Genomic DNA, 72,089 nt, shown 5'->3' with positions numbered 1-72,089 from the left:
TCAATTAGATCTCAGACAAAAGCCTCGCCTTTTGTCTTGTAACAATCCTGATTATGTTCCTATTTTGTTCAAGCTTCAATTGGGCAACACATTTTGGTATGACTTCGGTATGTCTCATCAAACGCTGAGGCCTAACTTGTTCACCAGAAACATACATGAGCAATTCTTCAGTAGTTGTGGTGGTCAATGTTCTTTGCTTGTGTTTCTCAATGCTTATGAGAGGAGCTTTAAAAGGTTGTGATCCAAACAACTTGGGCTGCACAGCCATTGTGTTGACTCGATGAGGTGTCCCCTTACCAGTAAGAGTCTCTTCCTTCCTATCAATGTTATTCCATGAGGCTGAGTGTCGGTTGGAAGAACAATTTGCTCTTTTAAGGTCGCAGTAGGTTTCTACAGACACAAAGCGGTATCATTTTCTTTCAGTTGCGAGTATGGAATCCCATGACCAAGTCTGTTCAGAGTGCGAATGATTTCAACAGTGCCTGTCAGTGTTATTACAGCATATGGGAGTAACATTTGCTTGGTGGGGTTTCTGCTGGCCTTTTGTGACTGCATAAATAATGTCCTGACTGAATGATTGCAAAAGTAAGGTGACCCTTTTAGACAGCTTTGCGTTTTCTGGATCTCCAGTCAAAAGGCTTAATAGGTACCCTTTAAGGTGCTCAGGAACTGTAAATGAATCCTTATTAATGTCTGATGGATGATATGGCCATGGTGTTGATGTTAAGTTTGTTTTAATCATTGTTATGTGTGATGATGTTTGCTCAATGCTCTTGTTCATATCTGTTGCCTTAACTTTTAAAACTTTCTTTTCAAGCTTGGGTTTTCTCTTAGAACGTCCTGTAGCATGACACTATCAGGTTGGGACCAATAATTTTCTTTGGTTGGGAATAAGTGGAGTCCAATTTTTTTCTAATATGCTTCTTGGTTGATTCGTCTAGTTCCTGTATTCTTCTGTGTGTCATGAGGGTTTCAAGCCTTTCCGTGAGAGTAGTCACATATATTATCTCTTTGTTAAGGATAATCACAGGTCCAATGTATTGAAATAGTTCATCATATGCTTCATCTCTCATATTGTTGTTAGTGATCATCGATTTGAATGATAGGTGCATTATCTTTCTCCTTTGCTTTACCTCTTGTATAGTTCCTATAATACGATGCATGATAATGGGCTTCTTCAGCCATTATGTCCCTACTACAAACTGCTCATACCTTTGAATCCCAATAAATGGTTGCACACTCTCAAATCTTTTGTCACCTCTTAGCTCCGTGGCATTGATTAATTTCTCGCACGTTGATGTTCCTTTGTAGCATTTTATCTTTCTACAAAATATACATTCTTCAGCATTCACTTTGTCTTTAATAATGTTTTTCTGTTTAAGCGTTTACTCATGCACTCACTCATTCCAGGATCATCACTGACGCTTGCTACAGCTTTTCACGTAATAATCTGTAAATTTCTCTTCATAGTAAACAAGCTCCTGCACTTCCTGTAGTAAACTACTTGGGAAACCGTGTTGCTTTCCACATTTCTTGCAATGTCTAACAGTGGAATGTGATGAGTAGTCCTGCAGGTATGTCAACATAACTCCATGTTGGACATTTGAACATAAATGAATTATACACTGGGGATCAGAGAGACAGGATATGCTTGTTTGGATGTATGACGTTACAACGCATACTTTTACAACGCCTACCTTTACAACGCGGTTTTTACCACGCATACCATTACAACGCATAGCGCTTTGGGGTGCTGGATAGTGAATAGTTTAATTTACTATTCCAACTCCAGTCCCCGTGGATAGTAGGGAAGGTTATTGGATAGTAAATTAACCTATTCCCTATCCTAGAGCGCCCCTCAGAGCAATGCGTTGTAATAGTTTGCGTTGTAAAAGTTGCGTTGTAATGGTAGGTCGTTGTAAAAGTTTCGTTGTAAAGGTTGTATACCGCTTGTTTCAGTCTTCTTCATGATGCCGCACTGTCATTCACCACCAGCTCTGGAAATATAAATAAATTAAAACATTTATACATTTTACTTGGTGTAATTAATATATTCATAATTTCTATCATCATTATTATCAATTTATATAATCACATTTACCGTAAATGGAATTTTTAATAATAAAATTCACAATAATACAAATTGGGAAAAGTATTCCATGTATATCGAGGTATCTTGGGAGTGGTGTGGTAACACACAAAAGTCAAAGAGTTACAACTTGCTATTACAAATTTTCTATCTATAGGCATCCATACTATGCCAATAAATAATATTAGAACCCATCTCCCAAGTGGTACCGATAACATGGTTGACTCAAGGCCTATTTGAAGTCAGTTCTGCCCCTGCACTACGTGATTCTACCATGATGTAATAGATTGCTGATCTTCTTCACCTGCCTTTGCACAATCCTTTAGGGCCATAGTCTATTCTTCACGCACCACAGCTGGCCACCCCGACCTAGCATACCTATTAAATGCTCAATCCTACCATCCTTTCTTCTCCCTTCTGACCACTGGAGCTGTCAAGTACTATGGATAGAGTACTACATTTGCTGGACAGCAGTGCATTTCTATGAAGAAATATACTCTAAGGGGCATATTAGCAAGAACCTCGTTAAAATTATCGCTATTTTAGCGGCAGGAAACTGCCGCTAAAACTGCGATAATGGGCTTGCTAATATGCGTTATAGAATTCCAATAGAAGCCCAGGTTAGATGTGCAGGATTTCTAACCTGGGCTTGTATTGGAATTCTATAAAGCATATTAGCAAGCCCATTATCGCCGTTTTAGCGGCAGTTTCCTGCCGCTAACAGGGCGATAATTTTAACGAGGTTCTTGCTAATATGCCCCCATGACCTTTTTAAGTTTGAAAGGTTTACTGAACAAAGTTCATCTGTAAAATCTTAAATAATATTATATGAAGACCTAATAATTTAATCTATCTAAATATACATTTTTACGAATAATGAATAAATGTCAGGGACCAATACATTGACATAATAATTGCTTAAAATTATGGAATAGTGTACTATTATTACAAAGTTAAATATAAGAAAATAAACAAGGATGAAAAGTCAAAAGAAAGCAGGGGAAACAAAAAAAGAAATGAGGTAAGGGGATAAATGTAGTGGATGTTTAATAAAATGTACACTATTTGAGATGCAAAATCATTCTTAACAGAAGAGGTGGATACTCGGCTCATATAAATATGGAAAATACAAAGAGTGAATCCATAACAGATAATATAATAAACATAGATTCAAATATTTCAAGGAAGTGCAACGAGATTTTGTGAATATATTTCTTTAAACAACAAATGATATCTTGAATTACTAAGATACAGTGAAACAGGAGACCATAATGCTCATCATTTTAGAGCTAATGATGTCGGAGTCATAAAAGCTCTGCCTAGCTTGTGATTATGATATACTCCCTCCCATCACACTTTGAGTCATTTTTCCAATTTGTAATTATCAGCTGAAAGTTATTGCTAAGTAAAGATCTAATAATTTTATTGTTGTATGAAAAAGGTATCCAAACATAGCCAAAAATAGCAAGAAATGTATTTGTGATTTGAGAAGGACCAAATTCATGCCGCAACAATGTTTTAAATATACATTCCCATTCCTTTCAGTTAAAAGTCACTTCGGTCATGAGCCCTCCTTAGACTCTGGCCCTCCGGCCTTGTTGCTTGCTCTCCGGGAGGACTCTGTATCACGCCCTATGTTACCTCACTAGGTTTGATGGGGAAGGGGTTGTTTTGACGGGTAGATTCATGCCCCTCTGGTATACTCTTCACCCTAATTTGTGCTGATTCTTTACTGTTATCACTGTAGCAATATGTATGCATGATTTGCTTGACTTCGATAAACAGAATTTCAAATAAAAAAGTCACCTCATCATCTAGTGTTCCTAATTGGTGCTGACATTTAAATGACATGCTTAGGACATTAAAAATGTTCTAGTATGATCAGAAAATAACCCAGATTGTTCCTTTCAAATATCTTAGGTAATAAGGGATCTATAAATAACATTAAGATCTTTGCAAACATGTTATAATACTTATTTACTATATCTGATTAATTTTATTTATCTTAATTATTATATATTTGTTAGGACTTCGATAATGTTGGTATTAATTTTGTATGAAATGTATATTTTAGGGTGTTATCCCTTTTATTGACACGTTTATGTATGTATTGTGTCTTTTATGATTGTAAATTATCGAATAAAGACTAACTGATGATGATGATGACTTATTTACTAAAGATATCCGTCTGTAATTCATGCCGAATTTTGAATCACATCCATCCTGGGGATAAGACAAATCATGCCTTCCTAGAAGGATCCATGTGTCCATTTGGCAGAGGAGAAGAACATTAGCTATAAAAAATGTTTAGGAAATAACATTTAGGAAAAAAACTGTAAATTTCAATTGAAAACGACCAAGAGTGTTAACTTTTTAAATCATTTGAGAACATCAGCTATTTCAATAGTAATATATTTTTCTAGAGCAGAAAAATCAGCAAAATGAACTGGCTTTTCAATTTAATCTAAATATTTAAAGATCTCTTCCTTAATTGAATTAGTAACAGAAGAGTATATCTGTGAATACAAATCTGACGATCCTTAAAGAATATCCTCATCAATATGAATATGAGAACAGCTACTATTTACCAATGTTTCGAATCTGCTGTAATCCATTCTTTTCTTATTTCAAATTCTTTTGCTAATAGTTTGCCCAATATAGTCTGGCCTCCATAACAACATACACTGCATTTAAGCAAAACTATGGACCAGTGTTGTGTAATGGTGAAACACAATTTTTCTTGAAGTTGAGGCCTGGCTTGGGATCAGCAGAAGTGAAATGGATGAGAGGAGATAAATCTCCTTTGCAAAATAAGCGGCCTTATTATAAAGGACGGAGTTAAAATTATCACCGCTTTAGCGGCAGGAAACTGCTTCTAAAGCGGCGAAAATGGGCTTGTTAATATGTCCTTGAGAATTCCAATAGTAGCCCATGTTCACACCAGAACATGGGCTTCCATGGGAATTCATAAGGGCATATTATCAAGCCCATTATCGCCGCTTTAGTGGCAGTTTCCTGCCACTAAAGCAGAGATAATTTTAACGCAGTTTCTTGATAATATGCCCCAAGATACCTGTATGTTTACATTTTTAGGTCTGTGAACCCAGGTTGGTGGACTATTTGCAGATTGATGTCCAAATTTGATTGGCAGGTCACATGAATTTGGTCCCCGATTTCTCCAATTATGGTCACATGTCAGTCAGTAGTTCTCCGCTGCATCTCTAAGGCATGTACAGTCTTTTACACTGATAAAAGGATAATACAATTTACCTACACAACTAACACTACCCAAGCTTCAGACACATACACATGAAAACATAACATGCTACACCTAAAATAATGAGTTCAAATAGAACAACAGTCTTATTTTTGAGACTTTGCACATTTATATCATTTTCTACAGCACTACACACCTCTGTACAAGAGTCAAACAAGTTCTCCCTGATTTCCTCAAAAAGCTCTGTAGCTAAAAGCCACCATTTACCTCACATAGGGTATTAGAAATGCAAGTCACGCTTGCCGTCTTTCACATAATTTACAGCTAACTTATTTTCTTAACGTACTTTAAATCCTTTTCAAAGATGCTTTTATGCCCTTCTGAATTGTGGTAAGAAAAGCAAACAATGAATTTAAATCGTAACCTTTCAGCAGCTCATCTACATATCTTCTTGTATGTGTCACAGCTCATTGGTTATATGCAGCGCATTTAGGAATGTTTTTCTGGAGTACCTCACCTATTAACTAAGTTTTCAAATTCAGTCATTTGACAGCTATTGTGAAATAAATCAGAAAAGCATTATATATAAACTAACACACACTTTTATCATCTGTCTGTGGTAGTTTTTGTCACCAATTTAAAACACATTAAATAAAGTTGCTTTTCCCTTTCACTCCCGATTTATGGATCAAAAAGTGTATTCCTTTTCTACCAAGTTCCATATTGTCTCACAGAATGCACTGCATTTTGGAATTTCAAAATTTCTGTGCTTTTTGGTTTTATACATGCTAAATGGTGTGCAATTTCTAAGAGTATAGAGCATGAATCTGCATTTTGTAGTACTTAAAGTAGTACTACTTAGTTACCATAAGATGCAATTCACAAACTTGCGGTAGGAGACATGTGCCTCTCCTATCTATTCGGTGTCATAATTTCCATCATGGTGTTGGAGACTGTCACACACATAAGTATACTATTTAGTTACAAGTTTGGTAGGGACCAGGGACAATGGCAAATAATTACTCAAAAATGGATGGGGCTAGTGGCAATTTCAATTTGGGCAGGGCATGCTAATACAAAACACACACCCACAAAAGAGTAAGACCATCCCGATTCACAGAATGAATTTCTAAAGTTGTGATAGCCCTGCAAGTGTCAAGACCGGCTTAAATGTGCTCAAATCTAACCTTAGAGTACGTCAGGCCCCACACATGGCCAACTATTTGTACTGCAATACACTGCTATAGGCAGGCTGTTCTTAAAACATTCTAGGGAGGAGTTGCCCTTCTCAACATATAGTCCTTCACCATGAACAGCAGACCCAGATGCTTCTTTGATTGAAAACTGGAGTTCCATTGAACTGTGGTGTAATAATAACATTGAGAGCCAGTTATGCAATCCATTTTTTAGTTTGCGTTATATAAATCTTCTTATTATTTGATATAACTGAGACACTTTGTACAGTTGCGAATTTCAAAATGACACCAGACATTAGGCATTGGCTGGGGAGGCTCATACGGTCTACCACACTTGTATAAGAAATTACTTTTTTTACTGTCACAAATGTGATTGTCACATAACTTTACTCTCTGTCTGTTCTCCACAGGGACCTCATAGCTAAGTGAAAAACGAGGAAGGGCTGTACAGTGAAGTTGCCCCAGTGGAAACCACAAGCAGCTGTCTTCTTCAAGGAATCTTCAGGTGTTCTTTGTACATGAGGCACCTCTACCCAGCCCGACTTTGATTTCTGATGAAGTAATGCATGCCTATCACTACACAATAAAAAATTAATTCAGGAGTTCTGTGTGCACATATGTTTATTTATTGGGATTCCGTAGAAGGCTCAGAAAAACCAATGGGGCCAGTCCCCAGGCGTGATGAAAGGCAATCAATAATAATAATAGCATTTATACTATGGTTGCCATTAGTGCCAGATGGCGACATTTTACACAGATAGGGTGTGATTCCCCTCCATGGATTACAGGTTGCCAATTCCCTTCACTAACTTCCCAAGCAGAGGAAGGAGCTCTTCCAGAGAGGGTCATTCATGGTTAGCTCAGAGAATTCCAGTTTTGCAAAGTGTGCTGAGTCCTCTTAATGAAGCTTTGGCATGTCAGTTAGAAAAGCAATGTTCTTTCCAACAGATTTTTCTACATAAATTAGCTAAAATGCATTGGGTTTCAGTAGCTATTGACAGAAACATACTCATTAAATATTAAAGCAGCAATTCATATATGGCAAATTAATCCAGAAACCTGTGTATTTGCCCGTCAGGAAAAGGTGTGCCTAATAAAAATGCTGGATTCTACTTCCTAGTTCGAATCCCCCTCCGTGCCACTCTATTCGGGATATTAGTCCAATGGACCATGGCTCTTACCGCACTGTCTCATTGGTGTTGTACAAATAGACAAGAACTACATATTGTGCCAGGGGCTGTCACAGTATCAAGGCTGGTGAAAGATTAGTCTCCAGTTTGGTCTTAAAAGTTGCAGATTTCCACATTATCCCCAAGCTTATAAATTAATATTGTTATTTTGTTATTTGTCAAGCACACCAATAGTCCAAAATATTCTCTTGGTGCTATAGAATTAACACAAGCAGAACCATGATTCTAGAGGCACTCGAAGTTAGGAAGTAAACTGAAGAGCTAGTGAGTGGCACTAGACAATCTTTTTGTGCATCAACCCTGGGGAAGAGAGTAGTAGAGTCGTATCTTAGAAAATATGGCTCAATTATGTGACCTCCTCCTAGCACAATGCAGTGCTGCAAATTTGGTTGCTGCGCTGTGTTGCCTGGCGGTTTAGCAAATGTGCCCCAAAATGTTTTGGTTATTTGGGTAGTGAAGAAAACAAATCACCTGAAGGACATCCCTATTTCACTCCTGTTAGCAATTTCAGCAAATCATCACAAGATGGTGGTAGAAACTATCCTGAAAAATAGATGCAAACCACAGTAACTCATGAATGGGCAACGCTCCTAAATGTTTAAAAGTCGCCAAGTGGCTGTCTTTCCCCCATGAGGAACTGTACTCTGCTTGCTATTCCACTATGAGGAAATAGCAACGTCAGAAATGGCATGCAGTATCTCCCAGTACAATTCCAAGAAAGCTGAGACTGGCACAACTTTCAAGCATACTACTGGGACTGTTTGGGAAGCTGTAAATCATAAATCTGCAACAGCGTGCAGGAGTACTTTTACTGGTGTCGATTTATAATTTCCTTCACAGCTACACAACAATCTTTATCCAACTGCACAGCAATCTCTCCATCTAAGCTTCAAACAGCTTAAGCTGTTGAAAGACATGGATCACTGACATTATATCGACCACAAAAATATCGAGATACAAAAATATCGAGGAGAAAATATCGAGGGACAAAATATCGACTGCCTATCTTCAAACAGGTAAGTACTAAAATATCGACTCCAAAATATCGAGTTACAAAAATATAGACTGTCAAAATATCGATTTTTTTAAATGTCTTTAAATTAAATTAAAACTAATATTATAATAAATATATTTAATATAAACTTAGTAAAAATTATTAAATAAATGTAATATTAATAAATAATTAATATAAATAAAAAAAATTATATCACAAAAATAATACATCTATATCCACTCCTGAACTGATAGATTACAGGAATGGTCTTCAAGAAGTATTGAATTTAGATTCTTTCAATTCCCTTCGGTGGTTCGGGCATGTTAAAAAATGGTTCGATAATCTGGGTTTGTGTTCGTTCTGGGAAAACCCAGAGAATTTACCAGCCTCTGCTAAAACCATGGTAAAAAGAGCATATTGGTGCTTTATGAACAACAGACATGTTCATGAAAGTAGAATTGGCACCTTAACTAAACATTTTTTATCCTTCAAAAGTGAACCGTGTTTTGAATCCTTCTTGGAAGAAATAGAGCCTCCTGTTGCCAAGACTCTCTTCCTGAAGTTTAGGTATGGGAACCTCATGCTGAATTCCAACATCGAGCGTTGGACAAATAAAAAACTGGATTGTCCTAATAGTACAAGTGAGAGATGTCCTATGTGCTCAGATTTATGCAAGGAGAATGAGGTCCATATGTTGTTTATATGCAAAGCATATCTGAAAGCTCGAAAAAGATGGCTCAAACCTATGTGTGTTCTCTTAGGAACCAGATCTTGTTTTACAGCATACAGGATCTTAAAAACAAATACTGCACAGTTCATTGTATTCAGTATCAGTAGGTTTCTTCACTCGGTTTTTATTGTCCGAAAGAAATTGGGACAGGTGCTTTGAAGCTGGATTGATTTTAAATACTGAACTTTGCTGCTAAAAATTGTATTTCCCTGCTAAATGAATGATGCTTATGATTCAATTGGTGAAAATGAATTTTGCACCTTATTATTGAAATTATTGTTCTAAATGATTTGATGCACGTATATTGTTATGATATATGAGTTAACGAATGTATATATGTGTGTCTTTTATGGCCGTTGGCCGAAATAAAGAAATAAATAAAATAAATATATTTAATATAAACTTAGTAAAAATTATTAAATAAATGTAATATTAATAATAATTAATATAAATAAAAAAATTATATCACAAAAATAATACATCTATATATATATATAACATAATATTAAATAAACATATATAATATTTTTACCGTAGCATAGCAAAATGGTTAAAATGTATTGTTACAACTCTAGTGAGTTCAACTGTAGCAAAGCGTTGGATAGTGTAGGGGTAAAATTTACTATTCCCACTCCAGTGGGTGCAACAGTAGGGAAAGCGCTGGATAGCGTAGGGGTTAAAATTACTATTCCCACTCCAGTGGGTGCAACAGTAGGGAAAGCGTTGGATAGCATAGGGGTAAAAATTACTATTCCAACTCCAATGAGTGCAACAGTAGGGAAAGCATTGGATAGCGTAGGGGTAAGAATTACTATTCCCACTCCAGTGTGAGCAACAGTAGGGAAAGCGTTTGATAGCGTAGGGGTAAAAATTGCTATTCCCACTCCAGTGGGTGCAACAGTAGGGAAAGCGTTGGATAGCGTAGGGGTTAACATTACTATTCCCACTCCAGTGGGTGCAACAGTAGGGAAAGCGCTGAATAGCATAGGGGTTAAAATTACTATTCCCACTCCAGTGGGTGCAACAGTAGGGAAAGCGCTGGATAGCGTAGGGGTTTTTATTACTATTCCCACTCCAGTGGGTGCAACAGTAGGGAAAGCGTTGGATAGCGTAGGGGTTAAAATTACTATTCCCACTCCAGTGGGTGCAACAGTAGGGAAAGCGCTGGATAGCGTAGGGGTTAAAATTACTATTCCCACTCCAGTGGGTGCAACAGTAGGGAAAGCGCTGGATAGCGTAGGGGTTAAAATTACTATTCCCACTCCAGTGGGTGCAACAGTAGGGAAAGCGCTGGATAGCGTATGGGTTAAAATTACTATTCCCACTCCAGTGGGTGCAACAGTAGGGAAAGCGCTGGATAGCGTAGGGGTAAAGATTACTATTCCCACTCCAGTGGGTGCAACAGTAGGGAAAACGCTGGATAGCGTACGGTTTAAAATTACTATCCCCACTCCAGTGGGTGCAACAGTAGAGAAAGCGCTGGATAGCGTAGGGGTAAAAATTACTATTCCCACTCCAGTGGGTGCAACAGTAGGGAAAGCGCTGGATAGCGTAGGGGTTAAAATTACTCTCCCCACTCCAGTGGGAGCAACAGTAGAGAAAGCGTTGGATAGCGTTGGGGTAAAAATTACTATTCCCACTCCAGTGGGTGCAACAGTAGGGAAAGCGCTGGATAGCGTAGGGGTAAAAATTATTATTCCCACTCCAGTGGGTGCAACAGTAGGGAAAGCGCTGGATAGCGTAGGGGTTAAGATTACTATTCCCACTTCAGTGGGTGCAACAGTAGGGAAAGCGCTGGATAGCGTAGGGATTAAATTTACTATTCCCACTCCAGTGGTTGCAACAGTAGGAAAACGATGGATAGCATAGGGGTAAAAATTACTATTCCCACTCCAGTAAGTGCAACAGTAGCAAATAAATATAATTAAAAGAAATATTATTACCAATTAAATTTAATTTCTAATACCAATTACTTTTATTTACCAATTAAATTGTATTTAATGGACAATTATTAATTATTTAACAATTTTAATTAATTAACATAATTAATTAATTAATATTAAATTACTTACCACCCTATCCCCCTATAAACTCACAACCCACTACAGAAATTAATTTACTAAATATTAATTATTAATCAATTAAATATTTATAATTAATTAATTAATTAATTTATTTATTTATTTATTTTTTGCAGAGTTTTATATAGCGCGAACTAGACCCGAACCGAATCAGGTATCAGAGCGCTTTACATAGCACCAGTTACGTTACATGAGGACACACTTTCATTTTAGGCACGGGGAGATTAAGTGATTTGCCCAGAATCACAGGAGGTTTTTTGGCGTCGTTACCGAGACTCGAACCCAGATCCCCAGGTCCGATGTGGAGCGCCTTAGCCGTTAGGCCAACCCCTCTCCCCTTTTACCAATTACCAATTATATTTTAATTAATTACCAATTAATAATTAATTAACAATCATTATTAATTTACATAATTAATTAATTAAAATTAAATTACTTCCCACCCTATTCCCCTATAAACCCACAACCCGCTACAAAAAATAATTTAGTAGAAAATAATGATTTATCAATTATTCAATTATAATTATTTACCAATTAAATTTTATTTAATTACCAATTAATAATTATTTAACAATTATAATTATTTTACATATTTAATTAATTATATTTAAACTACTTCCCACCCTATTCCCCTATAAACCCACAACCCGCTACAGAAAATATTGTATGAAAAATTAATTATTTATCAATTAATCAATTATTATTAATTACCAATTATATTTTAATTAATTAACAATTAATAATTAATTAACAATTACTATTATATAACAGATTTAATTAATTATATTTAAATTACTTCCCACCCTATTCCCCTATAAACCCACAACCCGCTACAGATTTATATTACACAATTATTACAAATTATTAAAAACTTACCTTATTTTCGATATTATTGTTGTCTATATTCTATCTAGTCGATATTATGTCTAGTCTATATTTTTGATTCGATATTTTGGCTATTAATATCGATAGTAATCGATATTTTTGTAGTCTATATTATGTCTGGTCGATATTTTATCTAGTCTATATTTTTACCTCGATATTATGTCCAGTCGATATTTTTGCATCGATATTATGTCTGTTTACCAAAGACATATTCATCATCCTCTATGAAGATTTATAATACACCTGCTAGGGAATACAGGCGCTTCACATACCGGAGGTCGATCCAAACAGCCTGTCAGAACCGATTCCTCAGGAGCAGTACCCTCAAGAAATCCACCTCCAGGCAGCCTTGACTCTGTGTTCAGAATTCACCAGAGTATCAAGATGGCCAGATGGGGGGAAGGGAATTAGGAAGGGTACTGCAGGGAGGGAGATCTGCAAAGAAAGAAGATCAAATGAAAATGTGCTGTAGTTGCAATTTCTTATTCAATACTTGTAGGCTTCTTTTTTCCAAAGGTAGATTGCAGTTCTCAAATAAAACATGTAGTGTAGTTTATTGGGTTAATTATAACAACTTTAGAATATTATTCATGGGATTTCTTTGAGAAGAAAGTCTTTAAAGTGAAAAAACTCAGGAATTTAACATTGTCTTTGAACCTTTAGACGTTTAAGTTCTCTAAACACTGTACAATTTTGATATTCAGGCACAAGAAAAATGAAAGAATGTTCAAGAATAATGTATTCTTTAAAAGAAAGTTCGTCTTAATTGACAAAAGAAGTTTGTCTCAATGTTACAGTCTGTAAGTAATAACATGTGTAGATTAAATCCTTTAAAATATTGTTCCTCTAAGCTTTTATATTCTTAAAAGTTGAAAATAAAGCACACGATCAGTAAAAAACAAATATTCATCTCTTTCTTCTGCTGAAATGTCAAGAAAAAACTATGCGAGTTTTATATCCTTTTATTTCTGAGAAGAGCCAAAGTTATCTGGAAATTCTGTCATTAATCAAGGAAACGTCATTCTTACCTGGAGATGACAGCCTCATGAATAGCTGAACAGATTTATTTTACCGGGAAAGGAAAGTCTTCAGAAATGAGAGGCGTGGTACACGCAAGCAGGAAAACAGCCCCAGGAAGAATCCAGAATAACCTGCAGGGTGTGTCTGGGTGTGGTCGCTTAAATAGCAGGTGCATACAGTACAGCGGCCGCCGAGGAACATAACAGTGTGAAAGGCAAAGCTCTTGGGACCAATGGAGCATAATTAACATGTTAACATCAGAGCACAAAGCTTTTGGCACATGGAAAACAACGCTGCAAGGTTCTATGTTCAGGAAATAATAGTACAAGGAAAATAATATATAAAAGAAGGGTTTTCAGTAATGTTTTAGTTCAATATAGTTTGTAACTCGATTGTTGTATCAATAGGGAGCACAATAGTGACATGCAATAGAAGCTAAGCACAACAGTGTCATTAAATAGGAGCGCTTTTAGAATAGTCATGGAACCATAACATTAGAAGCTGAAATACCTGAGCACCCAATATCAGAAATAAGTTACCAAGTCTTAGAGGGGCGTGACACACCCATGTCTTGAAGACCATGCCGAATTCCAGAAGTGAGGTGATGGTCCAGAGGTGCATGGAGAGGCTGTTAAGTCTTTGCTGTGATGTGGGAGAAGGACCAGCCTCCACTTCTGTTTCGGTAGATGCATTTAGTAAGGGCAAGTAAAAAGGAAGCGAAGCGTAGTCTTCTCACCGGTTGGTCGAAGTTCAGATGGTGGTTAATGTCGGTGGGTCCTTCAGTGTGTAGAGCCTTGTGTTCGTGGATCAGCAGTTTGAATTGGCATCTCTTCTGTATGGGGAGCCAGTGGAGTTGCCTGTGGTGGGGTGTGATGTGGGTTCGCCAGGAATTTCGAGCATGAGTCTGGCTGCGGCGTTCTGTATGGTCTGAAGTCTCTGTAGGAGGTGTGCTCGATTCCTGCGTAGAGGCATTGCCGTAGTCCAGTCAGCTGGTGATGAGGGCCTGTGTCGATTTGTCTTGTGTGTAGGGGTAGCCATTTGAATATCTTACTTAGCATGTGCAGAGTGAGGAAGCAGGCAGAGGAGATGGTGTTAATCTGCGATTTCATTGTGAGCTTGTTGTCAATGATGATACCAAGGTTTTTGGTGTGGTCGGAAGGAGTGGGTGCAGGTCCTATGACTGATGGCCACGAGGAGTTGTTCCATGTGTTGCTGCTGCTGTCAAAGATCAGTACTTTTGTCTAGACTATGTTCAGCTGCCGGCATTCATCCAGTCTGCGACGCTTGCCATGCACCTATGAAAGTTGTGGGGTCATCAGCGGTGAGTTAGAGAAACACTTGGGTGTCATCTGCATAGAAAATTATGTTGAGACGGTGGGGTCTTACAATGTTGGCTTGCTTTGTCCTGTATATGTTGAGGAGCATGGGGCCTGAGGGATGAGCCCTTGGGGGACACTGTGTAGGAGAGTAGGGTCTGCTTGCTATGGTTACCCCCACTTTTTGCTGTGTTTCACTGGTTTTTCGACTTTAGTATGGCGGTGGCCCTGCTAATCAGGCCCACAACCCAGCTGTTCTCTCTCTAAATTGATACCATGTACTTTAGGTACATACCAGATTGGTTACTGGGTCAACCTATGAGTCCCTCTATATGGTACCTTAGGTACCCAGGGCATAGGTACCCCAGAGGCCTACCAGGGGCTGAAGCATGTATTGTGCCACCCCTGGTTAGCCTTCCCAACTGACACCACAGGTCTGCATTTGCAGCCTGGGTAAGGTGGTGTAAGCACCCCTTACTTAGATATAGTATACCTATATCTACCTTTATATATAGACACAGAGTAACCTATAAGTCACTCCTATGGCAGGCCTTGACAATCCTGAAGGCAGAGTGCTTGGTGTTGTGTGAGAGGGTGCCCTAGCATGAGCTGAGCCCCTCTGCAGCTTTCAGAATTATCTCATTATAGCTGTTCTATGATATAGCCATACGATATACCCTTAAGTGCATTATAATCCTCGCGGTTAATGCTAACTTTGGTTTGGCTTTATCAAAACATGTTGTGTAAGGTGTCAAACACTTTGTAATACTACCCCCCCCCCCCACCAATTCTGGTGGTGGGGGTAGCATTCCACCCTTCTAGAGCGAGAAGACATGTACACACTGGTATACCCGATAAAGTTAAACAGAGCCCCAGCATCACAAAATGGATACTGCTGACACAGACACGAGTCTGCCCTCCTTCTGCTGGACAAAATTCCGGCAGGGGAGGCCTGGACAGTAGGTTTCCTGTCCAGGGAGGTGCTAGCACCTCCCCAGACAGGCTTTAGTGTATTGAGACAGGGTGGGTTGCATTCAGTGAATGCTTTTCAGACACTGCCTGGGGCACACAAGGTGCTCCATGCATTTCCTAGTTCATACCAGTTGCTGGGGCACTCAGCCCCAGCTCTGGTTCGAAACTGGACAAAGGAGAAGGGGTGTCACCACTCCCTCCCCATGTCCATCCATAGGTGGGAACTTGGAGTTAGTCCAACCCCTAAACTTGCTATAAGAATAGGATCCCAGTCCCTAGGACTTTAGAATACCCTGGACGAAACTCTGCAACATAAATCTTGGACCTTCGACATTTCATATCGACTGGAAGACGGACGAAATTTACCTTGTGGTCAAGGAGTGACCACCCTGTTCAAACAGGCAACAAAAGCATCTTTGCCGGTCTGTATTTTCGAGGCTCCTGCCGGATACCGAAGAATCTGCAACACAGGACATGGACTTTCAGACATCTCTGAAGCTGACCCGAGGTCCCATCAAAGCTGAGACCCGTAGCTGACACGAGAGATGTGGGACCGGAACTCCTGGATATCCTGCATTTTTGCACCTGCACCTACTTCCCAAGGTATCCTCAAGTTGTGCATTGAGGTATTTGAAGCCCCTGCCTTGAGCACCTTTTGCACTGAAGTACAGAGGCCAACACTCCACGAGTGACCTGTGAGTCCCCTTTCTTCACCGCCGCTTGAGGCTCCTTCGCGGTTCCTAGTCTGTTAGCTAGTGAGCCCCCACAAAGGCCAATTCTTGATTTCTTGAGTTTTACTGGTTGCTCCAGACGTCTTCTGACTCCCCTCAAAAGGAGGAGTCCCCAGACCTTGCTGGTCTGAACCGAAGCCAATCTTGTCATCTTGCATGGATTGCTGTTGCCAAGGCTTGTTGGGTCCAATCCGGATTCCGATGCTGCAGCGCTCGACTTCCTTTGTTGGGCAGCTTGAAGCCAGCTCCTGGTTGTCATCAACGCCTCCTGGTACTCGTGCTCATGGCTGAAGGGTCAAGCTTCACCTCTTTCACCTGAAATCACCCGATATTAGTTGGCATCTTCCCATCGCCATCCTGGTCACTGGCTAGTGACCCAGACACTGTCCCCTCTGCTTTCAGGTTCTTTACAGCTCTGATCCACTCTTGACGCGGACATTTTCCTCTGGTCGTCTGCAGCATTTCTTCGCAGCTCTCCATAGGAATCGACAACGAAACCCGACACCAAAAGACACCTATGCACCCGGCTTCCCTGGGTGAGGTAATACGAGTACTCCAGTGCTCCCATGGGTCTTGACACTCGAAGGGTTCTAGTCTAAAAGGGTTCCATCGTAAGTTCACCTCTAAGTGCCCTTAATCTTTAAAATTTTAACTTTTTCGTTCTCCATAGAAAGTCAATGGTGATCCGCTGCTGTGTTTAGACACTGCACACATCCCCCGTGGGCCTCCTGTGTCCCTACCTTGGGCGGTTCCCGGCAGCCCCAGTGGTTCAACGGGCCCTAGGCCTCCTTTCTGACCCTCACGTGGTTCTTATACCCCTATTTTAGTATATGGTTTGTGAGGCCCCTAGGGCATAACGTATACTGTGCAAATTATCGTATGCTAATTAAGTTCCTTGTATTGTACTTTTACCTCTGACCTCATAAAGAGTCCAGAGGGGTTGTGTTTAGAATAAATGCATATATATTTGATATATACCTTGTGTGGTGTGCTTTCATTTGATCATTCAAGAGATTATAATTGGTAAAACAAAGAGCTTAACTCGCTTCTAAGTCTTAGCCTGAAGGCTTCTCTCCATAGCTACCACTAGGATAGCTTTCTATAAAGGTTGACTTTAAACCTACCATCAATAAGGGTCATTTGGACTGGTGCAAGGTGTCCACTAGAATAGTAGACATCATATGCCAGGCCAACTTCTCACACACTGCAGGTGATCTACTTGGGTTCGGAGGTGAAAGTTGAGAGGCGGATCCCCTGGGTCCTTCCGGTGAGGAAGGAGGTGTTCCATCTGAGCACATTCCCTTGGATGTGGTGGGGTATTTTGCCGAGAGGTCGAGTATGATCAAAGCTGCTGCTTCTCCTTGATCAAGAAGGGTTAGGAAGTAGCAGGTGGCTGCAATCAGGTAGGTTTCGGTGCTGTGATTGTTGCGGAAGGAGGGTTGGGAGGTGTTGAGTAGCTGTTTCTGCTTCAGGTGTGTCATGAGTTGCTTGTTGATGATCTTTTACAGTAACTCACTGGAAATTGGAGGAGGAAGATCGGGCGATAGATTTTGAGATCGCTGGGGTTGGCGGAGCGTTATTTGAGTAGTGGTCCGACTTCGCCATCTTTCCAGGCATCGGGTAATGTTGCAGTGATGATAGAGGTGTTGTTGAGCCGGGTGAGGAGTTCCTGGCCACTCTTTTGATTTCCGAGGCTTGTGATGTGATGCAGTCTTGGGTCTGGGGGAGCTCCCGAGTAGATGGATTTCATGGTGGATGTGGTGTCCTGGGTTGAGAGGAGGTTCCAGATGACCAGTCTGTGGTCCGAGTCAGTTAAGGTGGTGGCATATCTTTTGAGGAAGTCCAAAGATGTTGGTTGGGATTCGAAGCTTCCGTATATGGCTGCAATTTTATTGAGGAATAAATCAGCGAGGTTGTCACACAGCTCCTGTGAAGGTGTGATGTCGTTTTCGCTGGCAGCAAGATTGGACAATTCCTTAATGATGTTGAAAAATTCCTTGGCGTTGTTGGTGCTGATGTTGATGTGTGCAGCTAGGGCTGTTTTCTTTGTTACCCTCGGCAGGTGGTGGTAGTGGTTGAGGGTGGTCTTGAAGGCTGCCCTGCTGGAGGTTTCCATGCTGGCATGCCATCTCCTCTCCAGCTGTTTGCCTTCTCATTTCCCTGTTCTGAATTCTCGGGTGTACCAGCTGGAGGATTTTCTCAGAATGTTGCTTTTGATGAGGATGATGCTGTCAGCGCAATTGGTGTTCAAGGCGTTGAAGTTCTTCACTCCCTGTTCGAGATTGGTAGCAGAAGTGGGGCTGGAGGTGTTCAAGGATATTGTATACAATACCAACACTGGCAGTTGTCTGTGGGTCAGTCTATTGCTTATAAATGGTTCGCTTTCTTGTCTGTCTTATTTGCTTGCTTCTTCTTTGATGACTTTACTTCCTCTTCAGATGTTTCTCCTTCCCTGGAGCCTAGCTGTTTTGAAGCATTACTGATAGGAAAAGTGTTAAGCAGGTGAGTTTGGAAAGCCAATAAATTCCCCAAAAATCCAAAAGTAGAATAAAACAATCCACGCGCAGGGTTCGTGGGTGTGGTGCTTCCTCCAACTCTTCACCAAATTGTTAAGTAGGAGGCGCATGTAATTTGTAGAGAAAAGGAAGTTTAATCTCACAAAAGGAACCACCACCGAATGCAACTCTTCCAGCACCAGTAGGCTCCAGGAAACTGACTGTCTCAGCTCACAGACCCGATCAGATGCTCTACTCTAGAACATCGTGATTGTTTCATGAGCCAAGGGATTTAAAGGAAAACACAACAAGGCAAAAGCGTGCATGCAAGCACGAGGACAAAACAGAAGATGCATATGCAACACACCTTCCCCCTTTAATAGAGAGAAGAAAAAAAACATGTTATTTAACAAGTTTGTTTCTGATAAGGGAAACAAAATCAAATATCCAACCAATCAATCAATCAATCAGGTCATTTGTAGAGCGCACTACTCACCCGTAGGGTCTCAAGGCGCTGGGTTGGGGGGGGGGGTGCCGTTACTGCTCGAACAGCCAGGTCTTGAGATTCTTCCTGAAGGAGAGGTGGTCTTGGGTCAGGCGTAGGTCGGTCGGGAGTGAGTTCCAGGTCTTGGCGGCCAGGTAGGAGAAGGACCTTCCTCCTGTTGTCGCTCTTCGGATGCGGGGGACGGCGGCGAGGGCGTGGCTGGTTGATCTGAGGAGGCGCTTGGGAGTGTAGAAGTTGATCCGTTTGTTGAGGTAGCTCGGGCCTTGGTCGTGTAGGGCTTTGTGTGCGTGGGTGAGGAGACGGAAGGTGATTCTCTTGTTGACCGGGAGCCAATGCAGATCTCTCAGGTGTCCGGAGATGTGGTTGCGTCGGGGGATGTCAAGGATGAGCCTGGCCGAGGCGTTCTGAATCCGCTGGAGTCTCTTCTGGAGCTTGGCGGTGGTACCGGCGTAGAGGGCGTTGCCGTAGTCCAGTCGGCTGGTGACGAGGGCCTGGGTGACCGTCTTCCTCGTGTCGGTGGGGATCCACCGGAAGATCTTGCGTAGCATGCGCAGGATGTTGAAGCAAGACGAGGAGACGGCGTTTACTTGTCTGGTCATGGAGAGGGAGGAGTCCAGGATGAAGCCCAGGTTACGTGCGTGGTCCGTTGGTTTGGGTGCGGTGCCCAGGGCGGAGGGCCACCAGGAGTCGTCCCAGGCGGAGGGCGAGGCGCCCAGGATGAGGACCTCCGTCTTGTCCGAGTTCAGTTTCAGGCGGCTGGTCGTCATCCATTCGGCTACCTTTCTCATCCCTTCGTGCAGGTTGGCTCTGGCGGTGGCGGGGTCGTTGGTCAGGGAGAGGATCAGCTGGGTGTCGTCGGCGTAGGAGATTATGTTGAGGTTGTGTTGGCGTGCGATGGCCGCGAGGGGGCTCATGTAGACGTTGAAGAGGGTGGGGCTCAGTGAGGATCCTTGAGGGACGCCGCAGATGACTTCGGTGGCCTCTGACTTGTACGGTGGTAGGCGGACTCTCTGTGTTCTTCCGTCGAGGAAGGAGATGATCCATTCCAGTGCCTTGTCCTGGATTCCGATGTTGCCAAGGCGCTGTACTAGTGTGCGGTGGCAGACAGTGTCGAAGGCCGCGGAGAGGTCTAGGAGGATGAGGGCCGCTGTTTCTCCGTTGTCCATCAGAGTTCGTATGTCATCGGTGGCAGCGATGAGGGCGGTCTCGGTGCTGTGGTTCGCCCGGAAGCCCGACTGTGAGGGGTCGAGGGATCCGTTCGTCTCGAGGAAGGCTGCCAGCTGTTTGTTGACGGTCTTCTCGATGACTTTGGCCGGGAACGGGAGGAGCGAGATGGGACGGTAGTTCTTGAGGTCGGTGGGGTCTGCTGTGGGTTTCTTGAGAAGAGCGCTGAGTTCGGCGTGCTTCCAGCTCTCAGGGAAGGTGGCGGTGTCGAAGGAAGTGTTGATGATGTCCCGCAGGTGGGGTGCGATGACAGCGTCGGCCTTGTTGAAGACGTGGTGAGGGCAGGGGTCAGTCGGAGATCCGGAGTGGATGGAGTTCATTGTGCGGATGGTGTCTTCGGTGTTGATCGGAGTCCAGGTGCGGAGGGTGGTGGTGGGTGGCGTTGTTGCGGTTGTGGCTTGCGTTGGTTGGTTGCTGAAGCTGTTGTGTATGTCCGCGATCTTGTTGTGGAAGTAGGAGGCGAGGGAGTTGCAGAGGTCTTGTGACGGGGTGATGTCATTGCTTCCGGCGTTGGGGTTGGAGAGCTCTTTCACGATGTTGAAGAGTTCCTTGCAGTTGTGTGCGTTGTTGTCCAGCCGATCCTTGTATGTATTTTTCTTGGTGGCGCGGATCAGTTGGTGGTGTTTACGGGTGGCGAGCTTGAGGGTGGTCATGTTGTCCGTGGTTGGCTCCCTTCTTCAGGCTTTCTCGAGGGCTCGGCAGTTCTTCTTGGAGCTCTTGAGTTCGTCGGTAAACCATGGTGTTTTTCTGCTGCAGGGTCTGCTGGGTGGGGTCCTCAGGGGGGCGAGTTCGTCCGCGCAGTTGCTGATCCACTTCGTGAGGTTGTCGGCGGCCTGGCCGGGGTTCGCTGAGCTGGCGGGAGGGTGCTGGCTCAGGGAGGCGGTGAGCTGGTCGGCTGTGATCTTGTTCCAGCTTCTTCGGGCAACCTGTTGCTGGTGGTGGTGGGTCGCCGATCTTTTGAAGGTGAAGTGGACGCAGCTGTGGTCCGTCCAGTGGAGTCCTGTTGCGTGGCTGAAGGTGACGTCGTTGCTGGATGAGAAGACGGCGTCGAGTGTGTGTCCGGCAAGGTGGGTGGGGGTGGTCACCAGTTGCTTGAGTCCGAGGTTGGCGAGGTTGTCGATCAGGCTGGTGGTGTTGCGGTCGTTGTTGTTCTCCAGGTGGAAGTTGAGGTCCCCCAGGAGGATGTAGTCGGCGGAGGGGAGGGCATGCGGGCTGACGAAGTTGGCGATGTCCTCGCTGAATCGTGTGCGTGGCCCCGGGGGTCGGTAGATCAGGGTGCCTCTGAGGGTGGTCTTCGGGTTGGTGTGGATCTGGAAGTGCAGGTGTTCAGCGGTGGTTAGGGTGTCGTCGGTGTTGGTCGCGATGCGGATGGTGTCTCTGTGGATGATGGCGATGCCTCCTCCCGTCTGGTTGGCGGTGCGGTCCCTCCGGATGATCTTGTAGCCCTCCGGGATGGCGATGGCGATGTCGGGAGCCGAGGAGGCGTTCATCCAGGTCTCGGTGAGGAAGGCAACGTCCGGGGCGGTGGTGTCGAGGAGGTTCCAGAGTTCTACGGCGTGTCTGTGGACGGAGCGGGTGTTGAGCAGGATGCACTTGAGGTGGCTGCTGCTGGTGTTCGGCTTGGTGAGTGGTGGTGCAGGGTGTGTCCGGATGCAGGTGAACTTGCAGGTGTGGCAGCTGAAGGGTCCGTGGGTGTGCTTCGGGGCGGCTTGATGACATCCTGGGATGCGGCCGGTGTTGAGGGCGATGAGGTCGGCCGCGTTGTAGACTCGTCGGGTCGGCTTCCGTCGGTTGGGGCCAGGGGTCCTGGCACTGGGCGCGGTCCAGGCGCGGACGGGCGTAGACGGGCTTACCTTTGGCGCACCTTCGGCGCACAATCGGCGCGCCCGCTGCGCGTCAACGCTGCGCGTTCGCACGGTCGCCATATAAGGCGAAGTGCGCGGGTGGGCGGAGCAGCTGGGAGGCGGGAGCGGGGAGGGAATGGAAGGAAAAAAGGGGCGGGGTCGGCGGTAGTGGCGGGAAGTGGGGGCGGCGAGGGAGGCGGGAAACAGAGCGGGCAGTGATTACAGATGGGAAACAAATCGCGCTAACACGGGAAGAAGACTAAGAAATGTAGACAAGCACAAATGATTGAAAAAATAAGCTTAACACGGGGAAAAAGGCTAAGAAATGCAGACAAGCACAAATGATTGAAAAAAAACAAGCTTAACACGGGGAAAAAGGCTAAGAAATGCAGACAAGCACAAATGATTGAAAAAAACAAGCTTAACACGGGGAAACAAGACTAAGAAATGCAGACAAGCACAAATGATTGAAAAAACAAGCTTAACACGGGAGAGAGATTAGAAAACAAATACAGGCACAAATGTTTGGCAAAAGAAAACAAAACGGACGGCAGCAGGGTCAGACGGCAGCGAGGCAGCTAGGCACAGCGAGGGGGCACACGCAGCAGCTGGTGGCCGTGCGGCGCGGGGGTGTCCCACAAGTGGGTCACACTCACCTGTGTCGCACGGTCGCCATATAAGGCCAAGTGCGCGGGTGGGCGGAGCAGCTGGGAGGCGGGAGCGGGGAGGGAACGGAAGGAAAAAAGGGGCGGGGTCGGCGGTAGTGGCGGGAAGCGGGGGCGGCGAGGGAGGCGGGAAACAGAGCGGGCAGTGATTACAGATGGGAAACAAATCGCGCTAACACGGGAAGAAGACTAAGAAATGTAGACAAGCACAAATGATTGAAAAAACAAGCTTAACACGGGGAAAAAGGCTAAGAAATGCAGACAAGCACAAATGATTGAAAAAAAACAAGCTTAACACGGGGAAAAAGGCTAAGAAATGCAGACAAGCACAGATGATTGAAAAAAACAAGCTTAACACGGGGAAAAAAGACTAAGAAATGCAGACAAGCACAAATGATTGAAAAAACAAGCTTAACACGGGAGAGAGATTAGAAAACAAACACAGGCACAAATGTTTGGCAAAAGAAAACAAAACGGACGGCAGCAGGGTCAGACGGCAGCGAGGCAGCTAGGCACAGCGAGGGGGCACACGCAGCAGCTGGTGGCCGTGCGGCGCGGGGGTGTCCCACAAGTGGGTCACACTCACCTGTGTCGCACGGTCGCCATATAAGGCCAAGTGCGCGGGTGGGCGGAGCAGCTGGGAGGCGGGAGCGGGGAGGGAACGGAAGGAAAAAAGGGGCGGGGTCGGCGGTAGTGGCGGGAAGCGGGGGCGGCGAGGGAGGCGGGAAACAGAGCGGGCAGTGATTACAGATGGGAAACAAATCGCGCTAACACGGGAAGAAGACTAAGAAATGTAGACAAGCACAAATGATTGAAAAAACAAGCTTAACATGGGGAAAAAGGCTAAGAAATGCAGACAAGCACAAATGATTGAAAAAAAACAAGCTTAACACGGGGAAAAAGGCTAAGAAATGCAGACAAGCACAAATGATTGAAAAAAACAAGCTTAACACGGGGAAAAAAAGACTAAGAAATGCAGACAAGCACAAATGATTGAAAAAACAAGCTTAACACGGGAGAGAGATTAGAAAACAAATACAGGCACAAATGTTTGGCAAAAGAAAACAAAACGGACGGCAGCAGGGTCAGACGGCAGCGAGGCAGCTAGGCACAGCGAGGGGGCACACGCAGCAGCTGGTGGCCGTGCGGCGCGGGGGTGTCCCACAAGTTTTTTTCCGTGAGCGTTTCCCAAGTTCTTCAGTACATACAACAGTGTTGGGAACATTGTCTACACAGGGAATAGAAACAGGACTCTCAACCAGGTTACAAGATCGTCCGGAGGGACCGCAACGCCAACCAGATGGGAGGAGGCATCGCCATCATCCACAGGAACACCATCCGTCTCACGACCAGCACCGACAACACCCTGACCAGCGCCGAACACCTGCATTTCCAGATCCACACCAACCCGACGACCACCCTTAGAGGCACCCTGATCTACCGACCTCCGGGACCACGCACACAATTCAGCGAGGACATCGCCGACTTCGTCAGCCCGCATGCCCTCCCCTCCGCTGACTACATCCTCCTGGGGGACCTCAACTTCCATCTGGAGAACAACAACGACCGCAACACCAGCACCCTGCTCGACAACCTCGCCAATCTTGGACTCAAGCAGCTGGTGTCCACCCCCACCCACCTCGCCGGACACACACTCGACGCCGTCTTCTCATCCAGCAAAGACGTCGCCTTCAGCCACGCCACAGAACTCCACTGGACGGACCACAGCTGCGTCCACTTCACCTTCAAGAGAACGACGACCCACCACCACCAGCAACAGGCCGCCCGCAGAAGCTGGAACAAGATCACAGCAGACCAGCTCGCCACCTCCCTGAGCCAGCACCCTCCTGCCAGCTCAGCGAACCCCAGCCAGGCCGCCGACAACCTCACGAAGTGGATCAGCAGCTGCGCGGACGAGCTAGCCCCGCTGAGGACCCCGCCCAGCAGACCCGGCAGCAAGAAAGCCCCGTGGTTCTCCGACGAACTCAAGAGCTCCAAGAAGAACTGCCGAGCCCTCGAGAAAGTCTGGAGAAGGGAACCTACACCGGACAACAGGACCACCCTCAAACTGGCCACCCGGAAGCACCACCAGCTGATCCGCGCCGCCAAGAAAACTGCATTCAAGGACCGGCTGGACAACAACGCACACAACAGCAAGGAACTCTTCAACATCGTGAAAGAGCTATCCAACCCCAGCACAGGAAACAACGACATCACCCCATCGCAAGACCTCTGCGACTCCCTCGCTTCTTACTTCCACAACAAGATCGCGGACATACACAACAGCTTCAACAAACAACCAACGCTCACCATGACCGAACAACCACCCTCCACCACCACCCTCCACGCCTGGACCCCGATCAGCACCGAAGACACCATCCGCACGATGAACTCCATCCACTCCGGATCACCGACCGACCCCTGCCCTCACCACGTCTTCAACAAGGCCGACGCTGTCATCGCACCCCACCTGCGAGACATCATCAACACATCCTTCGACACCGCCACCTTCCCTGAGAGCTGGAAGCACGCCGAACTCAGCGCTCTACTCAAGAAACCAACAGCGGACCCCACCGAACTCAAGAACTACCGCCCCATCTCGCTCCTCCCGTTTCCAGCCAAAGTCATCGAGAAGACCGTCAACAAGCAGATGGCCGCCTTCCTCGAGACGAATGGATCCCTCGACCCCTCACAGTCCGGCTTCCGAGCCAATCACAGCACCGAGACCGCCCTCATCGCCGCCACCGATGACATCCGAGCCCTGATGGACAACGGAGAAACAGCGGCCCTCATCCTCCTAGACCTCTCCGCGGCATTCGACACTGTCTGCCACCGCACCCTAGTACAGCGCCTCGGCAACGTCGGAATCCAGGACAAGGTGCTGGAATGGATCATCTCCTTCCTCGACGGAAGAACACAGAGAGTCCGCCTACCACCGTACAAGTCAGAGGCCTCCGAAGTCATCTGCGGCGTCCCTCAAGGATCCTCTCTGAGCCCCACCCTCTTCAACGTCTACATGAGCCCCCTCGCGGCCATCGCACGCCAACACAACCTCAGCATAATCTCCTACGCCGACGACACCCAGCTGATCCTCTCCCTGACCAACGACCCCGCCACCGCCAGAGCCAACCTACACGAAGGGATGAAAGAGGTAGCCGAGTGGATGACGACCAGCCGCCTGAAACTGAACTCGGACAAGACGGAGGTCCTCATCCTGGGCTCCTCACCCTCCGCCTGGGACGACTCCTGGTGGCCTCCCGCCCTGGGCACCGCACCCAAACCGACAGACCATGCACGCAACCTGGGCTTCATCCTGGACTCCTCCCTCTCCATGACCAGGCAAGTCAACAACGTCTCCTCGGCGTGCTTCAACATCCTACGCATGCTACGGAAGATCTTCTGGTGGATCCCCACCGAGACCAGGAAGACCGTCACCCAGGCCCTCGTCACTAGCCGACTGGACTACGGCAACGCCCTCTACGCCGGTACCACCGCCAAGCTCCAGAAGAGACTCCAGCGGATCCAGAACGCCTCAGCCAGACTCATCCTCGACATCCCACGACACAGCCACATCTCCGGACATCTGAGAGACCTTCACTGGCTCCCCGTCAACAAGAGAATCACCTTCCGCCTCCTCACCCACGCACACAAAGCCCTACACGACCAAGGCCCGAGCTACCTCAACAGCCGGATCAACTTCTACGCTCCCAAACGCCACCTCTGTTCAGCCAACCACGCCCTCGCCGCTGTCCCCCGCATCCGAAGAGCAACTACAGGAGGAAGGTCCTTCTCCTACCTGGCCGCCAAGACCTGGAACTCCCTCCCGACCGACCTGCGCCTGACCCAAGACCACCTCTCCTTCAGGAAGAAGCTGAAGACCTGGCTGTTCGAGCAGTAGCGGCACCCCCCCCTCCCCTAAGCGCCTTGAGACACTACGGGTATGTAGCGCGCTCTATAAGTGTCATTGATTGATTGATTGATTGGTTATCATCATCTAAGCAATCTAAATAGCTGGGTTCCTTAGCACTTTGTTTGTCATGTGTGCAATTGTTAGTGGTAAGATACACTTCTTTGTTAGCTTTGAGAACAGCAATTCTGCTTAAATTCCAGACCTTGTCATTGATTAGCCTCACAGAGGGGCATATTATCAAGGGGGTTTATCTCCGCTTTTTTGGCTTTAAAAGCCAAGAAAGCGGAGATAAAATGATCTCCCTATTACCTAGCTGTCGCTAACACCAGTTAGAGACAGCTAGTAGGAGATAGCGACCATCTTGGGCCCCGCTTTGCATGTCAGTGAAATTTATCACTAATGACATGCAAAGTGGGCGTGCCAAGATGTTAGCGACTGGAAACAGTCGCTAACATCGCTATCTCCTATTACCAACTTTTGGAGATATTCGCGCTAAGCGCGAATATCTCCAAAAGCTAACACCTGCCCCTGAGCAGTTCTTAGCCATGTTATCCAATGGTAGGTGGATAACATGGCTAAGAGCATTAGCTCGGTAATGCATGAATATCGCTGACTTTTCAGCGATATTCATGCATTTCGGCAGATTTTTATCGCTTAGGAGATAAACCTTGATAATAGCAAGGTTCCTAAGCGATAAAAATCGCCGCAGCACGGCGATAAAAATATTGCCGCTAAGCCAAGTTGTTGGTAATATGCCCCAGAGTTTTTAAGGACTTCTTTATTTCAAATAGGCCCATGAACTGGCTCTCGCCTTTTTTAACTTTCCAAGGTTTCTTCACTTTAACAAGCATACCAAACTTGACAATGGGATCTTGTTTAGAACCTTTCTTTTTGTCAAAACATTCCTTATTGGTAACATGAGTCTGAGCGATTATTTGCTTGATAACTACCAAATCTATGTTGTAATAGGTAGAAGGAGCTAGCCATGCAGGATTACATTTGGTTCTAGGTAATCTGCTCCTCATGACCTCAAAAGGAGAGCAACATGTCATTTCATTGGTAGTGGTCCTGTACATCCAAACAGTTAAAATAAATTGCAATTCCGAATTGTTGTTGTCCCTTCCAGCTACTTGTATGGCGCCTTTGAGGGATCTTATAAACCTCTCAATTATACCATTACCGCTGGGTCTGTATAAAGAAGTTGTGCAATGAGTTATACCAACTCTTTTGAAATATGCTTTGGCTTTATTGGACAAAAACTGGACACCATTGTCTGTGATTAGACGTACAGGAAGACCTTCCTCAGTGTAGGCTTCATCCAAAAAAGTCAAAACATTGTCAGTGTCAACCTTTTCTACAATTTTAATAACCGGCCATTTTGAAAATACATCAATTGCAGCAAGGATAAACTGAGAATGAGGTTCAATGGGTCCCATGATATCCATGACAATGGTATTCCATGGATTATCAGGAATTATGTGGTCTCCAATATTGGGTTTAAGTGTAATGAGAGATTTGTCAGAATTAGCGCACAAGATACAGTTCCTCATAATGCGTTCAAGGAACATGTCAACGCCAGGCCACCAAAAACCGTTCTTCACCATTTGCTTGGTTCTGACAATACTACTATGGCCTTCATGACCATGTTAAACTATGCTGTGTCTTAATTTTCTAGAAGGAAAGCACGTAACTACACCATCAGTGCAAGACAATTCATTTCTTACTTCCCAATAACATCTAAGATCAGGACTGATGGTTTTTTTACTGGGCCATCCACCCAAAATATAGCTTTCCACTTTTTTTACTAAAGTATCTTTGGCAAATTCCTCACTCCACACTGCCTGATCTATAGGCATATATCCTTCGTCATGCACTAAAGCAATTTGAAATTCATTCCACTCATTATGAATGTCTTACTTGAGAGGTAGAGGCATTCTAGACAAGAAGTCGGCAGTGACATTAACTTTGCCCGGAACATAAACAATGTTGTAAACAAAATCCTGGAGTTGCATAGACATGCGTGCAGAAGCTTTCAACATGCCTTCTGTGGTGAGTAAACGTACTAAAGGTTTGCGATCGCTTCTTACTAAGCATTCGTTACGAAAGACAAATATTTTAAAGTGTTCCAGAGCCCAAACGACTTCCAAGGTTTCTCTTTCTATAGTTGAATATTTTTCTTCTGCAGGCGTTAGTGCTCAGGACGCGTGTGCAATGATGCATTCTCTACCAGATTCGGATCTCTGCGCAAGAACAGCTGCTAGGCCCTTCGAGCTAGCATCAGTGGTAAAGATTAATGTGAGTGAGGGGTTAAAACCAGAAAGAGAAGTGGCAATACAAATAGCTATCTTAACATCAAGAAATTTTGTTTCGCAATCATTAGACCACAAAAACGTATTTTTGTTCTTCACTAACTGTCTTATGTCAAATGTGCGACACGAGAAATTGGGAATATACTTCGAATAGAACTCGGTTAATCCTAAAAAGGATTTGACATCATCTTTGGAATTGGGATGGGGTGCAGCTTGTATGGCCTCAACTTAGTCAGTTTTTGGTTTAATGCCCTCTTCACATAGATCATGTCCAAGATAAGTTACAGGTTTCACACAGAATTTGCATTTGGAGTGTTTTATGGTTAAGTGTGGAGGAGTGTGGCTCACTGATTAGAGCGGCAGACCCAGATGCAGAGGTCTGACCCGGGACCAGGGTTCAATTCCTGTCGCGGCAGGGTCTTGAGCTCAAATGTCTGCGGACCCAATAATTCTCGGCACGGTGCCTACTCTAATCATGGGGTCCCACGCTGCAACTCTGGGCAATAGCTTGCTTAGTCTCCACACCGGCCCTAATCGCTAAGGATGCCTGGCTTCACCAGGGGGGTGCCCAGGAGTTGGGCGCCTCACAGGAACAGGCCAGGACGGGTTCCTCAGCGGTTTATTCAGCGCGGAGACACACTGGTAAGTGTAACCATGCGCTTTATAAGCTTCAGAATTACAATTACTGAGAGAACTAAGCACATTTTCCAACGCTGAAATATGTTCCAGTTCATTACATCCAAAGACAAGAATATCGTCCTGGAAACTTATGGCATTCTTGCAATTGTTTAAAATATCTTGCATGACACGTTGGAAAATGGCTGCTGGGGAAGCTAATCCAAAAGGCATTCTATTGTGCCTAAAACACCCAAAAGGAGTGATTAGTGCAGTGTAAACTTTGCATTTCTCATGTGTTTCAATTTGGTGATATACGGCAGATAAATCATTTGTAGAAAAATCTTTTGCCCCAACAACACTGGCTAACATCTCAGATATCCAAGGTAAGGGAGATTTATCTACCACAATATTATTGTTGAGATGCCGCAAGTCTATGCAGAGCCTAATCTTACCGTTGGCACGCCTGGCTACTATGATGGGTGAAACCCACTCAGAGGATTAAATCCTCTCAATAATTCCTTTCTTAACCAGTGTTTCAAGTTCTTTCTTAACTTCCTCATGCACAGCTATTGGAATATTGTGTGCCTTAAAAATCTTGGGACAAGCGCTTTCTTTTAGGCGTATCTCGTGTTTAAAGCTAACCAATTTGCCAATTCCCTCTCTACACACACTTGACATTTTTTTTAACGAGGCACATATGCTAGGAGGAGGCAAGATGGCGGCCGCCTAGTGTTGCTGTTGCAGTGCTGCGGTGAGGACACGAAGGTGTAGGAGCCCGATGACGGCATAACGTTACAGCCGGGAGCCTCCCGACACTATACGGGGGAGAAGGAGAAGGAGGAAACGATTTTCGGGAAAAGGCCGAAGGGATGCTGACGGCGCTTACCTGTCGTGGGTCAGCCAAGCGACTTCTCCGGGTGCTGGTGCAAGCGCTGGAAACTTTCTCCCCCAGCCAGAATCGCTTCACTGGTCTAGGTGGGCAGAGCCAGGTCCGAGGTCGGCGGAGTAGAGCAGAGCTCGGAGCGGAGCTCATTGGCAGCAGTAACCGGCAAGAAGCCCTGAGCTCACCTCGGCAGAGGAGGTGGGTGCGGAAGAAGGCGATGGCTCCAAAAGTTAATCTGGGGTCAAAAGCGGCTGCCCAGAAGAAAAGAGCCCCGCGAGAAGGAGTCGAAGTTGAGGGAGCAGAGGACATGCGGAGTGAAGAAACGCCCCCGGTGGAGCAACTGAAAAAAAGGCAGCAGGGCGCTCCGATGACTCGCCTGGCCACAGCCTCAATAGTGGACTTGTTCTCCAAAGTGGGTAAGGAGAAGGAAAAGGAGGCCATAGATTCGGGGGGGAGCGTATCAATTGTGCCAGCTTAGTGTGAAGCCTCATTAGGCGAAGTGCCCCTAATCCAACCCCACCCTCGGTACAAGCTAATCCGGTGCATGAAGGAGAAACGCAGGATGAAGCTGTGTGCCTAACTAAGGTATTGACTCCTGGACTAGAAGTTCCAAGTACGGAAAAGAATGTTGAGACTAATGCAGGGCTTGCGGTAATGGAAAAGACGGCGGGTGGGGCTCAACCGGTGCCACAGGTTCTTAAAGATGTCAAAATGGTGGAGCCGTCAGATATAGGCCCCCTGGATACTATGGAGTCCCTGGTCTCAGAGACCAGGTTGGAGGAAGGTGGAGCAGCTGGCGAAGCCGTAATGGAAAAAGAGAGTGCTCCGAGTGAAGCCTTTTTCTCGGTCTCAGATGGGGTTGGGTGGTCAGAGGATGAAGAGGAACGCAGCTCTTATCTGGACTCTGAGAGTGACCACGAGATCGACCAGCCAGCGACCGTGTTAAAGTCGTTAGCGGTATCTAGGGGTCAAGTGCTTGATCAATGTGAACTGAGCTGGGATCATTCATCCGCAATGCCCTTACAGGGTAGTCCACGTTTGGAACTCGCACAAATGTCCCTTTTGGAGACAATTCACCAAGAAATAATTGCGCATAGGGAGGAAACACGCCAAGACAATCGCAAATCCCAGGCCGCAATGAGGAAGATGCAGGGCGTGGTGAGGAAGCTATCCAAGGCGTGTGCTAATACTGGAGACAGAGTTTCAAATTTGGAAGAGCGGGTGGTGGCAACTGAAGCCGAGGTGGCTGAAACTGTCACCAAGGTTGATGCCCACTGCTTCCAGGTGGTGGACATACAGTGGAAACTGGAGGAGATGGAAAATAGGCTTCGCCGGAACAACCTGAGGGTCCTGGGAACCCCGGAGGGGGTCGAGGGTTCGGACATTAGGGCATATATTATTAAGCTCTTCCAGCAAGCCTTCCCTGAATTATCCAGCTGGAACTGGTCGAACAAGCTACAGAGAGTGCACCGTACCCCCTTTAAAATACGAAGGAATGCCAAGGAAGGAGACAAACCCAGGGCAGTGCTAATTTTCCTGGGAAATTTTATCCTCAGGCAGGCTAGCGCAGAAAGGGCCAGGCCAGATGCCAGGAAAAGCAGTGATGGGGTTTCATTCTTCGTCCGCCCGGACTTCTGTCACGCGACTGTAGAGAGGCGTTGGCGTCTCAGGGGTATGATCAAGCCTTTTCAGGACAAAAAACTTCAAGCCTTCTTGATAAACCCGGCGCAGTTAAAAATTATTAATGATGGGAGGACAGTTTATTTTTCCTCAGAAATTAAGGCCAAAGAGTATCTTGACACTCTGGGCAAATACGGTGGGCTAAGTTTAAGATGATGTTTGTAGAGTGTCGGGCAATTGCCTCTGGTCGGGAACTTGGGTATGATTTTCATTGGTGTTTGGGTTCCTCTGTCTGGTATTTGTTTCTGTTATTGCATTGTCCTCACAGTTAACACTGCATGTCCATCACATGTACAGACCAGGTCTGTGCGCTTCACAGAGTGGGGTAGGGGGGGGTTTCAGGGGGGTTGGGTCGAAGGCGGGTGATGTGGGGGGACAGAGGGGGGGGAGGGGGGAAAACAAGAAAATGGGAGAAAAAGGTGCTTTTTTGATGGTTTTTTTGGACCAAGGGTTTGTTTAGCAAAAGACAGACGGTATGAGGTTCAGGCTATTAGGGTTGGTCGAGATAAACGCCAGGATGGCGAATGTTAGAATTTGCACAATGAATGGGGGAGGATTGAATGATTGGAGGAAACGTCAAAGATTGGCATATATTGGGAAATTTAACAGAATTGACGTTCTTTGCCTCCAAGAGACACATCTTCCATGAGCAAAGAGGAATCTCTTGCTCCTGAATGGGTTTGAGTTGGTGGCTTGCTCATCGCAATACTCAACAATTAGGGGGGTTGCTATTTTAGTTAGGACGTCTCTGGGAGGGGTTAAAAGGGTTAAGGTAGATAGTTGTGGTAGATGGGTAATAGCTGAGATGGAAATGGGCTATACACTGTGTGTAGTCTATGGATCTAACGAAGAGGACCCAGAGATCTACGATTTTCTAGAAGTTGAATTAGTCGGTTGGCCTACGCCTATAATATTGTGTGGGTAACCTATGTGGGGCGAAAACCTAGAGGTTTGAGGGAAATAAAGGCCCTTATGGGGTCGCTGGGATTGATAGACGCATGGGGGTCTAAAGAGCCCCAAAACCCTGGATTTACTTACTTTTCAAACCCTCTTCAGAAGTATACTAAACTAGACTATTTCTTTATCACATCTCCCGAAATTAGTAAAGTAGGCATAACCAAACTGCCGAGGACAATCTCCGACCATAATCCGTTGGTAATATCATATGAAATTGATTTGGTGGAAAGGAAAAGGACATCTTGGACATTTGAAAGGAGATTACTGGTGGATAATAGATTTGTTGAGTTTCTTACGAAGTGGACTGGGGAATTTTTTGCAGCTAATAGATACAGCTCCTCACGCAACGTTGTCTGGGAGACTTTTAAAGCGGCTCTTAGGGGCGAATCGATAAGCTTTTCAGCTAGGCTGAGAAAAGAGGATAGGAGGGAGGTGGAGCGACTAATAGAGAAATTAGCGGCCGCAGTAGAACAACATATTAAGGTTATTGCCCTTGGGAGGGATGGTAGCGACAGCCAAAAGATAATCCTGACTGTTAAGGCAGAGCTGCAGAAAGTGATAACTCAGAAGGCAATCGGGGAGTTTCAAGCATCTAGGGCTAAGCGGTATGAAACAGGAGAAAATGCTGGTAGAGCCCTAGCACTTCGATTAAGACAGGAAAAATCTAAAAATGTAATTACCAACATAGTTGAGAATGATAAGGAGTATACCGAGGCCAAAGAGATTTTACATGTGTTTAAGAATTTCTACCAAAAATCGTATGATGATGAAGAGCGGGATGGAGGTCAAGGGGAAGATTGTCGGGATAATGGCCTGCGATTAGATGATATAGCAAGGGAAGAACTGGATAAGGACATAACCGGGATTGAAGTCACGGCCGCAATTCAGGAGCTAGCCTCGGGCAAGGCTGCTGGTCCAGATGGAATCCCCCTGGAGGTGTATAAATGCATCGAATCCGAGATCAACCCGCTTCTTGTGGATCTTTTTAATGGGATACTATGTTCAGGGGTGATCCCGGATTCTTGGAGGGAAACTAATATAATAATTTTCCACAAGAAGGGGAAACCAAGCGAGAACCCAGGGTCGTATCGACCAATAACGCTGATAAATGCGAATACCAAGCTGAATTCCGAGATCTGGGCTAGAAGGTTGGGCAGGATCATTGGCGGTCTCGTCTCTCCTTGGCAGCATGGGTTTGTTCCCGGGCGTGGCACGACGGATCATACAAGAAGAGCTATAGCTTTGTTTGATGCCCATGCTGCCACGGGGGGGGGGGGGGATGGCCAAGATCCTGCTCGACTCAGAGAAGGCTTTCAACCGTGTGGTCTGGAGCTTTCTCTGGGGTATCCTGGCAGGGAGAGGTTTCGGGGACAAAACCATCAGAGCCCTTGAAGCTATGTATTCAGACCCTGTAATGAGAGTGGTGGTTATTGGTGAGAGGTCTGAAATAATAGCTATAAAGAGAGGAACACGCCAAGGGTGCCCTTGCTCCCCGATTCTTTTCTCCCTTTATATTGACCCTCTTATTCAGGAAATTTTAGGGTGCCCTAGGATTAGTCCCGCGGTCTTTAATGGCTACGAAAATAAAATTTTGGCTTACGCGGATGACCTCGCGGTTTTTACGACTGATCCTCAGCAGGCGATGTCTGTTTTGGACGAACTTGCAAAGAGATTCGGTCGTCGATCTGGGTACTTACTAAACGAATCCAAAACACAGAAAATCTGCACTAAAAATATCGTTAAATCTGATTCTAGATTTGTGGATGCTGCCATTTATTTAGGTGTGAAAATTAATGCCTCAGTTGATAAAATAATAGAAGAAAATTATATCCCGCTTATTAAATCCATAGAGGCAGATTTGAGAAGAATAGATGTGCTACATCTATCTCTGATAGGGAGGGTAAAAGCACTAAAAATGACTATGTTTCCCAAAGTGCTGTACCTCTTCCGGGCCATATCATTACTTCTCGAGGAGAAAATAATTAAAAATTTGGAATCTGTTTTCATCAGATTTTTCTGGCAGTACGGGAAGGTTAGGCGCTCCACTAACCTGTTGTCACTCCCTAGGGAAAGGGGTGGGCTAGCTTTACCAAATTTAAGATTATACCACTTGACCTGTCTTTTGGCACAAATGTCGGTTCTTTTTAATTTTGAGGCGAGTCCTGTTGTTGGAAATACTGATGTTCAGAGGCCTCCTTCTATTTTTGAGTTGCTGTTAGGGAGAAAAGCTTTTGGCTTACTGTTGTGTGAAGTAGACCGGAGATTTTACAAGAAGGCTCGACTTAAGATATTGGACGGGGCTTGGCGGGTTTGGATGTCTAGCTTAAAGGTTTTTAACGTATCAAAGATCAATTCATATTTACATATATGTAATTCAAGCCTATTCTCACAGCTGGGTGTCGATAGGACCCTGCAGGATTGGAGGGGGATGGGGATCAAGACGCTGGGGGACATTATAGAGGGAGACGGGGTAGTGCGTTTGGTGTCCTGCAATGTAGGTTTGGTATTCCATCGAAACTGGTTCTTGTACGGTCAAATTATACGATCCCTGAAGGCACTTAGACCCAAACCGCCGACTCCGATAAATATCCCCTTGCTGGATTTAATGACTAGGGGTTGCAAAAAGATTAAGATAATATATAATCTTCTTCTAACAGGAATTCAAAATGACTTGGAAAAGATAGAATCTGCCTGGGCTATGAAATTGGGGAATCCCGAAGTTGATGTGGATCTTGCCCTTTACTTGAATAAAAAGGTATTTCGGGCCTCAAATTTGCAGGCCCAGCACTACAAGACAGTGTTTAACCTCTATCATACGCCGGCAAAATTATTTGCTTGGGGGATTAGGGAAGATGATAGATGTCCCAGATGCAGTGTCGGACAAGCAGACTTATTGCATATGTTCTTCAACTGTAGCTTGTTGGTCCCAGTCAGGTCAGAGATGGAGAAATTCTGGGAGGGGCTGCTAGGTCATAAGATCGATCTATCCCCTACTCCGATGTTAATGGGTACCGATTCAAATTTGAAGCTGGGAAGAGAAGAGGAAGCCTTGGTGTTTATCTCTGTGGTGGTACTCCGGATTTTAATATCGGCGTGGTGGAAAGATGCTGTGGCCCCGTCCTTTCAAATGTGACTCTCCAGATTTCTCGGAATGCATAATATAGAGTCCCGCTTATATGAACAGAAGGGCGTGAAAACTAGGGATTTCGGAAGAGGTATCTGGGCCCCTATTACAAAATGGAGGGAGGTAAGGCTGTAAGCTCTTTTTTTTGTAAAAACAATTTTTATTGGCATTTCAAAGTAGAGTATTGCCTTACAATGACCAACTTATGCGTTTATATCTGATAATATAGGATAACAGTTCTGTTCTGAATATATGCCTTTTATGATAACAATCCCACAACCAATCCCTCCCTGTACCCCATCCCCCTAGTCAGTGCGCCGGTGTCTTCCCTCTCATCAGCCAAGACCCAACAATCCGTCCCCTCCTCGAATCAGTCGAAAGGAGGAGGTAAGTAGTGCATGCCATTGGGGGACCTGAACTCCCAAGACCTCAGTCGTTACTCATGTCAGTCGTGTACAGCACCGGGAATGGGGAACCTCACAGCCGAGCCACCCTACGGCGTCGCTGCCTCGCCATCCTCGCTTTGGTCACTCTCAGGCATTTGCAGCGCGGTCACTAGGGCTTCCCACGCCCTGGCTGACTCTAGCGCCCTGTCACTATCTAGTCACCTGGCCTGTTGCAGCCGCAACACGCTCTCTGCTTTCGCCCACCGCTCCAGGGTGGACCTCCAACGCGAGTAGCTGGGGCCCTGGTTGGATTTCCAATGCATGGTGATTTCCCGTTTGGCCAATATCAGCCCCAAGTCATAAAATTTGCTGGTGATGCGAGTGCGGGGGGTGTGAGGGAACCACAATAATAAACAAACGCCCATATCCGCTTCAATTTGCCGATCCGTGACAGCATTCAGGCAGGCCACCACCGTCTCCCAATAATCAGTTAGCTTCACACAAGACCACAACATATGGGCAAAAGCCGCACCTTCTACTCCACATCTAGGGCAGAGTGAAGACGTGCCCTCAAAATACTGCGAGATCTTAACTGGCGTCAAGTAAGCTCGGTGGAGGGAGAAAAATTGGACCATCTGGAACCTGCTTTCCATGCACGCCGCAAAAGCTGCGGCCAAGTCGAGTCAGGGATCGGTCGCCCGATATCCCCTTCCCATTTGGTTTTCAACCCGTCCAGGGGCTGCAGCGTTTCCGTCGACAGCCTCCGATAGAGACAGGTGACGGCCTTGTAAGTACCAGCCGCCATAACCACATATTGACAGCTCTCAGACGTCGGTGGTTCAGAAAGACCCCTCTTCCAATGGTTCCGGATACTAGCCACCAGCGAGGCGTGCAACAGGTAATCCCCCCTCGGGAGGCCGTAAGCGTCGCGCAACTCCTGAAACGAAAGCAGCGATCCCTCCTTATACAAATCACCGATCATTTGCAGGCCTAGTTCTTCCCAAGTCACCAGCGCCGACCAATCCCCTCCATGTGGGAAGGTGGTGCACATCCCTAGTGGGATCTCGGGGGCATATGGGCGAGCGACGCCAGATCGCCTATGGCATCGCAGCCAGCAGTTTCGAATCGTCCGCTCCTCCCCCGTGAGTAGGGAAAGGTCCAATTTCTGGGCCAGAATTATAAAGGATATGATGTATCTCGGAAGGAGTCCGCCTGCAGTCCCCTCCGGGCCCCTGAATTCTAAAGCCACTGCTTGAGTAAGCCACTGCAACTGGGCCGCCAAATAGTACCATTCAAAATCTGGGGCAGCTAGTCCCCCGTCCGATCTGGGGCGCAGCAATGTGGCCAGCGCCACTTGCCTCCTGCCCGTTCCCCAAATGAACCCGGTAAGCAAGGAGCGTAGTCTGGTGAACACCGATGCCGGGATCCAGACCGGGAGCGTGCGAAACAAATACAGTAGATGGGGCAGCGCCACCATTTTTAGTAACGCCACTCGCCCTGCGACCGACAGCGGTAGCGTCCGCCAGAACCCCATGCAGCCACGTAGGCTCCGAATCGCTCTCTCAATGTTACCCTCCAGGAGGTCCAACGGTGACCGGTATATGTACGTGCCTAGATAAGGGAGACAATGATATCCCCATCTCAGCTCATCCTCCGGCTGGGAGTCGTCCGTTCCTGACACCACCGGGAAGAGGCAGGACTTCCCCCAGTTGACCCTTAGTCCCGACAAGCGGCCAAAATCTAGCAGCAGGCGTCTAGCCCCACGCAGGGCGACGTCCGTGTCAGCCAAAAACAGCAAGCAATCGTCGGCATAAAGGGATATGTAGTGGGTGTCACCTCTCAGTTGAAGGCCCTCATATGCTTGGCCCAAGCGGGCGTGAGCAGCCAGGGGCTCTATAGCTAGCGCAAATAGGAGGGGGGACAGGGAGCATCCCTGCCTGGTCCCTCGCCCTACCCTGTATGGGGCAGAGATAGTGGCCCCGGTCTTGACTCGGGCTGTAGCCTCAGCATAAAGCAAGGCGGTCCACTTCACAAACCGCTCGCCCAGGCCGAAGGTCTCCAGCACGCGAAGCAAATACGGCCACTCAACGCTGTCGAACGCTTTCTCAATATCGGTCGACAGGACAGCGGCACCCGGTAGACCATCAACGTAGCCCCCCATAACCCGAAGCAGCCGACGCACACAGGCGGCAGTGGTGCGTTGGGGGATAAACCCTACTTGGTCTGGGTGGACCAAGGTGCGCATATGGGCCAGCAGCCGCGTCGCAAGGACCTTGCTCAAGATCTTGTAGTCCGTCGTGAGCATGGACAGTGGACGGTAGGCTGAGCGTGAGGTAGCGTCGCCATCCCGCTTCAGTAAGGGGATTACCAAGGCTTCTCGGGCAGTTGCAGGGAGGGTCCCAGTTTCCCAGGCCTCTCGGTATACCGTAAGCAATCGCGGTACCAATATATCTGCATAGGCTGCATAAAATTCGATCGGCAGCCTATCTGTGCCAGGAGTCTTGCGGCGAGCCATCTGTTTAATGGCCACCCGAATTTCACCCTCAGAGATGTCCCCGCCCAAGCGAGCCACGTGCTCAGGGTCAAGCCGGGGGAGCCGCGCCGCCCGGAGAAACTCATCCAGTTCCTCTGGCACACACGGCATCGCGCTCCTATATAGGCACGCGTAATACGTGAGAAATTGGCCATTGATCTCCGATTGAGTGTAAACCCCGTTCCCTTCCGGAGTAGTCAGAGCCACAATCGGGGTGCCGCGGGCCCCCGGAGCGGCCAGCCAGGCTAAGAGTGAGCCCACCTTGTCGCGTTCAGCATGAGCCCGAACCAGGAACTCCTTATAATCGAAGCAGCGCAGCTTCTCCGTTGCCGCCGCCACATCCTCCCGCGCCACCGAAACCGCCTCGCAAGCTTCCGGAGTCGCATGGAGACGTCTCTCCTCCTCGCGTAAGCGATCCTCGGTCCTCGTAAGGTCCTGCAGGAGAGTCCTGCGGACTCCCGCGGTAGCTGAAATGCAGACTCCCCTAACCACTGCTTTAAAGGCGTCCCATTCCAGTGCTCTACTGGAAGCTGTGCCCGCGTTAGCATCAAAGTAGCCTTCCACCCCATTGCCTACCACGGCCCTAAACATCGCGTCCTCCAGCGCCAACGGGTTCAATCGCCACGTCGGTATAGCTTGGCGTTGCCGCATCCATTGGACCGCCACCAGGCAAGGGTTATGGTCAGAAATTGTCTTAGCCAAGTATTCACTGTGGCGGACCAAGCTTTGAACATCCGGCGTGCACAGAATGCTGTCAAGGCGAACATGAAGCTCGTGCGGAGGGGAATAGAACGAGAAATCTTTCTCCGTCGGGTGTTGGGTTCGCCATGCATCAACCAGGCCCCAGCCACTCTGCCATTCTCGCCTACTCTTCGCTAGCCTGTGCGCCGCTGCTTGCGCCAGTGGAGGGTGAGACCTATCCAACCCCACATCAAGTACAGAATTAAAGTCCCCCCCGAGTAAGACCGTGTTGGCTAGCACTGACGCCAGTTTCCCCGACAGTCGTGCAAAAAAGGCAGGTTGGTCCACATTGGGGGCGTAGATGCTGCAAAGTGTCACATCCCTCCCATCCAGGCGGACTGCTACGAACCTCCCCTCAGGGTCGAGCACTGTCTGCAATGGTTGGAAGGGGACCCCCGCCCGCACCCAGATCAAAACCCCCCTCGCAAAGGCCGAATAGCTCGTGTAGAATAGCTGACCCCGCCATCTGCGCTGTAAAGCCCGCCCCTCAGTTTGGTCAATATGCGTCTCCTGTAGAAAGGCTATTTGTACCCCCCTACGAACAAGATAGCCATGCACCTTGTGGCGTTTCAGCATAGAGTTCAGCCCCCGCACATTCCAGGTTACACACTTTAGGTCAGGTATGGTCCCCATTCACAGTAACAATTGCAGTCCTGGCGAAAGATAAAAGTCTAGGCACACTGACAACACCCCAGAACCAGCTCTTGAACACCTCCCAACAACCCCAGGTCCCACCCATCCCCAGAATAGGCCCCAAACAGTAGTGACCCATCCAAAAGTCAATAAACCTAGTACAACAGTCTCCGGTAACTACCAGAGTCCCACAATAGGTGTGAGATAGGGGGGGCGGCCTGTCGCTACATCCAACAGGTCGCAAGCTAACCATGCCACCAGGTCGGCCCTCCCCAGTGCACTCCAGTTGCCCCACATCCCCACCCCCACAAAGGCATAGACCATCAGCAGCAGAAGGGAATCACTCCGCTCATCCCAGTCATAAGCCTCCGTCCCAGGCCCAAACAGGGGTCCAGCTGCAAATACAATACCAGCACGATGGGACCGAGGGTCATTCGTCCAATAAGCCATCAGCTGTCCCAGGCGTGACATGAGGCGGCCCAGTACCAACAGCTCCCGACTCCTCCGACACTACTTCCTCCGAGCCCTCCTGGGAGCCCGTCTCCGCTGTGGACGCCGCTGCCACCGCCTTGGAAATAGTAGAGACCGCCCGAAGGGCCTCCTTGCGTTCTAGCTCGGTCTGCGAGACAGAGGGCGTCCCAGCCTTCGGCGGTCGCCTCCTGGGTCTTCTGGACCGCTTGGACTTCTGTGCCCTCCTCCGCTGTTCCCCAGTCGCAGGGCGAGCATCCGTTCCAGCCTTGTAGAGCTCCAGCCAATCCCAAACTTCGTCCGGGGAATTGTAGAAGGAAGATTTACCATCCAACATGATCCGCAGGCGTGCAGGAAATAGAAGAGAGTAGTGGATCCCCTCCTCTCGTAGTGCTCTCTTGACTGCAAGAAAGGTGGAGCGCTGCCTCTGTACCTCGAAAGAGTAATCCGGGTATATGGAGACCTGAGCATTGTCCACCCGGTAGGGCCCTAGTGCCCTCGCCCTCTGTAGGATAAAGTCACGGTCTTTGTAGTGCAGCAAGCGCGCCACCACTGGTCGTGGAGGCCGGCCCTCAGCCGGAGGCCGAGCCGGCACCCGGTGAGCGCGCTCCAAAGTGTAGAACGGGGTCAGGCCCTCCGGTGCCACCACGTCGCGCAGCCAGGGCTCCAGGTATCCCAGCATATCCGCCCCTTCAATTTTCTCAGGCAGGCCAACCACGCGGATGTTGTTGCGGCGGTTGCGCCCTTCCGCATCCTCCGCTCTCTGTTCCAATAGGTGCACCCTGTGCTGCAGCTCCCCCATCGTAACCTCATTCGCCTAGGTCGTTGGTTCCAGTGCGTCCATTCGAATCTCCGCTTGCTTGACCTGGTCTGCTAACTTGCCGTGGTCCGCCCGCAGGAGCCCCAGGCCCGTGGACACCTGGCCGATGTCCTGTCGTAGTGCTTCCCTGGTGTCGGCGATGGCCTGCAAAATCTGTTCCAGTTGGTCTTGCGGGAGGCCCGGTTTCGAGCCATTGTCCCCTGTAGAACCCTGGCTGCACACTGTCCCCTCCTCCGCATCTGTTGAGGGCTTTTGGCGATGCCCCATGGTGGTAGCCAGCCCCAGGCGTAAGGCGCCTCCTCAGATACCGCGTCCTGGAGGGTGCAAGATGTATCGAAGGGCCCCCGTCCCAGGGCCACCTCCCGCGAGTCTCACACCGCAGCGCAGGGGGGCTCCGGGCCCTACACCCCACAGACGGGAGTCCGGCAGCCGGCAGTGCGTGTACCCCTCTAATGTGATGGGTCCCTGTCTCAGGGTGAGGGGGTCAGCTCCATTGTGTGTCCGACCAGCACTATTCCCGGGGGTTGGACCTCAAAGCCCAGAGGCCTCTTCAGCACAGCAGCGCCCAGGCCGGCAGTGCCCAACAGAGTGCCCCAGGCCTCAAGCACCTCGGATGTCCCCCCCGCGCCACGTCCCCGAGGCTCCCACTGCCAGGGATCTGCGTGGGGCAGTTAGGAGGGGGGGGGCCTACCGCCAGATGTCTTCTCCCGGGAGTGTGCCGTGTGTCACCGGGCCCGGGCCCTAGAAGCCCCCGCCGCCGCCTGTGCCGGCCCGGTCGTCTCGTCGATGGGCCCCGCTAGCTGTTCCTGCCCCAGTGCTTCCACGGGGCGGCCCGTCTCCTGTCGCTGAGGCTCCGGTGTCAACGTCGTGGAGCCGACTCGCGTGGTGGTCGGCGGCCGGGCAGCTCGCACCGCGGGTCGGCCACCCGCTCACGCGAGGCCGGGGATCCTGCCGAACGCCCAGGCCGCTCAAAATGGCCGGCGCCGCGTCGTAGACCCCAGGGCCAGCGCGCCTCTCTGCTGTCTCTGGGACCGCTCTTCCGCCCCAACGAGGACCTGATGGTGCGCGGGTGGGGATGTGGGCAAGCCCCTGCCAGCGGAGTCCGCGGAGGGAATTTAGAACAGGATAATCAGGAAGGCCGGCGTGGAGCGCAGAGCTCACGCGTCCATTCCTCGCAGCGGCCAAGCCACGCCCCCCAGGCTGTAAGCTCTTGACGGTGTTTGCTATGTTTTTATTTGCAACTTCAGCTAGCAATGGGTTTTAAAATATCCCTGTGTATTATCAATCCTGTTTTTACATCAATTGTGCTGTCCCTAATTTGTACTATTGTATTCATTATTAATTGTATTTATTCTGCCTGATACCTCAGTTCTGTATATAATGCTTTGGTTAAAATGACATTTTTATTTTAATTTTTCTCTTTTTGCAATGCACCTTTAAATCACAATTAAGACTCCCAATGCCATTTTGCTCATCAATAACCATGACGGGTTCTGAACTGTTGGGATTAAGGATGATATCAAGTTTACCTTGTTCTAACCAGCTAAGAAGTAAGGGTCCCTTCTTAGAAACATATAATGTATCAATGCATTGACGATTCTTGAACCTGAATACTAAAGTTCTAAAACCAAGGATCTCAATCCTTTCTCCAGAATAAACTTCAGAATTAATATCAGGAATTTCTAGATCACCGCCTAACCTCTCAGCAAACTGAGAATTCCATACAGTTTCATTTACAATGGAAGAAGGCGACCCAGCATACATTTGGATGCTCACGCCTCCAATAACCATATTGCAAACTGTTTCTTTTAAATAAAAGAATTATCAACATTGAGAATGGTGGGGTCAGAATCCTTAATGTTGAGAACACAGGAACTACTGTCACTACAATCTGTGTTGTTTCCTTCTTCATCACTACCATCATTTTGTTCAATGCATTTAACTTTGTTATTTTTATTCCTTCTGCACGTTACTGTAAAGTGTCCAACGACACCACAACTGGAACATTTCTGTTTAATTGCCGGACAGAATATATAATTTGCGAGATGTGACTTGCTATTGCATTTGTAGCATCTGCAATTATCTCTGTTGACTTCATTTTTACTTTTTTAAGAATTAAATTGTTTCTTTTTTTTAAAGTCTTCTCCTTTGACGGTATGTTTAGTATTCACTTTGGCAACAGTTTCATTGTTGCTACTGCTAACATCACCCTTGACCTGTTTTGCACTCCCACAAGACATTTCTGACTTCCTTTCAATAGCCAAAATACTTTCTAGATCATTGTCACCATTAATCCATAGTCTCTCCTGAATGGTAGAGTTATTAACATCCATAACGACCTGACCTCTAATTAAGTCCTCCTGTAAAGTACCAAACTTACATTCCACGGAGGAAAGAATGGTGTCCAGAATTCGAGGTGAGAACACCAGGGATCCGGTAAGTGGAACGTTCACTTGTTTTGAAGAATAACAATGGCAGTGAGTGGTGTAGAGAGATGCTTCCTGATCCACAAGATGACAAAAAATAAACTAGACAGTGCAGAATACACGCTCCAAAGGACAAACTTCATTGCAACACAGGTACTCCCAGGAGTATATCCGATGGAATATCTGAAGGCAGAAATAGGAACAAAGTAATCAAAAGAAATCCACCAAATAAGATTTCCAAACCAAAATTAAACTTTGAAAGTAGACGTTGTCTTAACTCTGAGAGTAAAACAAATAAATGCGATGACAACGCGGAGTCTGTAAGAAGAGATTGAAAAGCCAATAAATTCCCCAAAAATCCAAAAGTAGAATAAAACAATCCATGTGCAGAGTTCATGAATGTGGTGCTTCCTCCAACTCGTCGCCAAATTGTTAAGTAGGAGGCGCAAGCAATTTTTAGAGAAAAAGAAGTTTAATCTCATGAAAGGAAGCACCACTGGCTACAACTCTTACAGCACCGGCAGGCCACAGGAAACTGACAATCTCGGCTCATAGACACGATCAGATGCTCTATTCTAGAACATCGTGATCGTGCCATGAGCCAAGGCATTCAAAGGAAAACACAACAAGGCAAAAGCCTGCGTGCAAGCACGAGGACAAAACAGAAGATGCATATGCAACAAAAAGTTGCAGCCTTCCAATGCTTTTATTCACAGGACTACATTTTTGTTTTTCTTTCAGCAATCCATAGGAGTGCATCTGTTTTCTTGCTCTCTCCTCCTTGTGCTGCTTCTCTTATTAAATCAGCTTTCAAAAAAATGTTTTGCTTCTCTGTTTCTCCCCCCACTCCCCTTTCTTGGTGGCTTGTTGTTTGGCACCCTCCTTGCTCCACTATTCCTCGCAGCTCCTCAGCCACATTGAGTTGGTCTATCCCCAGCATCTCCCTTGCTCCCCGCACACATTTGTCTTCATTTTGTTTTGTAAATTTGTTTATTTTTATTTTTCGGCATGGCCAGCTACGATTTGCTATCAGGCTCCCCTTTTCTCGATCATGCACTGTTGCACACCTTTTATTTTGTTAAGTTACTACTCCATGTTGTACATCCTCCTATTTTGTTAAGTTACCGTTCCATGTTGTACATCCTCCGTCTGGTAAGGGTAAATTAAAAGTTAAAAAGCTGTGAAAATATGCAGTGACACAAATATGTGCATGCAGGATGAACTATTTGCACAAACACATCACACTGGGGCTGGTTTTTTGTTTGTTTTTGCTGATGGTTTTCAGCATTATACAGCATCATATGCAAGTATGAGCAAAGACAACATTTCAGCTGAAGCCTTTGAAAAGCAAGACCTGTTGGATTTGCCAATGCTTGTTTAAGTATAGTAAGTTTTAAAGAGTTGTCAAAGTATCATCTTTAAATAGAGGTCAAAGTACAATGGGGCAGATTTATGAGGCCCTTGCGCCTCCTTGCGCCGCAATTGCGTCACTTAATTTGACGCAACGGCGGCGCAAACAATGCGCCCTATTTACAACGTGACGCATCTAGGAGATGCGTCACGTTGGAAAGCCCTGCGCCATAAGGAGGCGTTCCTGCGCAGGGGTGGGCGTTCCTGCACAGGAACGCCTCCTGAAAGTGGCTGAGTGAAATCTATGAGATTTCACTCAGTCACTTTCTACGTCAATTCCTTACGCCTGCTTGAAGCAGGCGTAAGGGTGACGCACCATGCATTGTAGGGGTAGCCCCTGTGCATTGCAGGAGTCATGTCGCACTTGCGACATGACTCCAGCAATGCGCCGCCCGTACGCCGAAAGATGCGTCACGCATCTTCCCTGCCTTGCACCATGGTGCGCCGCATTGTAAATGCGGCGCACCATGGGTGGCGGAGCTGTGGCGCACTGTGGCGCACATTAACTGGCGCATCCCTGGGGATGCGCCAGTTAACATAAATCTGCCCCAATGTTTACAAGTTATCTTTTTTAGGTGTGCAAAACCGATATTTTAAACCTTTTTTGTACACCGCCGAAAAGCAAGCATGAAAAGCAGAACAACACATCAGCTTGTTGTAAACCTGCAATGTTTGCTTTATCTTGTGCAGTCTTGTCAATTTTTAGTTTGGTATGGTTACGTTCAAATAGTGCAATCCAAAGAATGGCTTTGAGAATATCTGCTGAACTGTATCAATATACACATGTTAATATAAACAAAATATTAATTAAAGTACCTAAGCTGTGTTTATAAATGTTTACTAAAATATACAGAGTATATTACTTATAATATCAAAATGTATTTCAACCCAGGGGGGGCGTGGCCAACCGGGCAGCGAGATGGCCGCTCTGTGAGTGAGCTCCGCCGGCTGCACTGAATAATCCTACATTTCTCCTGCTCCATGGGCTCATGAGACCCTGTTCTGCACGGGGAGCGGTGACAGACATCCAGCCGATCCTTCGTCCTGAGTTTGGGGTGCGCTGGTCGCCGCTACACTGAGCTGTGGCTGCTGGGGTTTCGGCCGTGCTGACCGACCTCGGAGACCCACTACTGCGGAGCCTAGCCCTGGGCGCCGCTGCCGACTGTGGCCCGGGGATCGGGAGGCCTCCTGGAACCCTGCGGCTGTGGACGTGCGGGCTCCTGAACGGGTGCTCCGCTGCTCCGGACCACGCCGGTGAGTCACCGATACGCCGGGGTGAAGATCTGCGGCTCGGCTGTCCTTGTCGGCAAAGGAGACCTGGCGCGTCTATTTTGACAATGTGTATTTGTGGAGCGCCCGGAGTGAGCCCGCCATTTTGATAGTGCGGCTGGCGCTCGGGGGGTAGCTGTGCGCGGGACCAGCTCGGGGGCTGGGGCCTGTGTCTGAATCTCACCCCACCGAGCGTTTTTGTGTGGAGGGGCGTCTGCCTGCCGGAGCCCCCGCGGACAGTACATCGGGGATCACGCCAGCACTTTGCTCCTGAAAAGCGGACCGGCATGGGGGCTTAAACCTGCGGCCATATCGCTGCGCCTACGACGACCCAGGACCGAGTTGGGAGCCCATGATCCTTTATTGCGCTCTGGAGCATGCCGCTCTTTCTCCGATCTGGCGCGCAAGACGGTGGAGGATCTGCCATTTTGACCTACAGCTGCGCACTGTGCTAAACAGCGCCCGTGGTTGGGTCCCCCCGGCCGGCCCTGGCAGCCCTGTGGGTTCCCACGCACGAAGACGGTGAGGCTTGCCTGTATCATATGCTTACACCCCCCACACCCTGCTGGTGCGTCGCCCTGCTTGCCATTGCGGATAGATCCACGTGGCCCTCCGGATTGCGCGACCTGCTGAGTGCTGCACTTCAGGGACCACGATGGGAGGTAAAAATGACGCGCGCCAACCCAGGCTCACTTTTGAACAAAAGCGCCAGACTAAGCAGACTGTCACTGAGCAGGACAAAGACGAGTCGTCGTCACAAGGGGCTACTGCAGACATTAACTTCGGGGCGCTGATGATGGAAGTCAGATCGAGCCTGAAGAGCATAGATGCCAAATTGGACGCCATGTCCTCACAGTTGGAATCGGTGAAGACCAAGGTGGATACCCACGAAACAAGGTTGGACTGCCTGGAAAATAGACAAACCGAGTGTTGCGAGTTCCAACAGCAAGCTAAGCAACACATCACGGCTCTTGAGAAGGAATTGGAGAACTTGCGCGCTAAGTCAGACGACTTGGAAGCCCGTTCCCGGAGATCGAATATTCGCATAACGGGAATTCCGGAAACGGCGAACACTGGCAAAATGGAGGTGTTTGTGGCAGATCTCCTGCACGAACTCTTCGACCCAAACCTCTCCCCAGTTTTCACGGTCGAAAGGGCGCACAGATCCCTTGGAAAGAAACCGCCGGTGGGCGCACCACCGCGTCCTATTCTAGCCAAACTGCTGAATTTCCAGGACAGAGACCTCATCCTGCGCCTCGCTAGGGAAAAGGGTAAAATCACACACAAAGGGAACAATATCTCATTTTACCCTGACTTTACCCCCTTAGTACAAGCTGCCCGAAAGGAATTCCTGCTGGCCAAAAGACTGTTGCTACAAGCTGGTGTCCAATACTCTCTATTATATCCGGCAAAGCTGAAGGTAGTCCATGAGAGCACTGCGCACTTCTTCACGGATGCACAGTCTGCGCTAAAATTTGCAAAACACATTTGTGGTCCAGGGGCGAGACGGAAATCGCCGAGACCTGTAGACGAATCTGAAAGACTCAGCGACAATGATTAAGTAAGATGTTGATATGCAAACTGTGGTACCATCTGTTTGACTGTCCCACGTGCGTATGTGCTCTGCTCCCCCCCCCCACACTATCTGTTGCGTTGTTTGCTCTGATTCTAGATGGGGATATGCACTGGGTGGGGGACCTGTGGCGTGTATGTGGCGCCTGATTCGTACCATATTCCTTAAGTTTACTGGAGTGCCGTTGATCGACCCTGTAGTGGGGGTGCCTTCTGGGCTCTGGAATTTCATATTTGAGTGCAGCCACCCTTGCAAACAGGGGTGTATGCCGGGAGCACCACGCCCCCATGGGGTGTCTCGCACTGTTTCTATTTCTAGTTTACTTTCACGCTCTGCGTGTCTTTGAATGGGATTTGTCACAACCTGATTGGGGGGTTGGTGAGGGTGGGGGGAGGTGGGGGGAGTTGGGATGTTTGTTATGTTTGGTACTTGCTGAGAGTTGGTGCGGTAGAGAATGCATTATAATTGATATTCTGTACGGAACATTGATGTGCCTATACTGGGTTGGATTGGCCGGGGATGCTATGACAGACACTGGACCGCGCTATGTGGGCGTGAGAGTGCCGCAAAATGGGGGGTGTTAAATTGTGGACATGGAACATTAGGGGTCTTGGGGACTACAAAAAGGCTAAGCTAATGCATGGGATGCTTGCTAGGCATAATGTGGATATATGTTTTATACAGGAAACACACATCAACTCCACTCCTTCGCCTAGATTAACACACTCTAGATGGTCACGGGTCTACTCTGCTATCTACTCCAACTATGCTAGGGGTGTGGCGATACTAATCCGCAGAGGCTTAGACTGGAGGGAACATGCCGTTGTATTGGATAAAGAGGGGAGATACGTCCTTGCCCATGGCTCCTTACAGGGCAAGCCGCTGGTGCTAGCGGCAGTCTACGGTCCGAATGTGGATGACCCCGAATTTTTTAGAAATGTTTGGGCTCAGATCATGCTGCTGGATTGCACGCGGATTGTCATGGGGGGCGATTTCAATGTTGTACTTAATGATGAATTAGATCGAAAAGGAGTGGGCAAACCCACACATGCTAGAGCTCGCCAGGCGGTTTTTGATATCATGAATGAAGGTTTGCTGACTGATGTGTGGAGATCTAGACATCCTGGAGTTAAGGTGGGGACATGCATAACAACCCATCATGCAGCCTGGTCCCGGCTGGACTATTGGCTGACGTCTCCTGACGTGGCGACATGGGTGGAGGAGGTGGACATACAGGCTAGATCGCTCTCAGACCACGCCCCCTGTCTGCTGGAGCTGAAGATACCCGATGTCCCTAAGAGAGCATTTTCATGGCGCTTACCCCCTCATGCTCTCGCTGACTCAGCATTCACTGAAGAAATTAGGACGGATATTGTAAAATACTTTGAGGAGAATGAGGGCTCGGCTTCCACCGAGGCTATAGTGTGGGATGCATTCAAAGCGGTAATTCGAGGCCAGTGTATAGCTAGACAGGCCGGGGTGCTGCGGGCGATCCGTCATACTTTGGCCCAGCTTGAGCGTGAATTAAAGGAACTAGACCTGGCCTTTTGCCGGGACCCCTCACCAGAATTAGCAGGGCAGATGAAAGCTAAGCTGCTCGCCTTCGATGAGGAAGCACAGCGGGAAGTTAAGTTCCTGGGTAAACAAGCAGAGGCCCGCAGATACGGGGAGGGGGACAGGCCGAGTAGAACCCTGGCTAGACTAGTCTCTCCTCGCTCACACTACATACACGCTATTAGGGACAGCGAGGGCACACTTGTTGTGGGTCAGGAAGCTGTGCTTGACACATTTACCGAGTTTTACAAATCCCTATACGCCACTAGACAGCCCACGATCCCGGACTCCCTAGACACCTTTCTAGACTCCATTGCTATTGTCTGGTTCAATGATTTCCACCGCCGGTACATGGATGTCCCTGTCACAGTCCAGGACATAGTGCAGGTCATTAAAAGCATGCCAGCGAACAAAGCCCCAGGCCCGGATGGTCTGACAACAGCCTTTTATAAAAAGTACGCCAAAGAGTTGGCCCCCAGGCTCCACTCTGTCTTTGCTGAGGCCCTTGAGTTGGGGTCCCTACCGGACTCGATGCGCGAGGCCTTAATCATAACCTTGCTGAAACCTGATAAGGACTGCCAGGTCCTGGACTCGTACCGTCCCCTTTCCCTGATAAATGTTGACGCTAAGATCTATGCAACAGTTATTGCGGACAGACTTCAGCCCCTGTTGCCGATGGTGGCACTCCCAGATCAGTCGGGGTTTATACCTGGCCGAGCAACGTCCCACAATCTCAGAACGATATTTTCCATTTTGCACTACCTACATCCCTCCCTAAAGGCTGCTGTGATCTTCTTGGACGCCACCAAGGCGTTTGATTCGCTTGAATGGCCCTACCTATTCAGGATCTTGAGCAGGATGGGCTTCAGCCCAAATTTCATTACTTTGATTAGTTTGCTGTACGATGCACCAAGAGCGCGCGTCAGCGTCAATGGGCTCATATCCAAGCCATTTACCATATCCCGCGGCACTAGGCAAGGCTGTCCCTTGTCCCCCCTGCTATTTGCTGTGGCCATGGAGCCTCTGGCGGCCAGAGTCCGGCAGCATCATACTGCAAGGGGGATAGGCTTCAGCTCTCGAAGTCTGCTGATCTCCCTGTATGCGGATGACGTCACGCTGTACGTTATTAATCCTGAGGTGAATTTGAACCCCTTACTGCGAGAGTTTGTCCGCTTTGAGGGCCTGGCGGGTGTGTCCATCAACTGGTCCAAATCCGTCGCTTTTTCATTAACTGACTCCACCCGGGAATCACCGTCTGACTACCCCCTGCGCTGGGAAACGGACGCGGTCAAATACCTAGGTGTTTGGATAAGCCGTGATTTACAAGAGCTGTGGACCCTGAATTTCGGTAGGGCAGTGGACTGGCTGGAGGGAAGGGTGTAAATTTGGAATAAACTCCCCCTGTCTCTAGTCGCGAGAATAGCATTGGCAAAGATGGTGGTCCTCCCCAAATTTTTGTACCTATTTGTAAATATCCCGATACCCCTGACGGCGTACTTCCATGCGCGTGTGCGATCATTGCTGCTGGAGCTGGTGTGGGCTGGTGGCCAGGCGAGAACGTCCTGGGCGTTACTCACGCTCCCACTACGTCAGGGCGGACTGGGAGCTCCTGATATGAAACTATACTCACTATGTGCGCAAGCACAATTTTTGCACTTTTGGGCTTTTCCGACCCCCTACCAGCCGCACATAGCGGTGGAGTTGGCCGCGTTGGCCCCGTCGCCACTAGGTGTAGCGCTATATGGCAAGGTGTCTCGCCCGTCGAAAGACGTGGACACGGTGGACATGCTCCGCTGGTCGTGGCGCGAACTGCGGAACAGGGCGAAGCTCCCCCTGCTATACGCACCAACCATTCCTTTACGAGGAAACCCAATGATGCCCTGTTTGCGAGACGGGGGCGGCGCCATTACACTTAGGGGACGAACCCTGCACACTTTTGCTGACCTTTATCCGAATGGAACCTTCAGGGACCTGGGTCTGTGCGCGGAAGGACAACCCGAATCGTTCTCTGACCTGTTCCTGTATCATTCACTCAAGGAATCCTGTAAAGCACTATGGTCTCGGTTCCCAGAGGAACCACCACAGCTACTTGCCCTCCAAGACTTACTCTCGAAACCCTCCCCTAAGAAGCTTGTATCTAGGTTGTACAACTGCATGCAAGACCAATTTCCCATCACTGTGCCTTCCTCCATGAATGCCTGGAGCGCTGACCTGGATGCTCCCCTGACGGAGGAGCAGTGGGAGTTCTGCTGCAGACAACTAACGGCGCTGTCGCCCAATTACAGGTTGAGACTAGTGCACTTCTCCATAGGTACTATCGCACACCTATGTCGCTACATCGCATGGGTCTCAGGGATGACTCTGCATGCTGGAAGTGCGGCTGCGATAATGCATCCTTCTTGCATGTGACATGGAGCTGCCCTGAACTGGAGGACTATTGGTCCAGCACATTTAACGCCATCAATCAAATCCTGCACAGGACTGATGCGCCCTCCCCGCTTCTGGGTTTGCTAGGATATGTTCAGGACACCTTACCCAACCATAGGAAACTACACGTGTTATTGCTCCTTTATGCCAAGAGACAGGTAGCGATACACTGGGGGCGGCGGGCGTTGCCCACCTTTGATGCATGGGTGAAGGATGTGACATATGGCAATGCTCAACTCGAACACTACTGGGAAACGATGCCCACCGCTTCTCGGCCTAGGGACATTTGGGAGCCATTTGTGCAATGGACGCGAGAGCGCGCAGTCTCTCCTGATACTATGTCATCGCCGGCGGGGGAGATCTCTGATGACATGGGGTAACATCTGATGTATTGTAAATATGCTCTCCTGTGGTGATGCAACCTGAGCGCGACTGTATTCCTTGAGTGTACGTTGTGGGAAGTGTTGCCCTGCTCGTGTCTTTATGCTAATGATAACACACAATATGCTGTATCTTTCCCATGACCCGGAGACCCCCCAATGTGAATTCCCCCCCCCCCCCCCCCCTCCCTCCCATGGTCACAAACTGCCTATCTGCTGTGGTTCCTACTGCTGTCTGCGCATCTGCAGTGTGGCTTCTTGCCTGGAAGCATGGATCCTTTTCATACCAGAGACACTATGCCCGTTTGATGCTCCCTCTCTGCACCTGAGTTGGTTCTGTTGTTGTTTTCGGGGGGATGAAAATGGGTCTGTAGAAGATGATTGATCCATACTAGCTGATCCATGAACCGTAATGCCTATATCCTTGTACTGTTGCTATGCTGCTGTTTTCTGTTCATTGGTTCATTATATGCCTATTGACCCCGGAAATGTAAGACACATTGATTTCTTACTGTTACATATGCTTACTGACTACGTATTTACACCATGTATGCTGTTACTGCATTGTGCACCGACTGTTATGGCACTTTGACCATGGTATGCCTTGACCTAATAGCGGCCTGCCTCCGGGTTGTTGGCGTGACGCTGTGTAACTATACATACTTTCTAATAAACGTCATACAAAAAAAAATGTATTTCAACCCAGATGTACTAATATGGAGCGTGTACACACATACACACAAATACTGTTGTGACCCTTGTAGTGTGGATCAAAGGATAGCAAGCTTAATCCCACTATCTCCCTTTAGAGGTGGTCCCACTTCCTCTCCCACTCTCCAGGAGAGTAGAGCACACCTGTTTCAAAAGGGCAGAGGAGGTGAGGGATTAGATAGATGGTGAGATACTCGTTTCCAGCAGGATGGTTTTAGAAAACCTGAACTGGACTCTCTGAGATACAGGATGGCACAGCATTGCAGAGGCACATTACGACTCACTGTCAAGAGAGGATACAGAAGATAGTGAGTTTTGCAAAACAAAGTAGGAATTCTATAATAGGTGAGTATGCTGACAATGCATGATGAGGCTTACTCGGTGTGAAAGGAGGCATAGCTGTAACTAGCCACCAGGCAAAATGTCCCTACGTATACCGAGCGCAATTGTTTGGTAGGGGTCCCCCTTTTTCAAAGAATACAGTTCTCATAGCCTGTCTATGAGGGGATGTTTTGTCCTTTGAGTAATATCTTACTTTAAAGAATTATTAATCACTGCACATTATATGAATTTACACATGAAGGTTGCATGTTACGGAGTAAGAGTTGTGGGTTTACTACATGGCAGTATGTGTTCTACATGTATGTACATATGATATCACTGTCCTTCTTCTATTTTCTTTCTGGTCCTGTTGTTTAGGCATAGTCCATTTGGTTTTGCCTAAGTAAACTTATTTTCTTAAAATAACAACACTTCATTCAGTAATTGATATAGCTAATCTTAAAACTTTCGGGTTTACGGATGACAACTTTGTCTCCATGGTAGGATCATCCACCAAATTTGACTTTAGAACAATGGTTAATCCTGATAAAAATGAAGATCTAATTGAACTAATGTCTCTCAAGAAAAACACTAAACAAATAGAATTGCACGGGCAATTTATGCTCGAATATTTATGAGCTGAAATTATTCCACAAAGTTTACAAATCAAAAGCATTCCAGGTCTATTCGTCCAGATTAAAGAATTTTTAGAAAAGTGGTCCATGATGGTGAACAGGTGCTCGAGGGACCTTATGATGCTAATAGTAGAAACGGCTAAGGAAATGCTCTCACAGCTGTTGAATGAAATTCTAGAATTGGAAAGCAAAATAAAAAGTTCCACAGCTGTGAATGACACCAAGAAAAAACATGAAGAATTAGATATGGAATTGAATTCATATACTGATTATCTACTTAAACGTAATACTGATAAATTAAAAAAGACATAAGGTACTTTAGCAAGGAAAACATCTATCCATACCTCTCAGAGGGTTATTATTCACAATCAGCTACATCATATCAAGACCAATATCCTTAGCAACAGACAAGGAGATCATACAATAAAAAGGTTACTACTTTTTCTAATACGTCAGACTATGACAATGAAGGAACATCCATGATGACTGAAAACAGAGGTACTAGGTATAATTCACACCCTAATCAGGGATATTGCCAACCTTTTTTAGGAAGACGCAATCAGACCAGGGGAAATTGGCGACCTCATTACCAACCCCAATACCAACAACAATACCAACCTCGACCACAATATCTGCCCTGTGCACAATATCAAACACAGTTCCGGTGACATCAACCAGTCAATCAGAATCAATATCTCGAAACCCGCAATGCCCGCTATTGGAGGGAATGAAGGATATTCTTATTTTTAATCTGAGTACTATTAAGCTAAATGAAGATTAGAGCTCCCTCCTATCAGAAGGATTAACATATGTATCCCATTCTGGATTGAACAGGTTAGAGCTGTTCAATGACTTCAGGTCATTTTTTCGTAAAATTCGGTCGAAATGCTTTTTTGCGAATACCGAAATTAACTCTGATGGTACTAACAAATCTGGATTGGCACCTAAATCATCTTTTACACCTTCTATTGATCAGGTTGCCCCAGAAAATAAGAAGCTATTAGCTGCCACTAAATGTGTGCCAAACACTCAATTTAATATAAGTATGGATGAACATTAAGCCCTGATAATACTTAAAAGTTCCCCTGAAATCACAATTAAAAGTTGTGATAAGGGTGGTGAAATAGCCATACTGGATACCACAACCTATGTCGCTAAAATTGAAGAAATGCTGAGTGCCAGTAGGTTCTATATGAAAATAACAAAAAATCCTACAGAGAAGACAAAAACTAAATACATAGACTAACAACTAAAGCCTTAAGAAGCTGTTATATCTGTGAAAAAGAGTTTTAATACATGAACATAGATCATCCCAGGCTGGCTAGCCTGTATGGTACCCCCAAGATCCATAATGATGAACAAGATCCCCTTTTCAGACCTATTGTCACAACAATAGGGTCTGTCACAGAACCTGTATCAAAATACCTTGATGCAATTCTTCGCCCTCATGTCCGAGATATTCCAGGACATGTACAAGGTACACGTCACAGAATGAATCTACTGAAAGGAACATCTTTTAATCCCAATCGACAATGGCTTGTTACTTTAGACGTAGAAAATCTATATAGCAATTTACCCTGTGATGAAGCATTGTCTGCAGTACAATGGTTCATAGAACTCATGAACATTGACTGTAATGCAAATTTTATCATTGACAGCCTACGAATAATTCTTGAAGAGAATATATTGAATTCCAGGGTGAGCTCTACAAACAGGTCAAAGGCGTGAGTATGGGCGCATCTTGCGCCCCTACAATAGCAAATATCTATGTAGCCTATTTTGAACAACAATTCATTTTTAATGAAGTGTCCCCTTTTTATGAGTCCGTTTTTCATTGGTCACGCTATATAGATGACATTGTGTTCATATTGGATGATAACATAGACATTTTGGACGAGTTTTTGTCATTAAACTTGTGTGACTCCAACTTAAAGTTCACCTCCAAGTCAGATAATATGAGAAATGTAATTCCTTGACATATTAATCAAACATGAAAGGGGACAATTGATAGTGGATTTATTCACTAAATCTACAGCATGTAACACACTTTTACATTATAAAAGCTTTCACCCCACAATGCAAAAAAACAGCATCCTGTTTGGGCAATTCTTACGCCTTAGACGCAATTGCACAAAATTGGAAGAGACTTTGATCTGAGAGCCATCGATATGACGAAGAAATTTCTCAATAGAGGGTATCCGGACAGACTAGTCAGACAATCATACAAACAGGCTAGATTCTATGACCAGCAACATTTGTTACAGAATGCCATTCCAAAACATGAAGGCAAACTAGTTTTCGTCACATGTCATTCTGTGATGAATAAAAACATTTGCCAAATAATCTGTTCTAATTGTCATTTGTTCAATAGTAACAATACATTTACAGATACATTTCAGAAACCGTTGTTCGCATAGCGTAAAAATAAAATTTTTAAAGATCTGGTTGTTAGATCCCGCATGCCAACCAAAAAAGAGCCAACACAGAAAAGTGTTGAGAGCATGGTACCAATTGAAGGCAACTTTAAATGTGGTATATGTAATAGTTGCCAGTTAGCCTTGGAATCGAACAAAATCAACTTTAATGGACAAATATCCACATCAAAAGGAATAACTAACTGTAAAACTAAACACATAATATACCTGTTGATCTGCTCTTGTAATAAAGGATATGTGGGCGAAACATCACGTACACTTAGTGTCAGACTTACTGAACATAGGTTGGCAATTCGAACCAAAAAGTTAGTTTCGCCCATGGTATCGCATTATATAGAGAATAATCACACTGCCGATGACATACGCTGGTGTATTATTGAAAGAATCTTAATGAAAGAAAGACAATGTCGAGATAGTATTATTAGAAAGAAATGTGAAGTTTATTGGATTTTTTATTAGACACTGTAAATTAGGGATTGAACCAAGATATTCCCAGGGAAAATGTGATTATCTAAACATTTGCTTCACAAATGGTCCATCTAGGAACGTTACCTGTAAATAGAACTTAGTTGCCTTTTACATGGCCGTCTGTTATACCACTGTCAATACTAATGAATAGGTATGAATAAAAAACAATCTGTATAAACATATATGAACGTCATTATGTGCCCCCCCTTTTTCAGTTAGTATACGTTCGTTTTCAAGATATACCTTTGGGCGATGTCTTACACATTGAGATTTGGGTTTTATAGAATGTTAGGTCAAAATCCGTGATGTTATTGTATGTCCTCTGAAATTTCGATATATGAATCTCATTTTTATCTCTTTCCAGATGTCAGCCGAGTAACTGCCATATTGTCTGTCATCTCTGTCCATGAAATGAGACGTTGTATGCGTGTTATCACAATAGATTGACTATATCACTTTAACATATGAAGTCTTTAAAAACTATGCAACTCATACTGTTGCGATGGTTTGTCTATATCGTCATTTTGTCGGTTGCATCAACTTTATTATGTATTGCACCCCCTGACAATGAAAACATTTCCATTGCAACATCCGTGTAGATGGCCAATCCAATTGAATGCATGATCGGGCTTAGTTTACTATCGAAATAATCAAAATTATTAAACCAATTTTTTTGTAAATATAGCACTATTTATAAATGAGGGGAATTATATAGCATATACTAATTATCGACTTTGCCCATTAAAGATGGCAACTATTCGTCGTCTCTCTAGCTTGCTATCGACGTACACAAATTGGCTCTGAATGAAATAATGCGCACGTATAGGGCATACAAAAACTATTGGTTTTGCCTACTAAAAGATGGCGACCACTTAATGTCTCACCAGTCCGCTCTCGATGTTCATTATATACTTTGAATTTAAATAGCATGCATTTACGCGGGGTGTTAAATAAAGCAAGTATTCCCGCCAACTCTGTTGGCGATTTAGATTTAAGCAGTTCACCGCAGATCCCACGGACTGCATTGATACGTAGAAATTAAGGTAAATGCACTTCAAAAGGATTTTGTCATTGAAAGCTATTGACCAAGACTTATACACGACGTATTGATTAGTGATGCTGTATATATTTTTGGTTATATTCCCAGCATTCCGAAATAGCTCCACAGTGGAGGCCATATCCGGCACTTGTAATTATCTTTGGGGAAACCCTCGCTATTGAACATAAGTAAGCATCTTAGATATATATTTTTCTGCCTTTTAAACATTGTAAGTCTGTGTTAATAGTTTAAAATTCATGCATTCTACATTTCTAATTACAGAACTTTCTGTGCAGCAGTACATCACATAATTTAAAGCTATTCTGTTGGATAACGATAGACAGGATTAATATGAATAAATCAAGGTTAATGCATCACATTATGGACTTTCTTATTGGAAGTTAAGTTATTTTTGCTACATGCAAAGAGTAACTCCATCTTCAGCAATGGCTCATGATTAGTACATTTTACTTTTCAAATTGCAGAACTTTCCGTTGCATTACGTTGCATATCTTAAAGCCATTTTTTGTTGGACAACGAGAAGAGTTTAATCCCCAAGTAAGCATTCATCACAAGCTCTTGACTATATATAGCCCATCCTTGATGTGTAGGGCAGCATAATTAATAGGTTGCATTCTGTTCTCATATAGAGTAAGAGGACCCAATCTTGTCACATGTTCGATACCCAGCGTATCACCTAGGATTGACAATATAATCTATAGGATTGTCTGCCCTTTTTCTTATAAAGTGAGTATCTGAATGCCCATCCTTTGTGTAAATACCGATTTATTAGCTGAACAGATAGTAGTCTCACTATTGTACCTGGCTGTTTTTTGGTTTTTCAACCCTTTTGATAACAAGTAAAATAAGTGATTCACCCAATGAAATTTGTGTAGAGCCTTCATCTATCTGTGTACTCTCTAATATAGGCTCAATTAAATTACCTCTATCGTTAGGTTAAAGGCATAATCCAATACAGGGACACCATATATTGGTCTACTCAACTATGGGTTATTTGTGTTCCTGCGCTTATTCCATCAAAGCAATCATTTAAGAGTTACATTATTTGTATATAAAAGTGAAAATATATAGAAGTGTTAATATTCATTTCTATGGAACTAAACAAGGGCCCTTGAGATAGGGAAAAAACAACAACAAATTCATCTTTTTTCATTTTTTCTGTTTTTTCATTCTCTTATCTTTCTATTTCTGTATATTCACTGTTTTGAAATGATTCTTTAAACAAGGTAGAGGGAATGTATATATTGAATATATGGGATGTGTACACATTTTGGAGTAACTGGAATAAATTGAGGGTTTTTTGAATGTCTTTAAAGCTGCCAACATATTGAGATCACAACATATGAAATATACTATCATAATATATTGAAAAATGAACTGTATCTTATGCAAATTGTTATATGAATTTATTTGCCGTGATCATGATCAATTGTATGCTGTGTTATTTAAGCAATCATGTATATTATATAATCTAGGTGTGTCTATAGAATATCAGTTAGTAACCACCATGTTGTTTATGTTTTATGTTTTATTCAGTTTTTTTGCAATAGACGGTTTCCTGATGAAGGCAGTAGTGCCAAAACATGCATAGTTCCCATCTACCGCTTGCCCTCCTCAAGTTGTCATCTTCTGCATGTCTGAGCGAATAAATTAAGGACTATTATATATTATTATCACATGATCTAATTGGACATTATCAAGATGAAATCTTTTTTGTCACTATTTATTTTTATGTATTTTTATTGTCTTTAGAATAGTAATATTTAAAAACTCTTGATTATATCTTGAACAAGAATAATTCAGATGAATGAACTAATGAAGCTTTACAAAAGTTGAAGAAAATACATTGAAAATATATTTTTCTAAAATATTGTTGTTTTTCATATTTTATTATATATTATTAATTGTGGTCACTGTTCTGTTGCACCTATATTATGTTTGATTAAAATAGAAACTTGCTATTGGTCTCTTTACACAAAGTCTAAAAGTCCCTACGTATAGCAAGCGCAATTGTTTGGTAGGGGTCCCACTTTTTCTTTTTTTTATATTTCTTTTTATTGAAACCTTTAACAACATAAACAAGAAAAAATAACAAGGCAGTACAATCAATCGAATGGCGAAGCGTCCTGCGGGGAGGAAAGCATAAGATTATAATACAATCATGGACATTGCAGGATGGGAGGATTGAGGGATGCAGCAAGTCCGGAGACAATCCGGGCAACACAATAGTAGGAGTGTCGGGTCAAGGGGAGGGAGGATCTGTCACTGGGTGTGTGAAGGGAGGTGTACATATTTCTCCCCGGTAGGAGTTCCATTGACCCCAAATCTTACCCCACTTGTGAGGCCTGCCACGTGCCACATACACCGTCTTCACCCTGAACATGCACCAATCCATATTCTCCTTCCATGCCAGAACTGTGGGCGGCTTCTGAGAGCCCCACAGCTGGGCGATATCCCTCTTAGCGATCATATTGCCAAGGGTCACCCACTGAGTCTGTGCCAAGTCATAATCATCCGGTTCCCAAACATTCAACAAACATCGTCTAGCTTCAGGCAACAACGCAACACCCGTGACCTCTTCCATTACTGCACTCGATTCCAGAAACGAACAACCACCGGGCACTCCCAGAGTATGAGGAGAAACGTGCCCGAGAGGCCGCAACCACGCCTGCACAGCCCATCCGAAGCATAGCCCATGCTGACCAAGCGTGGACCGGTAACATAGATCCTGTGGAGAATCATAAGCTGTACAAACCGGAGGCGGGCTGGAATTGCAACCTCTTTCGGCGAGGATATGGCCGACTGCCAGTCCTCATCGTCTAACTCCAAACCATCGCCGGTCCAAGCTTCCCTGAGGCGTTGTAGAAGGTCGATCCTATTGTTTATCAACTTTTTGTAAATAAGCGAAATCATACTGTCGGGAACGTGCCCATCCAGCACCCGATCTTCGAGCGGCGACGCCTCCGGAACAGTAGTACCCGGAGGGAAAACCGCCATGAGCGCGTGTCGGATCTGAGCACATCTAAAAAAACTCCTTGTCACTCAAGTCATACTCCAATCTCAACTCCTCGAAGGTTTTGACCCTATTCTTAGTCCATACATCATTCACCCTGCATATACCAATCACGTCCCACCTGTCAAAACCTTTCGTCTTCCATAGGGAGCCCAGCCTCTCGGACGCGTAAAGAGGGGTCGTGCGTGTAAGTCTATCCTTCCATCCCATTGCATCATTCGCACGATACCATACTTGCACCGCTATCTTGGTAGGGCCAGTGAGCATCCTCCCAGCGGATTTCGTATAAAGCGCCCTGTTGTAATCTCCGCCAGGCAGCAACCATCTGTCCATTTCAAACGCAGGGTTAGATGCGGGATCTTACGTGCCGTGGTTAATCGCCCCCAGTTGGGAGGCCCAGTAGTAGCGCTTAATATCCGGGAGAGCGATTCCACCGTCATACCAAGGAAGTGTTAACTTGGCAAGGGCTATGCGGGACCGCCCACCCCATATCAGTTGTCTCTGCAAGCTTTCAACCTCTCAAAAGTAGCTGGCCGGGATGGTATCGAAAGTATTCTGTAGGGCATATAGAAATCGGGGCAGTGACATCATCTTGAATAGTGCCGCTCGTCCGAGCGGGGACAACGGAAGTCTACGCCATGCCTCAACATCGGACCTTAAGCGCTGTAGCGGGGGTAGCAGGTTACGTTCATAGCGAACCACAGGATCTAAGGTGATAAACACCCCCAAGTATTTGAAACCCGCGTGTACCACCTGTATTGGGCACCCACGCGGCAAGAGAGGAGAATCTCCCGAAAGAACATACACGCAGGACTTGGACCAATTGATCACAAGGCCAGAATTTTTACCAAAGGAAGTCAATACATCAAATAGCACTACTAGCGACTTCCGAGGTGACGTGAGGTATAGCAGGATGTCGTCTGCGTAGAGCGATACTCGGTCCTCGAAGTCCGGGGTCCAGCGTATACCCTTCATTGACGGCTCCCACCTCAGCCAGGCCGCCAAGGGTTCCAAAGCAAGGGCAAAAAGAAGCGGGGACAACGGGCACCTCTGGCGAGTACCCCTTCCGAGAGAAAATGAGCCAGAAACACGACCATTAACAATTACCTGAGCCAAGGGGTCGTGATATAATAATTTCACCCAACCGATAAAAACAGGGCCAAAACCAAACTTGGCGAGGGCAGCCCAGAGGTATGGCCATTCCAACGTATCAAACGCCATTGTGGCATCCAAAGAGGCCAGAATGGCTGATTCACGCAACGAGGACGCTCTCGCAAGGGCGCCATGTAGACGCCGAAGCTTCAGTGCCGTGTTTCGGTGCGGAATGAATCCGGACTGATCTTGATGGATCAGGTCGCAGATAACAGTTATCAAGCGATTCCCGAGCACTTTTGCGAGGATCTTAGGCTCGGCGTTTAAGAGCGAGATGGGCCTGTACGACGCGCAGCGATCCCGCAGCTTCCCCTCCTTGTGAATCACAACGATAGATGCAAGTCGTTGATCGAAAGGGAGGGTACCCGCATCTAGCGATTCTAAAAACATCGTGCGAAGATGCGGTGCTATTTTATCCAGGCGCAACTTGTAAAGTTCGATGGGAAGTCCGTTCGGACCCGTGGCCTTTCCCGATCTCACAGAGCGGACTGCGGTCGCGACCTCCTCGACAGAGAGTGTCGCGTCCATCAGCTCCCTATCCAGATCCGACAAGCAGTGCAATGCAATGTCTCTTAGAAGCAAATGCGAGTCCTGTTCCGATCTGTCCGATACTGGGGAGTACAAGGTTTGGAAGTACTCAGAAAAACACTCCACAATCTCAACAGGGTCAGTCACTCTCACTCCAGCCGCTTTCTCAATCAAAGGAACCACACGACTAGCCCTCTCCTTCTTGTCCAACCAAGCTATCAACTTTCCAGCCTTATCACCCACGTCATACAAACAGCCTTGCTGCTCTCTACTCATCACCTTGGCGGCATCAGTGACCAATGCTCTATAGTCAGTTTGTTTGAGGCTGAGAAGGTGCAGCCTGTCCTAGATAACATCAGATTCCAATTCTCTTTCTATGTCCGATATCTCAGTTACAAGTCGGACCACTGCCTCGCACTTACGTTTCTTAGCATTATTAATTAATGATAAGGCGTGGCCGCGGATGACCGTCTTATAGGCTTCCCATAGCGAAATAGACGATGACACAGACCCCACATTATCCACAAAGTAATGGTCGAGTGATTTGATCAACTCCGTACGGATATTAGGGTCACGGAGATACCAAGGGTTGATCGGGGCTACCCGGCCCTCAGTTCCCGGCCCAGTTTCCATTACGAGCCATAAGGGGGAGTGATCTGAAATACCCCTAGCCAAGTGTCTGATCTCTTTAACAAGCGAGGCCTGTGTTGCGGGCATCAGGATATAATCAAGTCTCGAGAGACTACCGTGTGCACCAGAGTGAAAGGTGTATTGTAATTGTCCAGGGTGTAGCAGCCTCCAGCAATCTGGTATCACCCTCCCCAAGTCAGCAAAGGTCGTAGTCTGAAGGCCAGGTGGGACATAAACGGAGAGCAGAGTGATGACTTTCCCCTCCCATCATCCGGTAATGGCGGCGTATCGCCCCCTGTCGTCAAGGATGACAGCATCGATCGCAAGAGGGAGGGAGACTCTGACCAGGATACCCACCCCCCTAGAGCCAGTGGTGTAGCCGGAGTGTGCCAGGAGACGGTAGCCCCTTCGATTCATGGCATGGCATGTATTACCTATCAAATGTGTCTCTTGCAACAGCACAACATCAGGGGAGAGACTTCTCAAGAGTTGTAACACCACACCTCGTTTTATCCTGTCCCCCAACCCGTTAACATTCCAACATAGCAGTTTTAACCCCCCACCCCCATCCCAAACGTGTTCGCAGCATCCACCCCACAGTAGTCGCAACAGCCAAGTCCAAAAGTCCATCAATATAGTGCCTTGAAATGAACCAAACCGTTACAACTTCCCCCCTCCTCCCCCCAACCTATCCTCAAAACAAGACCCCCCCACCCTGCACCCCTGCGTTAGACTCGAAGGCCCCCCAACTTGCAGTGTGCCTGTCGCCCTAGCAAATAACTAATCTATGAAAAGAAATCCCAGAGGGGGAAGAAACCCACTCCCTCCGCCACCCCTGGAAAACCACCTCAATTAAAGCAGGTTAAAGGATCCTCAAACCATAGCTGAAAGATCTATATGTAGTCCAGTGAACCAAGTCCTGTTACTATTCCTGTTCCATCCTGCAGGCGTTGCGCTTGGGCGGCCCCACAAAATTTGAGAATACGACGGTGAGTTTCTACCCAGACTTCCCAATGTCTCAGCCCACACGCTGACATTGTGGGTGTCCGTTCAGGTTCCCCAGGCCTCGACGGACCTTATTGCGATCCGCGGATTATCGGGCTCGATTGTGGTAAGGATTAGAACCTTCTCTCCGGAGACTGCTGTAAACATCTCCCCTCTCACTCACGCCCCTAACTGTGGTAAATTATTTTCCCGTTTAGAGCGTTTTCCACTTCCGATTACCTTCCTAACTGCCCGAAACGATCGGGCTCATTGGTAAGCTGGACGCTTCTGGCACATAACTTGTCCCATAGGCTCCTTAATGTATTCAACTAATGTGATCCCAGTATCTAGCATGCCCGCCCGTACCACCTCACTGGCGCGTTCGACTCACCCACCTGAACGCAAATTAGTGCCGCTTTCACCGCGGATTATGCACAGAAACTAAGCCTGCTGATTGTTGGCTCGTTCGGCTTCATCCGTCTAACTATTTAAAATGCATGGGAATTCTTGCCTGCTGTTTGTTGATACTAGTGTGCCTTTTGCTCGATCGGATCTGATCCACCTGACCGCACTTTAGTTCCACCTCTGATCATGCATGGGATGTATGTCTGGTAACCTTAAAACTAGCGTGCCAGCTCGTGTCTTCTCGCTGAGTCACTTCTCTACACCAACCTGGCCGCAATTCAATGCCATAAGTCACATTTTGATCATGAACGAATTTTAACGTTTTAGCGACTCCTTAAACCAGTATGTCTGTTCCCTCCACCATGCGGTACCTTTATTATTCACCTGAGTCGTAATTGATCATGCATGTTATTTTACGCAACTGGACATCTGATGCCGGCATGCTTAACGACGCCACCTCGTTCTTGCACTTATTCTGAACTTCACCAGAATTGGAGTATAGTGCTTCACAATCCACTAAAAGTCACTTGTTGCTGTTTAATGCTTAAAGGTTCTGTGTTTTAAAGTATGTATTCCCTTCCTCCCTTTCTAGGCAATTAGAGGCTAAATTCTTGCTAAGGCTTTCACTGAATTGTCCTGATGATGGTCCCCGTGATTTACTAGGGGGGCCGAAACGCCGTCGACCAATTTAGCACCTATATACTAAACGTGATTACAATGTGATGTAATGGTGCTATGCTTGAAAATTCTGTACAATTGTATTTATGACAGAAACGTCCTTTTGCCTTAATAGCCCTTCTTCGCTCTGTATATTCACCCTCTCTACCCGTTCTGTTAGTGCTGGGCACAGGCTTGTGTACCACACTGGTTGAACTGTGGAAGGTATTCCTTGTTTTAATAACTTGTACATTGAGTAAACTTTGATGACCACTGTCCGGCTGGACATGTCACTCGCAATATAGATCGATTCTGTCTATATTTATTCTTACCGTATTGATTGTATGTTTGGGACTGTTGTTGCTTATACAAAGTATGTTCCCCGAGGTCCCTGCTGACTTATTTGGGGCCCCTTGTTGTTGATAAATTAGAACAGAAATCCTGGCACAAACAACAGCGTTAAGCAAAAGAATTAATTAAGCGATGGTGCCAGACAAGATCTTTAGTATCCACTAATACTTTATACTAATACTTTATACTGTTGTTCCCTCTCTGACCTAGAAGTCATCTACTGGTCCTCAGGTGAGTAGGACAGGGTGTTTCAGACCCAACCTGAAAGCTATTGTCGTCCATGATTCAAGTCTCCACCGGCTCTGTTTTCCATCTCCTGCATTTGGTATGTTTCTTGGTGCATCATTAAGTAGTATCTTGTCTCAAAAACCTGACAGTAACCATCTCCCAAGGGCCCCTCTTCTTAGACATCGGGTTGTGAGGAAACTGTGCATTAAACAATTATAACAGTCTCAGAGCATGGACAAAAGGAATTGGCTCTCTGGAGTTATAAGATTCCTCGTATCCCTTTAATGCGACTAGATATTATAGTAAGCCTCAATGATATCTTGAGTTGAGTAATTCTGCTACTTGAAGCTCAGGTTTAAAAGTTTTATATAACGCTAGCTTGACCCGTGGGTATCAGAGCGCTTTACATACACACAGGAGAGAAAAAAGAATTGCTATACATAACAGGACCTAAGGAAGTAAAAAAGATATAAGTGAAACATAATAATTAGGCAAACAGTGAGGGGAGGGAAAAAACACATTCAAGAAACCACCTATCCTTAATGGAGCAGGAGAAGGAGGGGTTGCATCTGAGGTCTCTAGGGAGTGTGTTCCACATTCTGGGTACGTTACCAGAGAAGGATTAGCACGGAGTCGTTTTCCTTTTCATTTTCGGAGGGATGAGAAAAGTGAATTGGAGCTTCTCAGAGTTCTGGATTTTCCTGCTTTTACCAGTTTGCTGTTTAGGTAGTTGGGGGAAGGTGAGTGAAGGGTTTTGTGTGTGAAGCAGGCCTGTTTGTAAATGCATCTACCTTCCATGAGAAGCAAGTTCAGGGAGTTGAGGGTTGGTGTAGTGTGTTTGAATCTTTTTACACCAGTTATGAGTCGAGCGGCCATGTTAAGAACTGACTTTAGTGGGGCTAGGTCAGCTTTTGGTGTCCCCGTTAGGATGGCGTTCCCGTAGTCCAGTTTAGAGAGGACTAGGGATTGTACTATGGTCTCGAGATCATCCTGGGGAATGAAAGGTTTAATTTTCTTGAGGTGTTTTAGTGAGTAAAGCACACTTTTTGCAGAGTTTTTGATGTGGGTCTTCATTGATAAGTTCTTGTCCAGGGTAATGCCCAGTGACTTAACTGAGTCGGATAGGATGAGCGGGCAGTTTAGGGCATCAAGATTCTTGAGCCAGTCTTGAATTGGTCGGTGGTTACTTTTCGGGGAGAACATTATTAATTCTGTTTTGCCCTGGTTCAGTTTTAAGTGGTTTGTGTTGAACCAAGTTTGGATCTTAGTTAGTGTGCCATTGAGGTGTTGGATGTCACTGGGGGATTTCATTTTGTAGTAGAATTGTGTGTCATCTGCATATAGGTGGTAGTTAACTCCTGCTTGTTTTAGAATGATTGTAAGGAGTTCCATGAAGAGATTGAAGAGAGATGGTGAGAGATCTAGCCTTGCGGGACCCCAAGTGTCACTTGTGTTGGTCTAGAGAGACAGGAGTTGATTTTAATTTGTTGCGAATAGTGCTGAAGGAAGGAAGTGAACCATTTAGTACTATGCTGTTAATGCCAGAGCGCCTCTTCAAGGTCTCAAGTAATGCTGGATGATTTATTGTGTTGAATGCCGCTGATAGGTCAATAAGAATGAAGAGACAAGCTTCACCTTCATCTAAGGTTCTGTGGATATCGTCAGAAATGTTGAGCATGGCTGTTTCGGTGCTACACCCTTTCCTGAATCCCGATTGGAAGGTGTCGAGGAGGTTGAACTCATCTATGTTTTTTATTGAGTAGTTGGAGAACGCACTTCACCAGTGTTTTAGCTAGGAATGGGAAGTTGTAGATAGGTTTGAGGTTGCTGAGATTGTTAGGGTCGGCCTTTGGTTTCTTGAGTATGGGTGTGATTGGTCCTAGTTGAAGGGAGTCTGGGACACAGCCTGATGTGAGAGAGGAGTTTATGATTTTTGTCCAGAAAGGGGCAATTATGTGGTTGAGTGTTTTTTACTATTGTTCCAGGTACCATGCATTCCATCTACTAAAGATGGAGGGGGAGCCATCAAAGTACAGCAGTTAGCCTTATTTCCTCTGGACATATGAGCTATAGGGTGCACCTTCCAGTAATCAGAGAACCTTAATTCTAGTGTAAACCTATTTATCTGATTTTAAGAAAGGATGTAACAGATCTTGGTGCCAACTTGGAATGAGACCCAGGTAAAGACAAGTAATGGGTAGATGACCAAACCTTATAGTCTGCCTGAAACACTGGACCTGCACTGTGTTCCCATTCTCAGATAAACTAATGCTAAAACTTGGACCATACATATATCTTGAAGTAGAGTGTGTACAGAATAACTACGGAGGAGGGAAAGGTATGTGGCCAAATGTGGGGATGAAAACCTGTGGAGCAGAAAAACAGGTAATAACACAAAGAGGTGTGCAACGGTTTATGAGAATTCCAACATTCGAATCCATTGCACCCATCTTGCTAAATGGTTCATTAAAGCACTTCAAATATGTATCAAAGGTTTGTTATAGACTTGTTGTCTGTCCATCTGTCAGGGGATGATAACCTGTGGACATAAAATGTATTACCCCTGAGTTGCTTTAACAAGGTTCTCCAAAATTGAGACATAAATTAAGAGTCCCTGTCTGTAATAATAACATAATGGAGTACATGCAATCTAACGATTTATTTGAGGAATACTGATGCAATAACCTTTTACAAAGGGATAAAATGTCCTATCATAGTGATATAGTCAACAACTCTGTTTTTCTTTCTGACAAGAGTAAATCTGTTATAAAATTAATCGAGATCTGTGATCGTTGTTGAGGGATTAGCAAGTGTTTGTAGCAACCACTCTTGTTTATCAAGGGACCTTGATCCATACACACAGATGCTACAATGTTTGACAAACTTTTTAGTCTCTCTCCTCCTTTGTGGCCACCACATTTGATGAGTCATCAAATCCTGGGTCTTATGAATTCCTGGATGTCTTGCTAGAGGGTATTCATGTTCCCATCTAATGATTAGTTCTTTTGTGATGTATTCCTATAGGTACTGTATCGATTCCCCTATTCCTGACCCTGGTTTGGTTAATAATTAACTAGCAGCCATCCAACGGTGCAAGAACCGTTATCTGATTAAGCCACACCACGGCACAGAAGCGCGTTATCTGATTAGGTCATAACGCATGCCATCTAATTAGACAAGCGATATTCCTCCAGCCCCTGATAAGGCTTACGGAGTTCTCAAAACAAATCAAACCTACAGCGACCTGGGAAATTCCCATAACCATTGTTTTGATTTCACCGAGAACTTCAGCAAAAGAATGTGCGAACGAGCCCGTTCATATGACATCCTTATTGACGTATATATGTCCATCCTTACGTCAATCTCGGCACCTTTCAGGTATAAATATTACCGACACATGCGGTGGTGACGAGATCGGAGCAGCGAGACGTGCTGAGGAGCCCAGCAGAGAGCGAAGCCCACAGGCGCTGCCCCGCCTTCCTGACGTGCTGAGAACGAGACGCTGCCTTTCTCCTGCCGAGAAATCCAGCTCCGGCGCTTCCATGCAGCCCTCGCAGGCAGCTGGAATATCAAGACCTGGGATAAGAGATACCAGCCCTCTATCATTCTAGATCTCAGGTACAGAACTGAATAACCCCTTGCAGAGAATTCTCGAATCAGTCCCTTGGCAAAACAAACTTAACTTAAACTGCTACTTATCTACTCCCGCCCACGTATTAGGCTTAGGTCAGGTACATTGGGGTAGGCGTGGTTAGAAGCACCAGTTGAGTACGATTAGTCAAATGTATATATGTATGTATCTATTTTATCCATTTTAAAGTATCATATGGCTCAGAAACCATATCAATGCTTTTACAGTATTATTTTATAATTCTGTCTCTACTGTATGCACTTTACTTAACTACAAGTATTGCAATAATAGCGATTCATTTCTCTTGTATGAGAAAAGAGACTGATCAATAAATAACATCTTTTATTGAACCACGCCCATCTCTTATTTCTCTACAAACTGGTGAAACTAAGAATGCACGTACTGACTGAGTAAAATAAGTTGTCTATTGTTTTCACACGACTCTAGAGATACACTCTTGATTAGGGGAGAGCAAAGTTGTCATGTTCTATGGTTGTCAGAAACTAAATCCCTTCTTGTCTATCCAGGGAGGTTAAAATCCTCCTTGCCTATTTGAGAAAGTTTCTAGTGAACTCTGAGCTAGCTGGCAAACTCAAACCTTTAAGTCTAATATCGTCGGTAGAAGACCTAGTTAACCTCTGCCCTAGGTCTATACTATTGAAGATATTATTCCGATGCGCAGAGCCTATTGGGATAATAGGAACTACACTACATGGCGCCCAACCGTTTGGATAGGCGATAAAACTAACGCAAGACATTAGAGTAACTCAGTCGTGCTTTTTCACACAGAACCCCTTTTTTCCCATAATACTCCAAAGACGTCTGGAGTGGGTGAAAGGTCATATCCGCCAAACCTCGCAGGAGGAGACTCCTATGTATGGTTCATGGTTTACTCAACGTTGAAGGATACACTGTTCCCAGATATTGTGCATCTAATCTTTGTTTCCATAGAAACCTGATCTGCAAACAAACAGAATAACCTTCTTGACAATAGTATGTCAGAAGCTGAAGAAGAAAGGGAGACAGTTAGACTAGCAGCTGAACTCCTAGAAGCAGATAATACTCTGCAGCAAAATGACCCGGATATAATACTCATCCCGGTCAACATAAGAAAATCTATAACCCTAAAGCTTATAGAAAATGGACTGACACCAAGAGGTGGTACAGTCATATTCGTAATTGAGGCACACAAATGTCGGTAGACAGAGGTATTCTATTCATGGATAAACTTTCCAGCAGCAAACGCTGTAACAAAGGACTTCCACTATTACAAAATAGAGGAACCTCCTAGGAACCTCCTAGTGAGTACACTCCTTTCGAGGAAGTGGAAATACCACTCAAATTCCAAGAGCACCTGCTCTTGTTTAATGGCGCCCTAAAACATAATAATCACATCACCAGGCTCGGTCCACTAGGTAGACCAGGAGCAACGTGGCCGGTCCTAGCCAGATACACACCACATCCGGACATTGAAGAAATGCCTGCACCAGAACTTTTAGCACAGCTAAAACAATTAATAAAAATACATAGACAATTAGTCCAATATGTAATGCGGACTTCAACTATCCAACCAGCAATTAAAATTCCACATTTGACCAGTCATCAGGGGAACACAAATAAAATTA

Source organism: Lissotriton helveticus, chromosome 5_1, assembly GCF_964261635.1.
Source record: "Lissotriton helveticus chromosome 5_1, aLisHel1.1, whole genome shotgun sequence".
NCBI classification, from domain to species: domain Eukaryota; kingdom Metazoa; phylum Chordata; class Amphibia; order Caudata; family Salamandridae; genus Lissotriton; species Lissotriton helveticus.
This window is presented reverse-complemented; position numbering follows the sequence as displayed.